The following is a 72089-nucleotide window of genomic DNA, read 5'->3' on the forward strand; positions in this document are numbered from 1 at the left end:
CCCATGTGTCATGCCACGTGATGATGCACTTCGCACATGGCTTGCCGCCTGACCACCATGCACATGCTATGGACCGCACATCCACGCTTACAGGTGTGCACTTGCCGGTCCATGGCAAACCATTGATGGACCAACAACTGCGTATGCCTAGCATGCACGTGGTGATCCCTTGTGGTAGGGTGCTGAGCTAGAGTAGGCCCACACACATTTTAGCCTGCCTGAGCATCCCGTCCATGAGCCATTCACACCTGTGTGTGTGTAGCGCATCCTTGGATCACTCCTGACTCCAGCAAAGGCATCCAAATATCTAAAAAAACCCTAAAAAATCATGAAAATCACAAACCATTGAGAAAATAAATATTTTTTGGTGTTTTCGAGCACCAACTGTAGATCCCTCATTTTAAATCTAGTAAATTCTATGATTTTCTGAACCCTTATGACCACATTATCCAAGTAGACCCAATTTAGTTACCCCAATACTAATCAAATCCTATCTTAATTTGAAGTAGAGCCCAAGAGCTTTCCAGCGGTCTAAGAATAGTCTGAATCGGACCTACGGATAAAATAATATAATAAATAACAATTTAGTCCCTATGAGACCCAAATGTCGGGTCGCTGGCCGGGCTGTAATGGGCCTGACAGGCCCTGACACGGGCTGATGGCGCAATCAACGCATCTGATGATGTAGTAAGCGGGTTTTTTTTAATTAGATATATCTAAAACTTCAAGTTAAATCCAAAATTTTTCGAAAAAGCTCTAAAAAAATTAGGAAAAATCACCAATTGAATCTTATAAATACCCCATCTCCTTAACCCAAAAAGAGACCAAAAAAGCCTTAGAAATTTTCAAAATTATGAAAGTTACCCAAAAATACTAAAAATACCACAAATAGGAAAAACCCTTAGAAAATTCCTAAAAATTTAGGAAAAATCGCAAAAAATTAGAGAAAATCTCAAAATTCATATTCAACCTCTGAAGATCACAAAACCCTTAGACTCCGAGAAAGACCGACAGCTTTAAAAAAATCTCTAGATTGAAAACCTTAGATAAGATAGAAACCCTAGCCTCTGGAAGTTTTAATCCCCAAGACTGAGAAAACCTAGAACTAAAGCGCAAAAAACCCTAGATCAAAATTAGAATTAAGGCACAACAATGCTAGATCGAACCCTTTACATCAGAGATTTGCTGGTCAACATCTGAAATTAGAGAGGCAAAGGGGACCGACCGGTTTTGATACGGGCGAGCCCTGGAAGGCTCGGGAATCCCGGGCCCGTTTGGTATTATTTCTTCATCTCTCTTTCTTCTTCTTTTTATTGTTTTGCTTCTTTTATTTATTTTTGATCTATTAACTTGACATAAAAATTGTATTTTAATGCTCTGGATCATGCTGGCTCTGCCACAGATCTAAGAGTAGATCTGCTCGTTTTCGGGCAAATCTGGCCTTAGATCTGAATTTGATCTGTCCCACTTTCTCTACCACTTTATTTACATATTTTTAATTAGTTTAAGGTGTTAAAATTTGAGAGATCTTTATCGAAAGATCCGTCATATTTTCATCGTAAACAGTTTGAAGCCTACCATGGGGCTATTTCAAGCTTGATCCAAGCTTTAAAATATGATTTTTATTCACTATTTTTCATTATTTGCAGTCACAAAAGGTCCCAAAAGCGGCTGTGACTAGAATCCAGAGTCTCGATGCTCTGAAACCCTGCTTTTTCTGGGCAACACTCCCAGTGTCGCCCAAATTCAAAGGTCTCAAAGACCTCTAGAACTTCATGGATATGTTCTAGGGACTCTTTTGTCACTACACAAAAAAATTCAGATCAAAATAAAATTTTTAAAAATACAAAAACAATATTTTTCAGTTCAATCTAGGTTTTTCTATTTTATTTTACTTTAATTCATTTCATCATAAATATTTTTATTTCATGCTTCTTCCAATTTTAAAGCAATCTTATTTCGTCAAGATTAACAAGATAAATATATATATATATAAAGGAAAGTATTTTTTTGGGCGACACGGCGACACCACCAGTGTCGCCCAACTACAAGTGTCCTAGAAAATTTTTGGAACCCCATAGGACCATTCTAGAGACTTTTGGCTCCCTATTGATCAATTTTTTACCTAAAATAAAATTTTTAAAAATATCAAAAAAAAATATTTTACTTCAGATAGATCTGTTCTATTTTTGCTCTTTTTTATTTTATTTTAGTTTGTTAATTTTAATTGAAATCATATTTTTCCTACTTTCACTATGCTTAGTTTAATTGTATTTCATCAAAATTAAAAAGATAAAAAAAACTTAAAAAAAAAAAAAACAGTACGGTTGCTTACCCCTCCAAACCTAGACCCACTCTTGGTTCGAGCCGAGACTCGTGCACCATGTAGTCTATATCTTAGTCTAGGTTCTAGCATAGGTTTAAGCTTAAGAGTTGCCTCTAGAGCTAGACTAGGCTTACCTTAGTTCAAGGTCTTAACCAAAATCCATTGAGTCTAGTAAGTCAAGGTTCCAGTCTAGTCTTAGCCTAGGTCTTAGCTAAGGTTTTTGCCCCTAGTGTCAAGCTAGGTTTACCCATAGTTGTCGAGTTTAGATCTTACCTAAGTCTAGATTTTAGTTCCTAGCCAAAAGCAATAACCATGTCAGTCACTCAAGGCGACCATGATGACTGCTCCATGGTTGACTCTAAGCCCAACTTGCCCAAACTTAGGGACCAGTATGCTGCAATCCCTTGAAGTTATCGACAGACCTCAGTACAATCCATTATCCAACGCCTAACTCTTCAATTAGAGGCAGAGTCCCAAGCATCCACTCCTAATCCTGAGATCTGTGTGGCCTGAAAAGCCGGCTCCGCCCGAAAAACCTTGAATAGTCAGGGAGTTTGACCAGGCGTCGTGCTACAGGGGATTTTAGGCAACCAAAGTAGAAGTTGAGTGAGGGAAGAAATTCATGCAACATCTAAAGCCAATTCCCATAACTCGAACCAAGATAACTATAAGGTGCAACGATCTCAAAACCAAGCCCCACCTAGGTCTAGGGGATCTGACCCAACCTCGAGCCACCATAGTACAGCTCATGATGTCCTGAACACTATACGAAGTAGAGGTGTTGACTCAAATCTACCCTTAGGCGAAATAGCTGTCCAAGTTGCCCTCAAAAGTCTAGTTGACCTAGGTTACACTGTTCAATCCGAAACCAAGTTAGTGGTATAGATCAACCCTTAGTAAAGCTGAGTCAGTCGATTCTTCAATCGGTCCAACAAATCGTGCGATTTTCGCAACTGGTGGCGACACTTATGGGTCAGTACGCCCCTCAGGCACCAATGTATCAAACCACCACAGTGACTGCGGCTCATCAATCTTAGGCCCATACAGGCCAGCATATACCCCAAGTTTCAACATATCAGTTTACGCCTGGGAACCCACCAACCAGTGGGCCTACTGCCATGCCAAATACTCAACAATACGACACCTTAAAAGCAATGTACGATATGCTTGTAAGAATGGGTATACATGAAATTCTACCCTCGAGGGCCTATATTTATGAGACCCTTGGAGGCATGGAAGACCTTCCCTTGGGATTTGTCATCCCAGAATTTAGAAACAAGTTCAAGGGGAAGAGCAATCAAGATACTCACATCAATGTGTACCTCCTTTCCGTTTGAGCTTTACGAGATAGGCCTAACCAACTGAAGGCCATCTTTTCACAAACATTAAAGAACAATGTCGGCTCAACCACACATCACTCCAGACGAAATGTTCAACCTATTCGTCTCTCACTACAGCGGGTCGACACCAAGACCTCTCTCCCTAGGTGAACTCAGTGCAACAAAACAAAACCCAGGAGAATCCTTCGAGGATTTCATCGGTCAATTCTGCGAGGCGGCAATACGGGTCATAGAATGTCCACTTATAGACCCAGCCAAGATCTCCATAGTCTTAGAGAATGCTGCTCCTGAGTACAGGACCTTCTTCAGCTAAGGTCTTATCCCCCACTCTTTTGAGTCCATGATCGAGCGGGTGGCGCGACATGAAAGGGCTAAAGGGACACCCCTTAACACTAAGCCCGACAACCAGTCGATAGCAGCTCCCCAAAATAAGAACAAAAACAAGGGAAATGCTTTCAGTCAGGTTAATGAGATCATCGTTAACAGATCGGCCCAAGGTTCAGCTGCTCAACGCAACATTCATAATCAAAATTGAAGGGGTTAGCCTAGAGCCAGCCCTCAAAATAATAACCAAAGGCGAGAGAATAATTTCACCCCTCTCAAAGACCCATTAGAAAAAGTGTTGGAATTACTCTTGGCTAAGAATATGGTTTATCTCTCGCTACTATCTGAACCACCATTTCAAATCACGGATAACAACAGGTGGTGTAAATGGCATCAAAACTATGCTCATGATACTCAAAATTGCATATATTTGAAATAGGTGATTCAAGGGTTAATCAATAGGGGGGACATCATTGTCGCACCTAAAAGTCAACCTGTCGAAGAGCCTAATCAAAAGATGGGTATCTTCACAAATCTTCTCTCTAAAAATATGGTCACAACCATCAAAAAGCCAAGAACTCAAGACAACTGGAAAGAGAACATTGTTATTCACATGATTGAGTGTGGAGACGAAGAAGAGGATCTCAGTCAGTTCATATTGGCTTGTGATTATCACTTTCAAGAAACCGAAGAAGATCTTTTGAGCCTCCTAAGAGGAAGCCCTTCATCTCCAAACCTCGATAACCTTCCCAAATGGAACCGATATGACGAAGATGACACACTAGAGATTGATATGATCAGGACCAATGAAAAGGCGTCATCTTCCAAACAAGGGGCCAACACCCCAAAGTCTCCCATGACTCTTGCTAGGGCTGACCCTATCGAGCTTCAAGCTGGCGAGGTCGACTCTTTAACCCAAAGTGGCGGAGTGTTCAAACTCATTCAATTGATGGCTGATACCCTCAATGAAAGAATGAGAAATACCTCAAAAACCAAACAACCAACGGGGGTCGTAGATCACGAGCCGAACAAGGAAATTCAAGGATCTGCAACCACCTAAGATCTACCAGCTCATCTCGAGAAGATTCAGGCTCAAATCTCAATCTTGGAGCTACTCTCTAATTCACCAGTACATAGAGCCCAGATCAAGAAGGTCCTTGCCAAGACACACATCCCTAACAACACACAACCATATTAGTTGTGTGGAATGATCACCCAATTGATGGCACCAATACCAATCGTGTTCACAAACAATGGCATCCTAGCCAGCTTCAACCGATTTCATGTCCAACCTCTGCACATCACCATCTTCATGCAAGGATATGAGATACGAAGAGTGCTTGTTGATAATGGGGCATCCTTAAACATATACCCTATGAAAACAATGAAGTAGATAAGCAAAAGCTCGGATGATTTCGAGCCATGTCATCTAACTATCGCTGCATACGACGGAACCAAAAGATAAGCTGAAGGCATAATGCCTCTCACACTCAAGATCGGCCATATCGTCCAAGTGATAAAGTTTTATGCCTTGGACATAAAACCTTCTTTCAACATACTGTTAGGAAGACCGTGGCTGCATGAAAACCTTGTGGTCGCCTTTACACTCCATCAATGCCTCAAATTTCCAACTAAAAATGGCATCGCAAAGGTATGTGCTGAACCCCCTACTTTTCTCAATCCTAGAATACATAACGGGAAGCTAGCTGTAGGAGTCGAGCTCAGAGAAATCCTGCTCGCTTCCTTCGAGCAAGCCGATTGTGCCACCTTACCCCTAGAGGCCGGTGACCCTGTTCCTCAAATTTTGCAAACTTCTACATAGATGGATGACATTTTCCAATGTCAATATCAATACGGCTTCAGGTCTCTCGAAGCTTGACCCATGCTCTTCTCCCAACGCTTCCAACTAGGCCAAGGCTTGGGTAGTCAAGGGCAAGGCGTAACAGAGGCAATTTCTGAATCATTCAAAGCCAAAACTGAAATTGGAGATCGATGAGGTCTCGGGTGTTCTCTCACCTTGTTGCAAAGCCGGATGAAGCCTTCAAGCTATCCGAGCCTTGTATCTGGAGGCGTTCAAAGCCTCGATCCTCTCGATGCCCGTCTTTCAAAATGACTAAGGTGATCTTTGAATCCCCAACGAGGAATAACTATTCTTCCACATCTCAGCACACACAAGAAATTGGAATTAAAGACCTTTTTGCTGACCTGGATTTGAAGGTATGTACAATCGACTCTAACATAACCAAGCGTGCTCATCCACTGATTTTCCAGGAATAAAATTGGTCGATCATTCTCCTATCTCAAGAATCACTGGAAGCATACCAGTGGCACCTTCAAGTCCTGGTGCCAAAAAATGGATAGGTGCAAGGTGGCCATCTAACCACCCTGCGCATTTAGTCCCCAACATTTCTCTCGCGAGTCCCATAAGGGACACCTCTTGTGTTATTTCAAAAACCGTTGAAAAATCGATACATGATAAAACTGATAATAATGAAAAAGAATTTTAAAAAATGGCGAACACTCAAGATAGCCCGATAACGGTGTATAATACCCGAGATGATGAATTGGATGACCAAGACGAAGATCAAGAGAGCCAAGAGTCTGAAGAAATCTCTCAACCTGAGGAACTCACTTCCCATGTTGAGCAATTCAAGAAGAGGTTCGATGGTGACCCAATGGCTATCATTGAAAAGACGATCGACATAAACCTAAGAACTGAGAATGACCCAAGGTTAACCAAGATTGGAACCTCCCTATCTCTTGAGAAGCGAGAAAATATGATTTCCTTTCTCAAGGAATATTGCGATGTCATACGATGATATGCCAAGGTTAGATATCACATTGGTGCAACATCACCTAATATTCAATGAAGGGGCCTAGCCTGTTAGGCTGAAACTCCGACATCAGAAGACCCACCTTGAGCTCTAAATTAAAGAAGAAATAGACAAGCTGCTCAAAGCAAAGTTCATTACCCCCGTAAATTACTCCGAATGGTTGGCCAACATAGTGGTCGTACCCAAGAAAGACGGGAGGATCCAAGTGTGTGTTGACTAGAGAGACCTCAACAAGGCATGCCCAAAGGACAATTTTTCATTACCAAACATAGATGCCTTGGTCGACTACACTACAGGGCACGAGATGTTGTCATTCATGGACGACTTCTCAGGTTACAACCAGATCTTCATGACAGAAGAAGACCAGACCACGACTTCGTTCATAACGCAATGTGAAACTTACTGCTACAAAGTCATGCCCTTCGGTGTAAAAAATGCAGGGGCAACTTATTAGCGGGCAATGACTAGCATCTTCCACGACTTATGCACACCATCATGGAAGACTATGCCGACGACTGGTCAAGCCGAAGATCAGGTCTGATCATCTCACCAACCTGAAAACCATATTTGAAAGGCTCCGAAAAATCAACTCAAACTCAATCCGCAACAATGTGATCCGGTAAATTACTAGGCTTCATAGTAAGCCAAAGAGGTATTGAGGTGGACTCGTCAAAAATACGAGTCATCACTGAAATGCCCACTCCCTGGACCATCAGAGAAATTCGTGGGCTGTAAGGTCACATACAAGCCATAAGGAGTTTCATCTCACAACTAGCAGATAAGTACGTGTCATTTAATAGACTACTCAAGAAAGATACCCCATTCATATGGGATAATGATTGCCAATAAGCGTTCGACCAAATCAAGGAGTACATCACCAAACCTCTCATCCTTAGCCCTCCAAGTTCAAATAAACCCATGTTCTTATATATTTCAGTGAAAGATAAGACCATGAGGGCAATGTTAGGACAATACAATGACTATGGAAAAGAACAAAGGATATACTACATCAACAAGACTATGGTGGACAATGAGAAAAGATGCACATATGTGGAGAAGCATTGCTTGATGCTTGTGTGGGCCATGCAGAAGTTAAGACACTATGTCTTATCTCATTCAGTCAAGCTCATTTAAAAAATAGACCCACTCAAGTACCTATTGGAGATACCAGTCCTGAATGGACGTTAGGCGAAGTGGAGAATGCCGTTGAGTGAGTTTGAGATCGAATAGGTTACTAAAAAATCGATCAAATGACACGTCATTGCTGACTACTTAGCAGAACACGCATTGCCATATAATACTCTTGTCAACACAAATCTCCCCGATGAGAACCTACTCACAATTGAGCAATCAATTTGGGAGCTATACTTCGATGGTACAAAGAATGAATACGGGTCAGGTATAGGAGTCATACTATGCTCACTCGAGAAGATTTTAATACCAACAGCCATCAGATTGAATTTCCCATGTACCATTAACATTGTTGAATATGAAGCCTTGATAGCCGGGTTCGAGAACACCATGGGAATAAAAATCCAATACATACGATTGATTAGTGACTCCTTACTCGTCATAAATCAAGTTTAAGGGATTTGAAAGGTGAAAGACGAAAAGCTCAAGCCCTATCAAGAAAAGGTGGAAAAGATGATACCATATTTCAAGAAAATCACCTTCAGCATGTAATTAGGGAAAATAATCGATTTGCCGATGCCCTCGCGACCCTTGCTTCAATAGTTGATATTCCTCCATAAATCACCATGATGCTCTTCTATATCAGGAACAAACATGATCCTTCCCCACCAATGATCAAAGAAGAAATAGAGTAAAAAAATGAGAATTATGGGGAAGTATCTCTTGTTGCTTCAGATGCACTAGTTAAGGCAAAACCATGGTTCAACGATGTTATGTCCTTGCTGAAAGATGGGTTATACCCTGAAGGAGCCACCAAAAAGGATAAAAAAGCCCTTCGAAGGTTTTCTATGGGATTATTACTAAGAGGTGATCTCTTGCTCAAAAGGTCATTCGATGGCATCATTCTACGGTGTCTTGATCAATCAGAAATCGACCAAGTACTGATAGAGTTACACAATGAAGGAAGTCATTCTGGCGCAGCCGCCTTAGCTCAGAAAATTAAGCGTCAAGGCTATTATTAGACCACCATGGCTGAAGATTGTTGGAAGTTCGTAAAGAGGTATCTCAAATGTCAATTTTATGGAGACCTCATCCATGCACCGTTCGTACCACTCAACTCAACACCACCTGTATGGCCCTTTGCCATGTGGGATCATGATATCATCAAAATGATCTCACCGAAAGCCTCAAACAACCATCGTTTTATATTAACAACTACAGAGTACTTCACCAAATGGATAGAGGCCGCATCATTTGTCAAACTTGAGGGACAACATGTTGCCCATTTATAAAGAACAATATTGTATTCAGGTTCAGTGTTCCTGAGTTAATCATTACTGACAATGGATCCAATCTAAAAAATGACAAGGTCTCTAAGGTGTGCAAAAAGTTTGGGATAATGCAGAAATTCTCCACACCTTATTACCCTCAAGGAAATGGACAAGCAGAGGCTACAAACAAAGGACTTCTCATAATTATAGACAGAATAATAGAAAGTGGCAAAGATTGGTACGAAAAACTAAATGACGCACTATGGGCCTACTGAACGACTGATAAGACTCTGGTGTACGGTATAGAAGCCGTGTTACCCATTGAAGTTGAGATACCGTCTCTCTGAGTGCTTATTCATAAAGATTCAGATGCGGAACAAAAGATAGAAGTATGAATCGCTGCCCTCATTAATTTGGATAAAAGACGACTACGAGCAACGCAAAATATTGTTGCTTACCAGCGTAGAATCGAGAGGGCATACCAAAGTAAAGTTGTTCCTCGACAGTTTAGGGAAAGGGACATGATACTCAAGAAAATCTTCCACACTCTTGCAAACCCACATCCTTTAGGCAAGTTCAAAGCTAATTGGGAGGGGTCATTCATGGTCACCCGAGTGCACGTAGGTAATTCTTACAAGATCAAGAATTAGGAGGGATGCGAGCTCAATGGCCCCATCAATACGATGTATCTCACAAAATACTACCCGTAACGAGCTCAAAAGAATAGTGAAGCCTGAAAAGGCATCCAAAAAAAAAAGAAGGAAAAAAAAAAAAAAAAAAACTCTAAGAAGGAGCTTCTGATTAACAAACACTCAAGTACAAACATGTACTTGCAAATTTCAACAATACGACACAAGCAGACCCTGAGGACGAAGACTCCTCCTAAACCTTGCAGGTTCTCAACAGAGCTAACTCAGAAAGATGTAGGAGCGTGATATGAATGAAAAACCAAAGTGACTTCGACGAATCCTAGAAAAACATCGGGACCTCTCCAAGATGGAAGCTCAGCAAGAATCCAGAGAACTCTTCATGGACCTGCGAAGCACATGATGAAAGCTCCAAAGGTAAAAAAAACAACTTCGAGACTTTTGGGTTCTCACGATCCCACAAGGAAATCCTTTCATCATCTTTGGGTAAAATATAATAAAGAAGATGACCACCAAAGGGGCCACAGGTGGCAAACTTGTAAGGCCCGTCCCTTTTAAAAGCACTTTTTCAATCTGATTGTTAAAACCCTCCATTTCCAAAACCCTCTTAGAAAGGACTTCCTCCATCATTACAAGAGGCTAAACTATTAGTTGATTTGGCCTCATTCTCGAAGCCAACTTCCTACACCTGTTATGAAGGTTTGAAACTAGCCAGGCACTCCATGGTTGTATGAGTATAACTACCAACTACTACATATCGGGGATGGGTGAACCTCGCCAATGACGATATTGGCTAGTCTGGGAGTGTTTTTCTCTCGATTGGATCCCTTGAGGCGAAATGAAGCAAGTTCATCCTCCTGTATGCATATGATGTCCCAAAGTTCAATTCAGAAAAACGTCAAACTCGTGCGACGTAAAAGAGCCGTGACAGGATAAACGTCAAACTCATGCGACATAAAAGAGTCGAGATAAGATAAGCGTCAAAAAATCGTGCGACGTTAAAGAGCCAAGACAGAAAAAAAAAACGTCAAACTTGTGTGACGTTAAAAGAGCCGAGACATAAAAAAAAGTCAAACTTGTGTGATGTTAAAGAGCCGAAACAGAAAAAATGTCAAACTCGTGCGATGTTAAAGAGCCAAGACAGGAAAAAAGTCAAACTCGTGTGACGTTAAAGAGCCGAGACAGGAAAGACGTCAAACTCGTACCACGTATTAGAGCCGAGGCAGATATCGTCTACTCTTGTATGACATGAAAGGTCGGGTGTATTCAGGGCACAACCACCATGTTTCAATGGATAGACATCAAACTCGTGTGACTTAAAAGAGCTGAGGCAAGTACTATTTATCCCCGTATGATGTGAAAGGTCGGGTGTATTTAGTGCACAACCACCCTATTTAATGGAAAGACGTCAAACTCGTGTGACGTAAAAGAGTCAAGACATGTACCGTCTATTTCTGTATGACGTGAAAGGTTGGAAGTATCCAGAGCACAACCCCCTATTTGAATGGAAAAATATCAAACTCGTGCGATGTAAAAGAGCCGAGGTAGGTACCGTCTGTTCCCGTATGACATGAAAGTCAGGTGTATCCAGGGCACAACCACCCTGTTCGATGGAAAAATGTCAAACTCGTGCGCGTAAAAGAGCCAAGGCAGGTACCATCTATCCCCATATGACGTGAAAGGTCGGGTGTATCCAGGGCACAACTACCCCGTTCAATGGAAAAATGTCAAACTTGTGCGATGTAAAAGAGCCGAGACATGTACCGTCTAGCTCCATATGACGCAAAAAGGTTTGGTGTATCCAGAGCACAACCACTATGTTTGATGGATTCTGTCCATCCCTGTATTGACGTAAAAGGGTCGAGTGTATGGTTCATCGCTGCATGATACTAAACTGCTTAGAGGGCTCTATGGTTGCAGGAGTTATAACTACTAACCAACCTTGTTTTTCGAAATATCTTTCTCTTTTCAAAATTTTCACATATGTCTTGTGTTTTCCAAAAACTTTAATTTCTTTGTCAAAATCGTAACCTATCCTTGTTTCGGGTTCTAGTATTCAAGAATTCTAAAAAAGTCTTAAAAAAAAGAAGGAGCTTGGACACTCGTATATGATGATTGCTGCGATTGCCGCATTGCTATCTCCTCTCACTTCGGATTTGGCCAGACAAGTCTCTTCCTATAGAAAGCCCTTTCCTATAGATAGCCTTAGGAAACCCTAAGGAGATCAAAGAAAATGCCAGGGTTAAAAATTCAAACTACAAAAACCCTTGAAGTTAAGTGGCATGGCTAGAAAATTCAACTCGAGTTTCAAGCTTGTGTAACTCACTGAAATCTCACACCGAAAATCCTAGGAGGAAACATGCCCTAGGTGGGTGAGCTTGGTGAGCACAATGACTTATAGGGATAGTTGGTGTAACCCCTGACCACGTAACATTAGGAAGAAATTTAAAATGTCAGATTTATCTTTGACGTTCACCTGCTCCTCAAAAGACAGGGAACGCTAAAATGTCTACTTCTTTGTCACTCACTTGTCCCTCTAAGGATAGGGAGTGCCAAAGAGGGGCAACTATAGATACCCCATTTTAAATCTGACAAATTCTATAGTTTTTTGAATATTTAAGACCACATTATCCTAGTAGACCCAATTTAATTACTCAAAAAATATCCAAATCCTATCCCAATTTGAAGTAGAGCCCAAGAGCTTTCTAACGATTCAAGAATCGCCTGAATCGGACCTGCAGATGACAAGATATAATAAATGATAATTTAATCCCTATAAGACCATTGGGCCACGGGCCGATAGGCCTGAACGCGGGCTGATGATGCAGTCAATGCATTTGATGATGCAACAAACATGTTTTTTTTAATTAGATAAGGCTAAAACTTCAATATAAATCCAAAAAATTCTGAAAAAACTCCAAAAAATTTAGGATAAATCACCAATTGAATCTTATAAATACTTCCTCTCCCTAACCCAAAAAGAGAGAAAAAAATAGAAAAAAAAAACCCTTATAAATTCTCAAAATTAGGAAAATTACCCAAAAATACCAAAAATAGGAGAAACCCTTAGAAAATTCTTAAAAATTTAGGAAAAATCCCAAAAAATTAGAGAAAATCTCATAATTCATATTTAACCTCTGGAGATCAAAAAAACCTTTGAAAACTAAGAAAATTCTCTTCCAGATCCCGAGAAAGACTGACAGCCTTAGAAAAATCTCTAGATTGAAAGCCCAAGAGAAGATAAAAACCCTAGCCTCTTGAAGTCCTAATCCCCAAGACTGAAAAAACCTAGACCTAGGACGTAAAAAACCCTAGATCAAAACTAGAATTAGGGTATAACAACTCTAGATCTAACCCTTTACACTAGAGATTTGCTGGTCAACATATGAAATCAGAGAGGCAAAGAGGACCAATTTTGATACGGGCGAGCCCTCGAAGGCTCGAGAATTCCAGGCCATCTGGCCTGGTTTTGTATTATTTGTTCCTCTCTTTTCTTCTTCTTTTTACTGCTTTGCTTCTTTTATTGATTTTTGATCTGTTAACTTGTCTTAAAAATTGTATTTTAATGCTCTGGATCATGCTGGCTCTACCATAGATCTGAGAGTAGATCTGTACGTTTCCAGGCAAATTTGGCATCAGATCTGAATTCAATCTGTCTCACTTTCTGTACCACTTTAAGTACATCTTTTTAATTAGTTTAAGGTGTTAAAATTCGAGAGATCTTCATCGGAAGATATATCAAATTTTCATCGTAAACACCAACTACACTGGTTATTAGATCCCAAAGGTAGACTTCTACCATAACGACTCTAATACCAACGCAGGATTCCAATGTGAATAAAAAAAGTATCAAAAACACAAAAATGAATTGATAAGATAATAATCACATACCTTTTTTCATAAATGATTCTTCCTAGTGGTTGATGCGACCATTTTATTCCTTTTTTGCATGAGTCTCCTCTAGTTCGGTAATTCAATGCTTACATTTCTAGGCTGACTACTTATTACTATAACAATAGTAAAGTGTACATATCACAAATTCCAAGTCTTTGATGGAAGACCAGAGAGCTCTTGATCACATATGGGTTTTATTATTCTAGGGTTTCTAGTGAGGGAAACTAGGAGAAAGAGAGGGAAAGCTTTTGGGTGTGGAGAGAGAAAAGTATTTTTGAGAGGTATGTGCATCTCAATGAGAAATCTCTATTCACCATCTTAATACTTTTATATAGAAAATATCACATGAGAGAATCCTATCAAAAATGAGATTTATCTTTTGTAATTTCCATAATATTCCTTGAAATCAACTTTATCCCCAATTGAAAATCGAACATCATGTGTGATTCTTTTATCTTTTCTCTTTACCACTAACAAGTCCAATAGTCCTTCTCCATAAGCCACTAAAAATACAAAAAAATTCATAGACATCCCTGCACTATCAAGGGGCGCCTTCAAATCCAACAAGTCCTTTCAAGAGAGCTCTTTCTTCTACTTCATTCTCCTGGCAACTATCTCAAGGTTTGGAGTATCCTAACGGAGCTAATTCCAATTGTGGTCTCTTTAGATTTCTCCCAAGCTTGCATCACATAAGAAACTTCCATATAAATTACACTTGATTAATCCCTCTCGTGGATGGCTCAATTGAGTTGCCCTTCAATTCTTCTCTATCTTTAGCATCACATGTCAATAATATCTCCTCTAGGTATTCCTTTGTTTTCCTTTGCAACACTTTCCCTCTTTGCAGTTGCCGCCATATTTTTGGACTTAGTAGTTTGAATTTCCTTTGTAGACCCATCATTTTTACTTCGGTTACTCTTGATTCGAACATGCTAAAGTGGCACAACAAGCAATAAAGTTGCTTTGGCAGTATGCTATTTTTTTAAAAAGATAGACAACAACTACTATACGAGTTGCATTGTAGTTCTAGGGATCACCCACAAAGTTCCTATTCAAATGTAGAGTCTAACTCCAAATATCTGCAACAAAAGCATAATGTTGGAATAAATGATCTATATTTTCTTTGCTCTTCTTACACATTAGTGTAGACACCCCTATCCTGATTGAGGAAACTATAGAAGACCAACGTACCATGAGCAAACTATTCTGATATTTGTATCACTCACACTCATCTTGACCCATCTGTAAACTGGCCCCCATGAGCCCCATATTGCTCGGCAGAGACCGAAACACGAAAGAGTTCCCCTGGAAAGAAAAATAGGGTAAATCAGAATCCATGACTCCCATGTTTAAGGAATTCTGGAAGTGAAAGGTTTTGGTGCCACTGTTAATGGCGTGGCGCAACTCCCAATGGTGACACAAGAAAATCGATACAAGAGTGACATGAATGGCGAGAGAACGGCCCAACATCAGTACCAATGCCGTCGATGCCCCTTAGGCCTGTGCTAGGCCTTTGACAGTAAAACCTGAAGACAGCCTGGATGTACAGCTCTGTATCACATGTCTGTATAAACTAACGTGTGTCAATGGGTACTGATATAGCAAATGTCAGTACAGAAGGGTGTGTCATCCTTGAATTCATCGAGAAAACATTAAATCAATCGTTAAATTGGACATGGTGTGTTGGCATGGGTGATACCATGATTGTTTTGTAATAATTAAAGAGTAATAATTTTATAGGACTTTTTTTCACTCATGTGTGTGTGTAGGACCTCAAAGGATCATCATTAATTTGGTACGGATCCATAAAAAAGTTATGATATAGGTATGGATTTGATTTTTTAGAGATCCGTATCAAATTTAATGGTAATCCTTTGAGGTCTTACATACATAGATGGGAGAGGATCCTATATGATCATATCTCATAATTAAATTAATTGAAAGATAATAACACTCTACACATTATAAAAGAAGGGTGTATATAATTTGAGATTCCAAGGCCAAGATTGTGCCACACGTTTTATACTAAAGATTGCTTATATCAATGGTTGTTTTTGCCGATTACGAGCATGTGCATGAGAAGTTTTTAGAGTCAAGAGTTCCCTTCACTATTTACACTATGTTTAGGAGGAGATTCAATTCAAAATTGGATAAGAAGATTATTCCTCTCACTAGATGCCCTATTTTCTCTTTCATCCATGCCCAACCATCTTACCATACAGGCTCAATTCACACCAGCTGGTGATAGTCTAAAGCTAAGGCTCCATGGCTTTCACCACATTCAAGCTCAACGTCCATGACACCCTATCTGCGACAGATTGTTCGAGCATTGCAACTCAATTCAATCAAAATCTCCGTGATCATTTGTTGATTAGATTGTTGAGTCATGGTGTTGAGTCAATCACAAAGGTTGGTGGTTGAATTTGAATATGAGCGCTTGATTTTCTCCAAATCAAGTCTTATTGTAGCGTTTCATGGCTTCATGTCCCTAGAAATAAATGGTAATGGGCCAGTTGTCCTAGCTTTGAAAACTAGGGCCTAAGCTACAAAATATAGCTCCAGGAGTTTTGTGGCCATTGGGCCTCGCCTAATCCAGGCGTGGCCCAACCCTTTATTCCTGGCTCTAGGGCTGAGCTAGGTCTAGGTTGGCTTGGCCTAGCCCCAACCCGGTGCAAGCATGATATGTAGACACCCACTTTTTATTTGGGTAAATTTGAATTTTTTTCCTAACCTTAGAACACGTAGAAGACCTTTAGGACCACACTGTCCCATAGCACTTTGGGCTATGGTCCTCATTTCATAGTCCCTTATCCCATTAAACCCTTATTTAAATTAAAAAAAAACCAAATACAGGATAGAAATTGTGTTCAATTTCAAAAATAAAATAATAATCATCCAAAAATGCATAAGAGATAATGAGAATCAAAATCTCGTGATTCTGGCGGTCTCTGGCCTAAATGACACACTTCGTTTCGTCTATGCTAAATTGACCAAAATGACACATAGTGTGTCATTTGGGATCCAAACTGTTGCCTAATCGATACTAAGATTGGATAACACAAAGTGTGTTGTCTGGACTTTGGTGATCTAGACTACACAAATTGTGTCGTCTAGACTACTTGATGTTTGTTTTTTGATGGTGACCAGTGTAGGCATTGATGATACAGTTTGTGTCTAGTCCTGTTTGACCAAGATGACACATGTTGTGTCGTCCGTATGTTTGACCACTAGAATTTCGAATTTTGAGTTTTACCAACCTGATATGCACTCCTAACCTTTTTCAAACCATTAAGAGGTCTATAAAAGGACTTAAGTTCGACCTCTTGAGGGTTGATCACAAAAATCACTTAGACTTCATTTAGTTTAGCGATTAAATGGGTGAAGTGAGACACTTGAAAATTTAGGAGAGAGAAGAACCAAGAACTCCATTAGCAAGACCCTTATTTTAGTCTCTAAATATTAGATTTAGGAAAACTTTTGACTAAAAAATCTAGTAATCCCATTTCAACCAAAGCTATTGGTTATTTTTGAAGAGAAGAGGAGGATAAATAGCGTAAAGTGAAGTGTGGTCCTGATACGGGTGAAGCTTCAAGCTTCGGGCGTTCCAAGCCTACTGGCCTGAGTATGTAAGTTTATCTCTCCTCTATTTTCATTTATCTTAGTTCGATCTTAAATTGCATTTCCTTAAGTATGTGAGTTATGAGATCACACCGCCCTTACCAATGATCATAGGGAAGATCTGTTGACTTGAAACCCCTAGGTCATAATTCGATTGTTTCCCATGATTTGTATTAATTCATTTGTAGTGTTAGATTGGGGGATTTTCAAATAAAAATCCCCCAAATTTTCCTTGTAAACAAGATAGTAATTGCAACATGTTCAAGTTATGTTTTCTTCCTAATTCTCTACAATCGTCTATTAGAAATCATCATTTGCATATGATATGTGGATTAACAATGTCTATGTATAGATAAAGCTACCAATAGGTTGTACCTATAATGAATAGTAGTTTAGGTTAACTTCTAGTTGTCAGATCTTATTCGGAAGGTTGAAAATACATGTCACTATTTGAATTTTACTTTTATTTTACAAATTGGTTTAAGTTGAAGTTTTAAGTGTATATACTTGATACCATCACACACTATATACAAATACAAAAACTAATTTCAAAAATTTAAAATGACCAAATTTTGTCATTCGTCAGTGATATTTTGGCCATTTTAAATTTTGGAAAAAAATTGTTTTATAATTTTTTTTTTCTTGTGAGCCCTATTATATACTACATATATCCAAAATTCTATCTCAATCTAATTTGTAGAAACAATATTAAAATTTAAAGATTGCTATGCATTGTCAATCATTCTATCATAATTTGACAGCTAGGAGTTAGCCTAATTACTATTCATAAATTTTAAGCAAAAACTATACACTTAGAGTGGAATAGTAACTCCTAACATGCCATGTTATTGAGTAGTCCAAATATTAGGGAAGCAACATCCTTAACGATCTACCAACCTCTCAAAAATAGAAAAATCATGAGCACTTTATATGTGTTTGAACAAAAGCTGTCATATTTTAAGATGAGATTGTATATAGTGAGACCATTTATCTTTGGTACAAAGAAGTTACAATTACTCGTAACCATGAAATATGGAATTGAGAGCAGGGGTCCATCACAAAGTTCAATTTTTTTTTTGGGTCAATGAAACAAATACAACATCTAATTTGAGATGCTGTAACCATGATTAAATTTGACCCCCTTATACCGAAAGTAAATGGTCCAAGGAACATGATTAAATTTGACCCCCTTATACCGAAAGTAAATGGTCCAAGGAACATGATTAAATTTGACCCCCTTATACCGAAAGTAAACGGTCCAAGGAACCGATCGAGTATGTCTTTTCAAGAGCGCCTACGGTCTAAGGGAGCAACTTTATAGTGTGATCCCGCTAGACTAACCTATAGATGCACTGCAATTTTAAATCGTTGCTTCTGACTTTCTTTGCTTTGACTGCAAGAGTGTTTTTTTTAAATCAAAGTTGGTGGCTTCTGTGCACGACTACAAGAATATGGCGAGCAATGGAATCGGTGGCGTGAAAGACTGGCGTATATGATCTCCTTCCTATTTTCTAGTGCGAGGCCGTGGTTGAAAACCCTACAATCATATCCATTTCAGACATCTCCCCTCAAATTTAGGGCTTTATCTGCCAAGGTAACATTTCCACAAAACTGCTTATAATGTGAATGATCTTCTCAATGGTGGGAACCTTTTTGTGCTGTACTTGGAGATTTTTTTCTTAAAATTGGTTCACTTGATCTTATTAAAGTTGGGAAGCTTTTCCTGAATTTGGTTTCTTGAAGAATTTTTCTAAATTTGGTTCTAAGCAATGGATTGATGTATGTTATGAAGTATAAATATATGAATCAAACAGGTATTTGTTGTTGATCATAGTGAAGTAAGGAAAACACTATGAGTTATCTGGTGAATTAGGGGAAATTTTCTCTTTTCTTACTTCTTATGCTTTTGTGTGCTGAGTTTTCTGAGTTAACGAGAAGTTTGGATCTGGATGAACTTGAGAATCTGAGGACAACCTGAATTTTCAGTTTTATATTCACTTTTACGAATACTCAGGTAGAATTTTCATTCCTTTTTTTTATACCTGTGTTTGTGGGACCTTCCCACCACACCAAACTAGGGTGCAACACATGTAGTTATTTATATGTGTGCTTTATATTCTGCAGTTTGGGAGACTTTTGTACCTTGGACTTTCCTTTGCCATATCAATTACGATTCGCCTGTTTAATGCTTGAACGCGACTATGATATATGCCTATACATACTAAATTGTAGATATTCAGAAATTAATAGCTGAGAGAGATGTGTATCTGATTTGACACATGATTGCAGTCCAGCACTTGAGCTTGGCGTAATGCTTTAATTAATTGACTGAACTGTGTTAATGAGTAAATAGGGAGCAGTGCCTATTTGTCATCTCAATTCAGAAACTTTTGATCTAAATGTGTCTATAAGAGAATATAACAATTTAAAGCTGAATATGATTTGAATTGCGACCGAATGGGAAACCATCCTCAAGTAAGGAGATCACTTGATCGAAATTCAAATGATGATGCATACATAACTACATAGCTGACCCCAAATAATTGGGATAAGGCTTGGAGATGATGATGATACATAACTACATACATCCATATATATTTAGCCATGGATAAACGTTTATTACCAGAAAGTAAAGAATAATAACCATTTTTGGCATGATTGGGAGAGTTTAATTCCATATGTAGATGGAGAAATAACTTAGAGCTGAATTTTCCCCTAATTACAACTGTCGAGAAACTATTCTCAATGAAGAATCTCACTTCATCCTATAAGATCTGCATTTATCTCCATCATATTTGTGTTTTGAAAAGCCTACTGTTTGGTATAATGTTGGATGAATGGAACATGCAGGGCGCTGTCAGGAGATGACCTAGTTAAATAATCAACAAAACTTATGTAACAATGGAACAATTCGACTCCTTACTCAGATAAGCTTACGCTAAGATGAGACATTGAACAAAAGAAATAATGTATGAGTAGTTATATGTTGACTTCTTATGCTCTGCCTGTCACTTTGTTCAGGGTTTATATTGACAAGTATGCTGTTGGATCCTGCAATTAATAGTGAGAAATTCCTTGCATGTATACCACTGTAGTTTGTGCAAATAACTTCAATTAATTTTCAATTGGCTTTTATTTATCTTATGGTAAATGGTAAGAGCATCACATACTTCAGATTTATGCTTTAAGAAGCACACCAAAGTGCCACTTAGTAAAATTATAAAAAAGTGGCAGCAAAAGTCCAATTTAGATAGCATCTGATTTTGGATTTTACGATGAATACATGGTCGACTATAAACTATTTCTATCAGGATCGAATCTAGAACCATTAAATAAATGCTTAGCTTTTGGCTTACTTGTATCTCCAATACCGATGAATTAATTAATTTTCAATTATTTTCATCTAAGAGTTCTTCCAAAGATAATATACGTCGATGTGATAATTCATCTTTTGAGATGAAGTGCAAGTGTGTCATACTAACATCGGCATTTTCTCTCTTCAAGTGTCATGCTACTTGCTCAAGTAGTTGATCAATTGGTGCTTGCTGCAGCTTCATAACCTCCTAAAACAGTGGGGTGGCTCTTGGAAATTTGAAAAAGGGGTGCCTAATCTAGGAGATAAAAGTGAGATAAAATGTGATTATTGTGAGAGAAATAGTCATAATAATGAAACTTGTTGGGATCTAGGTGGTCGGGCTGCTAAATTCAATTGTCCAGGTCAGTTTAATGCTCGTAATGTTTCGTTGACTGGGAGAACTGCTGTTAGTTCGGATCAACCATTGTCTGATGTAGTTCAACCTTCAATTTTTACTCCAAAGGAAATTATATCAGGTCTTAAAGAGGAGATTGAGAGCGTTCCCCGTTGGTGCTCTTAGTTAGATGGCCCATGCACTACTTCTACTTAATCTTTTGTTCACTTAGGTATTTATGCTTCTGCTCATCATGTCTCTCTTACTCCATCTAGACCATCTTGGTCTATTGATTCAAGAGGCTTAGACCACATGACTGGTATGTCATTTTTTTCTACCTATCCCCGTTTGTTATGGTAGAGGCAAAGTTAGGATTGCTGATGGATCTTTTCTTTCATCTTTGGAAAAGGTACTTTGAATATTTCCCCTCAAATGTCATTATCATTAATTGTTCATGTTCCTAGTTTTGCTACAACTTAATGTTTGTCAGTATTATTACAAAGAGTTGTAATTGTAGTGTAGCCTTCTTTCCTTCCCCCTCTATTTTTGGGGACCTGGATACGAGGAAGACGATTGACAATTGACATGAAGTTGGTGGTCTCTACATTCTACATTTGGCAACAATTGCACTCGAGCCCTTTAGTCTAGCACAAGTATTGATGAGATCGAATTTGGAAGTGGCATCTCCGACATAGTCATTTATCTTTTCAATTATTGATAGTTTTGTTTCCTAAGTTGTTTATTTCGACTAATGTGTTAGAGTTTCAATATGAGGTTTGTAAATTGTCAAAATATTGTAAAAACTCTTTTTTACCCTGTAAAAAAAGAAGTTATTTTTGCTATTATCCATTTTAATGTTCTTTTATGCAGTGATTTAAAAAACGGACCGCCCAGTAGCTGGGCGGCTGCCGAGACGGTCCAGAAGGCCTGGGCGCATCACTCAAGCCTAGGTAGCCAAATTAGGCAGATATCCCTGGGTGCCCACCTAGGCGCCCGGGAACCCTCCTAGGCGGCTGACTAAACTTGCTTAGGCGGCCATCGGACCCGCCTAGACGGTCGACTGAACCCGCCTAGGCGGCTGCCCAAGGCCTGCGCACCGCCCAGGGCGGAAATGCCCTTTTTTTTGAGGGCTTTTTTTGATCATATTTTCATATTAAAGAGGCAAAATTGTGGGTCTTAGGTTCATTTGAAACCTAAAACCCATTAAAGCCTATTTTAGAGAGAGAAAAACCCCATAATGTTTTTTTTTCTACTGGGCTGCCGAGGTTCTGGGCGCCCTCCTAGGTGCTCGGCGGCTTGGACCCCCCTGGCCGCAGGCACTGCCTAACGCTTTTTGAAACACTGCTTTTATGAGTAGAGGAATTTTGTTTCATTTGTGGATGATTATTCTTGGTGTACCTGGTTCTATCTTGTGAAGATCAAAGATGAAGTTCCTAATATCTTAAAGGTCTTTCCTAAACTAATGCAAACTCAGTTTGATGTTAAAAAACTGAGATTTGTTCAAGGTGGAGAGTATTGAAATATAGAGTTGATATATTTGGAAGAACATGGTGTTGATGTCCTGTTTGGAAGAACATGGTGACATCAACATTCGTATTCTTACACACCACAAGAAAATAGTGTGGCTAATAGAAAGAATAGACATTGCTTAGAAGTTGGTCATGCTCTTCTCTCAAGAATAAATATATCTAAGAAATTTTGGTCTGAAGCTGTGCTCATTGCATCCTATTTTATCGATCAGATGCCATCTCGTGTTATAAATTACAAATCAATCTATAAACTTCTTTGTCTTGATCGTTTTCTGTTTAGCATTCCCCCTAAAGTCTTTGGCTGTGTTTGCTTTGCTCATGTTCTTGGTCCTTACCGTACAAAGTTGGATCCCAAAACTATAAAATGTAAGTTTCTTGGTTATTTGTCTTCTCAAAAGGGTTATAAATGTTATGATTCATTGTCGGGGAAGAAATTTGACTCGATGGGTGTTACCTTGGAGTCAACTTCTTTTTTTACGCTTTTCTTCAAGGGGAGCATATCATGGAAAAGAGGTCTTCTGTTCCCTTCCTATTCATATTTTTCCTCGTTCTGGGACTTAGGAGGGTGGTGAAGAGCAATCTTATATTGTAAACAGAGAATTAAATGTCTATACTCAGTGGAAATAGAAAGAAGTGGAGACTACCATAATTGACAAACCTTCAATCCAATTTCATACTTCTGATCTAGGTAATCCAACTAGATCTCCGTGTGATTTGGATATGCCAATTGCTATATGAAAGTGTAAATGAGGTTGTACTATATACCTTATAAGCAACTTCGTTTCTGATGAGTCCTTAGCTCCTTCCTATCATGCTTTCATGTTTTCCTTATCTTCTATTTCTATTCCATTTAGTGTTTCTGATGCTTTAGCCCATCCCAGGTGGAAAGAGACTATGTGTAAGGAGATGGGAGCACTAATCAAGAATGTTGATTGGGAACTCGTAGACCATTTTAAATAGAAAACGTTGGTTGTAAATTAGTTTACATTGTAGAGCACTAGGCTGATGGTACAGTTGACAGATACAAGGCATCATTAGTTGCCAAGGTGTCACTCAGAGTTATGGAATATATTTTAAGGAGATTTTTGCTCCTATTTGCTAAGATGACCACCATTAGTGTACTTTTTTTGTCTTTCGCAGCTAAATTAGAGCAGCTGTTGCACAAACTAGATGTCAAGAATGCGTTCTTTATGAGGAACTGTAGGAAGAAGAGTACATGGTACCTCCACCTGGATTTAAGGCTCTTGGATATGAGGGAAAAGTTTGTAGATCGAGAAAGGCCATTTATAGACTAAAGCAGTCTCCCCGAGCTTGGTTTCAGAGGTTTAGTATTGTTTTCAAAGAATTGGGTATACACAGAGTCATGCAGATTATACCATATTTGTATAACATAAAGTTATAATTGTTGCCCCAATTGTATATGTGGATGATATTGTTATAACAAGTAATTGTTCTAAGGAAATTCAACAACTCAAGAGCTTTCTGGCAAGGGAGTTTTGAGATTAAAGATCTAGGTCTATTGAAGTATTTTCTTGGTATAAAAGTGGCCAGGTCTAAGAGGAAAATCTTTCTCTCTCAAGGGAAGTATGTGCTGGACCTTCTTAAAGAAACACAAAAGTTTGGGTGCGAACCAGTTTATACTAGTACAAAACCACAAACTAAACGACCAAGGGGGTGAATCTCTTAGAGGTGGATATGTTTTAAAGATTAATAGGCAGGTAAATATATATTCACTTGCATGTCCAACAATTGCATGTGTTATGAGTGTGATCTGTTAATTCATGCATGCTTCACAATCTACAGATCTTGAAGCTGCTTTCAGAGTTCTTAGATATTTAGAATCGTCGCCAAATAGGGGACTGCTGTTTGCTCATCATGGTGTGTGTGAATTGCTGTGGTTAAATATCCTATTACCGGAGATTGGTTTTCGTCTGAAAGGGCCAATGTCCTTGTATTGTGATAACAAGGCAGCCATTAGTCTAGCTCATAATCTGGTCTGGCATGATAAAACCAAGCACATAGAGGTAGACCAACATTTTGTTTGAGAAAGAGTTGCCATTAAAGAAAATTTGCCTTCTATAAGGTGAAAACCGAAGACCAGCTAGAAACCATTCTTACCAAGGCCATTGGCAAACCTTGACTACAAGTGATCCTAATCAAGTTGGCATGAGGGATATCCATACAGCAGCTTGAGGAGCAGTGTTGTGATGTTAACGTTTTTACTCTTTTCTATTGTACTCAAGTTGTTTCCTCACTAAAAGGACATCACTATATAGAAGAGAGGGACATGTGACTTAGAGATAAGAACCCAATGACACCTTATCAACCTCTCTCTGTTCCTCTGCTCTCTTTCTCTCTAGATCCTCTTCTTCCTCACTCTTCTTCCTTTCTCCTTTATATTTTAACTCAAATAACCCCTTCTATTAGCTCCCTTTAATAGGTAATATCCTATTACCGGAGATTGGTTTTCGTCTGAAAGGGCCAATGTCCTTGTATTGTGATAACAAGGCAGCCATTAGTCTAGCTCATAATCTGGTCTGGCATGATAAAACCAAGCACATAGAGGTAGACCAACATTTTGTTTGAGAAAGAGTTGCCATTAAAGAAAATTTGCCTTCTATAAGGTGAAAACCGAAGACCAGCTAGAAACCATTCTTACCAAGGCCATTGGCAAACCTTGACTACAAGTGATCCTAATCAAGTTGGCATGAGGGATATCCATACAGCAGCTTGAGGAGCAGTGTTGTGATGTTAACGTTTTTACTCTTTTCTATTGTACTCAAGTTGTTTCCTCACTAAAAGGACATCACTATATAGAAGAGAGGGACATGTGACTTAGAGATAAGAACCCAATGACACCTTATCAACCTCTCTCTGTTCCTCTGCTCTCTTTCTCTCTAGATCCTCTTCTTCCTCACTCTTCTTCCTTTCTCCTTTATATTTTAACTCAAATAACCCCTTCTATTAGCTCCCTTTAATAGGTAATATCCTATTACCGGAGATTGGTTTTCGTCTGAAAGGGCCAATGTCCTTGTATTGTGATAACAAGGCAGCCATTAGTCTAGCTCATAATCTGGTCTGGCATGATAAAACCAAGCACATAGAGGTAGACCAACATTTTGTTTGAGAAAGAGTTGCCATTAAAGAAAATTTGCCTTCTATAAGGTGAAAACCGAAGACCAGCTAGAAACCATTCTTACCAAGGCCATTGGCAAACCTTGACTACAAGTGATCCTAATCAAGTTGGCATGAGGGATATCCATACAGCAGCTTGAGGAGCAGTGTTGTGATGTTAACGTTTTTACTCTTTTCTATTGTACTCAAGTTGTTTCCTCACTAAAAGGACATCACTATATAGAAGAGAGGGACATGTGACTTAGAGATAAGAACCCAATGACACCTTATCAACCTCTCTCTGTTCCTCTGCTCTCTTTCTCTCTAGATCCTCTTCTTCCTCACTCTTCTTCCTTTCTCCTTTATATTTTAACTCAAATAACCCCTTCTATTAGCTCCCTTTAATAGGTAATATCCTATTACCGGAGATTGGTTTTCGTCTGAAAGGGCCAATGTCCTTGTATTGTGATAACAAGGCAGCCATTAGTCTAGCTCATAATCTGGTCTGGCATGATAAAACCAAGCACATAGAGGTAGACCAACATTTTGTTTGAGAAAGAGTTGCCATTAAAGAAAATTTGCCTTCTATAAGGTGAAAACCGAAGACCAGCTAGAAACCATTCTTACCAAGGCCATTGGCAAACCTTGACTACAAGTGATCCTAATCAAGTTGGCATGAGGGATATCCATACAGCAGCTTGAGGAGCAGTGTTGTGATGTTAACGTTTTTACTCTTTTCTATTGTACTCAAGTTGTTTCCTCACTAAAAGGACATCACTATATAGAAGAGAGGGACATGTGACTTAGAGATAAGAACCCAATGACACCTTATCAACCTCTCTCTGTTCCTCTGCTCTCTTTCTCTCTAGATCCTCTTCTTCCTCACTCTTCTTCCTTTCTCCTTTATATTTTAACTCAAATAACCCCTTCTATTAGCTCCCTTTAATAGGATAGGCCAAAGAATGTTGGCAACTGATCTACAAGTAGGGCTGAGAATGTACCCAGTTTGGATCTGAACCCCGAATTTCGGACCCTATCCGGGTCCGGTCATGGATCCAAGCTTTGGATCTGATTGGTCAGATCTGGATCCAAACATTGGATCTGAATAGTAATTTGGATTGGATCCACCTGTACCTGGATCCGACCCAATTATTAAAATGTTAAATATTAATTTATATAGATACATATATGTTATATAGTATTTTTCGTTATATATTATTTTGTATATAAATAATATATAAAATAATTTTTTTGGATCTGATCGGGTCTGGATCTGGATCCCATGCATACTTTTTGGATTTGGATCCGGATTTGAATATTCTGGATCTGATCAGTCCCATGTATACTTTTTGGATCTGAATATGGATCTTGGTGGATCCGGACCCGATCTGACCCATTCTCAGCCCTCTCTGCAGGCAACTTTCTTCCTCTTGTACTGTTTCTCTCACTCTTTTTACCAAGTACTAATCAACTAATGCTAGTGCATCATTGTTTAATCAGTCTTTTTTTTTTTTGACTTGAAGCATGAGTATACTTTTGAAATTGATTTTCCTATGTTATATTGCCTGATGTTTCATAGTAACTTCTTGTTTTTTGGACTTATGTCGTTCCATGATGTTTTATGAGCAACTTTTCTGGCAGCAGGCTCTTCAAATGGCTCGTTCAGCTTTGGATGAGGTCTCAGATACAGGTGCTTTTAACCGCACCCCATCTACATTCCGCTATTTCATTTCTAGAGATGGAACCTCTCAATTTCCAGCAGAGTCGGGAAGATATCATTTGTATATATCATATGCTTGTCCTTGGGCTTCAAGATGTCTTGCAGTTCGAAACATCAAGGGACTGCAGAGAGCTATTAGTTTCTCGGTACTATGATTTTTATAAAGTTGGTTAGTTTGTGCAATTTTAATTTTCAAAGTTCTTACTACTTTTGTCCATGATCTTAATTAAGGCGGTAAAACCAAAATGGGAAAGGACGAGTGAGACTGATAGCCATATGGGGTGGGTCTTTCCAATCTCATCTTCAGAAGAACCAGGAGCAGGGCCTGACCCATTGAATGGAGCAAAGACTATTAGGGAGCTGTACGAGCTTGCCTCTGCTAACTATTCTGGGAAATATTCTGTTCCTGTATGTGTATTTTTTGCATCATATTTCATTGTGGTCTTTATCATGGTTCTTGTTGTAAAAGTTGCTTCTTATTTCTTGCACTGTGGTCATTGTGTTTGGCAGGTTCTATGGGACAAGAAACTTAAAACAATTGTTAACAATGAGAGCTCAGATATATTCAGAATGTTAAATAGTGAATTCAATGATATAGCAGAAAATGCTGATGTGGACCTGTACCCACCAGAATTGAGTAGCCAGATTGATGGTATTAACGAATGGGTGTATGATGGGATAAACAATGGTGTGTATAAATGTGGTTTTGCCACAAAACAACAGCCTTATGAAGAGGTAATTGTATTTCTAGTGTGGTTGTACAAGCTCATTGCCAGATTGATGCTTCCCAATCAACTTTAGGATTAACATATAATCTGCACTTTTATCTGTGAGAACATTGATAATTTCATGTCTTATGGATGGAGTAGGTACATTTTGTTTATTATTCTTTAGTAATTTATCGCATCTAATGCACACAGGCTGTGGAAAAATTATTCCAATGTTTGGACAAATGTGAGCAAATATTAGGCCAGCAGCGGTATATTTGTGGGAACAGACTGACTGAAGCTGATATTCGGTTATTTGTTACTCTGATTAGATTTGATGAGGTATGAACCTTTCCTTCAACCTTGAAAATTCTTGCCTTTCATGAATTTGGTATAACACGTGGGATAGGTTTGGGAGTTTTGTCTTTTGCAAAACGTATCAGTTTGCAAGGCCATGTTTTGTGAGTTTTGTCTTTTGCAAAATGTGTTAGTATGTGAGACCATTTTTTTTTTGTATTACTGATGTATTTTAATAGTTTAATAATTATGATATATAGCAGTTCATTATCATCAGTTGTGACGATAATATATTGTCAAAACACATAAATCAAGAAATTTAGGTTTTCTTGAGAAATGGATGTTTGGTATTGCTGGAAGGTTTAATGATAATGATGAGACTTTCTCTCAATCAACTTGAGCATCTGGTTTATAAATTCATCTTATATTGTCATGCTAGACAATTTTTTGACAAAATGATAAACCTCCGTCCCTTTTAGTCCCTAAATGCCAATGAATGATTAGATGAGCGGCTTTTCTTTCTGTCAGGTTATTAGTCGTTCATGACTGGCGATCATGCCTATCAACCTCTAGTTTGAATTAGTCAATAGATTCTTGCAGAAGCCAATGTTCTTAAGACTGAACTAGTCATTGAACCAATGAGGGCCCTGATCTAGTCAGACTGGCCGGTCTGGGCTGGTGCACTGTTTCGATTGGTTAAAGAAATCAAAAATAAAAAATAGAAAACATGCACAAATAATTAAAAACTTGAAAAATATATGCAAAAATCCAGAAAATATAAAAAATACCAAATGTAGCAGTTGAGCATAAATGGAACAAATGATCATCATCATCATTAACATCCAAGCCTTATCCCAACTATTTGGGGTGGACTACACGAATCCTATTTTTCCATTCATCTTTATCAAGGGCCAGACCCTCAGTCGGACCATAAGTTACCAGATCTATCCTCATTACTTTCATCCATATTCTTTTGGGCCTTTTCTTTGCCCTTTTAGAACCTTCCACTTGAACCAAATAAAGGCTCATGACTGGTGTTGTTCTAGCTCGATGTTACACATGGTCAGACCACCCAACTCTACTTTTCCTTATTTTATTGCCTATTAGAGCTACCCCTATTCCCTAAGTTACCTCCCATGCATTCATTTGGAAGTCTATCCTTGTCTTGTCATTCATCCATCTCAACATCCTCATCTCAGCTATACTCATTCTATGGATATGTTGTTTTTTGACAATCCAACATTCCATTTGATAAAGTCTTACGGCCGTCATATAAATCTTCTCCTTCAGTTTCATTGGTATGTGACGATCACATGCGACTCTAGAAGCATGTCTCCACTCCGTTCACACAGCTCTAATTCTATGAGCAACTTCTTCCTCTATCTCTCTTTTCTCATAGGTTATCGACCCAAGATATCGAAAATGATCTCTTTTAGGTACTCATTGGCCGTCAATCTTAACTAACAAACGAAACAAATAGATGTAATATTTATGTAAAATTATAATAAACAAAAATGTAAACCAGCAAAATCCAAAAAAACTAAAATAAAATCTTTCAAGTATTAACATTTTCATAGTCGATGGTTTCATTTAGGTCCTAAAGACCCCCACCCTCCCCTCTCCCCCAACCCCTCCAAAAACAAAAAAGGCAAATAAAATATAAAAATAAAAAAAACCTAGTTGCTACTTTCAAAATAAAGAAAAAACATACAACAATAAAACTCAACAAAGATAAAACAAACAAATAGAACACAAGAAACAATGTATTTCATTGATTTGAAAAAGAAAATTGTTTGTAGCAAAAACCTAAAAAAAAACTGAAATTTTTTCTAAATTTCTAATTATAAAGCAAAAAAAAAGTGTAACAGTCTCTTAGCAGATCCGACACTTTAGGTACGCAAAAAAGAAAAGAAAAAAAAAATAAAAAAAAGAAAAAGTGTAATTGAATTACACCAAATTTTTTTTTTTTTACTCAAAATACCAAAAAGCCCCTAATTAGAATAAAAAAGGCCAAAACATGATGTAATGCATTTTTTATTTTTTATTCTCTAGGATTTATATTTAGGATTATTTTGGGTTTCATGTATTCTTGGTATTTGTGTCTTTTTTAGTTGTTGAGAATTGAAGGTTAAAATTCAAACTTTACTATTTTTTTTTTCAAGATGAAGGGTTGGGATTTCTTAAGGAACAAGTTAGGTTTTAGGGTTGTTTTATTTTATAAATATATAACTCTTGGATCGGAAAAAATAGAGTGAAGAGAATAAATGTTTATTTTGGATCTTGTGAAGAGATCTTTTTGCTGGGGACTCTCTTGCTGACCCTGAGAGAGGGTATCATATCTCATCTCTTTAATTTTATTTCTATTTTCCTATTTGTTTATTTTCTTTCACCTGCGTCCCTACATCAAGTGGTATTAAAGCTTTAAAAGATCTGTCCATCAGAATGCCACCAAAACCTCCTCCTGCGGTCGATGATCTATTGCCACAAATTATAGAATTTATAAAATAACATTTTGATGAGAGCATAAATCAATTCATGGAGGGTATTCGAGGAGAGACACAAAATTCGAGGAGAGGTTGGCATAATGAATCAGCGGCTATAATGATTGGCAAAAACCGTTCATCAAAAAGAGAGTGCTCGCAACCACGTAGATCTGATGCCAAATTTTTTCCTTTAGATGAATCTAGTCCCATGACTAACTTGGGCTGTCGATCCTGAATGTAACAAGCAAATTTTCATGTAAGATCCATGTCTTGTAGAGTATTCACAAGATCTCAGTATTAAGGTTGATCGTCTCAAGTTTCAAAGAAGCTAGAAAATGAAATTGAAATTGAAATATGCTTGGCATCCAATGTTCCAATAGATGTTGCACATAAATTGTTTGATTAATTGGTTCATTGAAGAAAACAAAGTACCTCGACGAATGGTGGGCCTACATCACAATTATTCAATTGGCTTTTGAAGGATGTAATGAACAGAAAAAGCTTGAGCTCGAGCTTCTCTCAACCCCGGGAGAAGGATGTAATGGATTTCTAATTTGTCTTATTTTATGATTTTCTAGATTATTATTGGTTTCTAGTTTTCTTTAAGGAAATTGAGGGGTAAGATCGGATCTTTATTTATTTTTTAAAGATGAAGGGTTGGAATTTGGTTAGGGTTTCTTAAGGATCAAGTTAGGTTTTAACGCTGTTTTCTTTTATAAAAATGTAACTCTTGGATCAGAAAAAATAGAGTAAAGAGAGTAAGAGTTTATTTTGGATCATGTGAAAAAATCTTTATAGGGTGGACTTTTAGGGTGAACTCCGTTCCAGAGCCTGAGAGATGGTATAGTCTCTCATCCATTTAATTTATTTTTATGTTTCTGGTTTTTTTTAGTATTGTTCACCTTCCTCCCTATGTCAAAAAATGACCAAAAAATCAGAAAAAATGGTAAAAAGTGGTGAACTTTTGACCATATTGCAGCCAACTAGTTCGGTCTTGAATCAGTGGACTTGCTGGTCCAGAGTTCTAGTCATTGGATCAACCGGTCCTCATGTTCTTGACCAGTTTAGTTGACATCCTTGCCCAGGGGTTCGGACCAGAACGGAATGACCACCAGTATATCAGTTTCTAGTCCAGACTAGCCTGTTTGGCTTGGTTTGCATTGTGCAGAACCATTAATACTTGCATTTGAATTGATATAAAATCTCAACTCTCTGAACTAGGAAGCCATGCAAGAAACTAAACCAGTTCTTATTCAGTTTGATGTATCGTCACTTCCAAGAGTTGGGATAAGTTGATGAATAAAAGAATGAGAACTTCGATGAATATAAGAGAAGGTATCAGAAGTGCTCTTGTGATCTTGCCTTAGCCTTTAACTTTAGACCTTGAAAGTTTAGGTTTTACTTGCAATATTAGCTTTCATGTGTGACAATTGAGATGATCTAAGATGCCCATACAGATATGTTCAGGAATGGATAATTGGAATAGTGATGCAAGTCAACATTTCATCTCTCTCTCTCTCTCTATGTATATATATATATGTGTATATTCATGTTATAATTATAATATCAAATAGCTTATTGTAGGTCTAGATGTATGTCCTAATATATTTAAATTCTAGAGTAAATATCTGATACTATGTAACTTACTTTACACAAATCATGCATTTTATTCATATCATCGTGCATTGTTTTTTTTTGGATAAGTGAGCGTGTCCTGCTTTGTTTGTACTAGTTTCTACTATTATATCACTTTTTATTTATGAGTGTTGTAGGAGTATATGGTATTGGTACCAAGGTTATGTCATGTTGACATGTCCTGCTTTATTTGTACTAGTTTCTACTATTATATCATGTTTTGTTTATGAGTGTTAGAAGAGTATAAGGTATTGGTACCAGGGTTATATTACGTTGACATGAGCATGCTGAGTATATAGAAGTTCACATGCGCATGCTGAGTATATGGAAATATCTCGGTGTCTTAGGAGGTGACACAATGAGGAGATGACTAAATACATTAGTTAAACTTGTGCAAATCAGGAAAACTGAACATTTGAGAGTTGGAACTTTGTTTTTAGTTGTTCACTATCTTTATTTCTCTCTTAGCTTAATTTACATGGTGCCTAATTTTAAAACAAAAATAAAAATAAAAAAATCCCCTGACTTACATAATTAAATTAAGGATATTTTATTTTTTTAGGAGATAAAAATTAGGTTTCGGGATTATTTGGGTTTTTATTTTTTCTTTTAGGGTATTTGTGCCTTTTTTTGTTATAAACAATGTTCAAAAAGGCGTAGGCACCCGCCTAGGCACTTTGGGGGCCTAGCCACCTAGGCGGGTGCCCAGGAATAGGGATGGGTAGGGACTATTAATTAAGATAAAAGTTATATTATAATTATTATCTATTAATTAATATCCATAAGATTTGGCTTTGGATATCAAATATTCACAAAATATCAATTTCATCCAAAGTTTATGATATTCACAAAATATAAGTCCAAATCAGTAAATGCTTTTTTTAGAATGTTAACTGATCCAAATCGGTAAATGTTCCATCTACAAATATATAAAAATATAAAAATATAAAAAATGTAAAACAAAACTAATAGGATGTCAAAACATCACACATTGTACAAAATAAGTACCAATTATTTTTTTAGAAATAGAAAATAAGAACCAATTATTCATAAAAGAATTCGATATACGACCAATTTCATCGTCCGAGCGAGTTAATAATCAATTAATCACAAAAAGAAAAAAAAATCAATCTTTCAACTACAAAAATGTAAATACATCATAAAAGGAAACAAAAGTTAAAAAAAAAATATCAAATGATTCAAAACGTAATATGTTATAGCAAAAACAAATCAAACCCTTTGTTCAAATATGATAATGCTTTAACAATATCAAAAAAATCGAAAAATTTATGGATCTTTCGATAAATCATAGATTTGAGGTTTCTAGGGAGTTTTTCTTCCTCTTGATGGCACGGATTTGGTTTTGGGGTTTAGAATACCGCCCAAAACCCTTTTTCCCCCTTTTCAGGGGCGGAAATGACTAATTTTGACCCTAGTCGAGGGCATTTTTCCGCCGTCGGCAACCTAAGTCGAGGCGGCATCTAGGCAGCCGCCTTGACTGTAGCGCTTCAGCGGGCTCCTAGATGCAAGCCGCTTAGGTGCCCCCCTCCGCCTAGGCATTTTTGCCTTTTTGGCCACCTAGGCAGCTGGGCGGCCAAATTTTCGAACATTGGTTGTAAAGAATTGAGAGGTAGAAGAAGTTTATTTTTGATAAGATGAATGGCTAAGATTTCATATTGATTAGGGTTCTTGGGGAGCGAGTTCGGTTTAGGCTTTTTCTTCTATAAATATGCAACTATTGGAAAGAAAATATAGATGAAGAGAAGAAGAGTTGATTTTGAGTCTTGTGAAAATATTTTTTTAGGGTGGATTCCCTTGCAGATCTTCAGAGATATATATTTTCACTCTTTTTTTTTCGGTTTATTATTCCTTCTTCCTACATTTGAGGTTTGTTATTTTTCTTCTCCTTTTGCCCTTCATCAATTGGTATCTGAGCTTAGAAGATCTATTCATCATAATGCGACCAAAACCCACTATTATATTTGAGCATGTTTTGTTGCGAATCATGGAGGGTGTGAATCAACAAATAGAAGAGAGAATAAATTATTTAATGGAAGATATTAGAAGAGAGATCGCTGAAATAAATCAAAGCTTACAACTATTAGAAACAATGTTTTAAAATGTGGCCGCATCGCCTCATATGCGGTCGCATTAGGGGCTATGCGCCACCCAACGCATTGCACTTTCCCGCATATGTGGTTTTGAGAGATGTGCCCGCATCAGAGCCACATACCGCATCGACCGCATCATGCTGCATAATCTGTCCGCCATTTTTTTCAAAACTGTACCCCTCGGGCAGGGGCAATAAAGTCATTTTGACTTTTGAAAATGGGGGGAGAGGTTTAGGGGGGTATTAAACCACCCAAACAATATTTTTCAGCCACATCCTGTGGCTTTTAATGGATTGATTGAATAAAAAAAAATTTTGGGCGAAAATTTTATTTGTTGAAGTTCTTCAATTTATAATACAAGATACTACAAACTAAAAGTCCATGAAGATTAAAAGTTGTAAATCAAAGAACTTTTCCCAGTACTTTTCAAATAAAATTTGTAACTTTAAAGAGTTTCATGGACTAATACAGTAAAGCTACAAATTAATGAGTTTATAAAATTTATTGATCTTCATGAATGCTTTGATATCATAAAGTTAACAACATTTTTATAAATTTATTAAGTTTATAAAAAGTATACAAGTCGAGTCAAAGAACTTCATGGACTTCATGGACTCTTTTCAAGATTAAAGAGTTTATAAAATTTGTAACTTCAAAGTTTTTGGTTGCCGATTTGTGCTTATGGTTGTTGATTTTTTGAAGCTAGTTTCAAGTTTCTAGTTTCTACCAGGGGATAGTGGATACAAAATATCCGACAGCTAATACTTTTGGAGTTAATGAATAATCTAAATACGTACTATCACATATATCACATCCATATTTTTTTTCTATGTATTAACCTATTTTTTTAGATTTTTTAGAATTTTTTATATTTATTGACAGCATCGCCACGATGCACCCACATCCCGACCGCGTCGAGCCGCATCAACCCCGCCAATGCTTTTGGTCGCATATTGCATTTTAAAACACTAATTAGAAAATAGAAAATACCTGTCATGGAGAAGAAGGTGCTTGTAATCTAGCAGATTTGACGCCAAATCTTAATTTTGAGATCAAATAAAGAAGAAACTTGAATATATTAGGTACTATGAAGTAAGTAAATCTCAACGTGAAAGATGTTGACAATCTAAAAGTGCTACAAATTTGGATAATCAATTAAGAAGAAGAAGATGCACTAGTTGTAGTATGTGAAATACTATCCATCTAAGCTTAAAGGAGAAATCAAGATTAAGTTTAGTATTTTAGAGTTCCATTATAAGTTGCTTTTTAAGAGTGTGGTTAATCGTTTAATTGAAGATGATAGTGCAAACGGTAGGACTTCATCACCAACCATTGAAAAGACCTCTAGAGGATATAATGAATTCAACAAGCTTGAGGTCGAACTTCTCCCAAGCTCCTGAGGATGATGCAAATAGGGTCTTTTATTTTGTAATTATTTTTCTAGGTGATAAAACTCAGCTTTGGGTTTTCATGTTCTTTTAGAAAATTTGTCTTCTTTTTTTGGTAGAGAATTGGGCGGTGGAATTGTAAATTTAATTTTAACAGATAAAAGGCTAAGATTTAATATTGATTATGGTGAGGAGCAAGTTAGATTTTAAGATTTTTCTTCTACAAATATGTAACTATTGGGAAAGAAAAAAGAGAAGAAGAATTTATTTTAGGTTTTGTGAAAAGATCTTTTTAGGGTGGATTCCCTTGCAGACTCTAAGAGAAGGATATTCTCGCCTTTTATTTTTATCTTTTATTTTTTTAGTTTGTTTATTTTCTTTCTCTTCTTCTCTTTACATAATTTCATTAGCTTTACAAGGGAAATTTCCATGGAATTTCATGAATATTTTTATTCATGAAGTTTGGGTTTTCTTCCTGGTTTTGAGGCTTCATGACGTAAAATAGATTTTAGTCTTTTTGGAAGTCCAACTAGCCTAAACTAGGGGTACTTAAGACATTTTGACTTACATTTGATTGTTTGCAAGGCCTATTATGTAGTTTGAGGGAACTTTGCAGTCAAAGATCTGAACTTGATCAGCTGTGGATGTCTCAAATTATAGTTAGAACAGGTTTACCATTTTAAAAGACTTTGAAGGTTTGGATTATCCCTAATGGTTAAATTGGTTACAAGGGATTTGATAGATATATTTGGACATGAGTCTGCTGTACATGAGCCATAGGTTGTGAAATAAGAATGTGTGTGTGTGTGCATGCGCGTGTGCGTGTGCATGTGTGTGTGCGTGACTTTGATGATCCTTCTCAAGTACTCAGTTACTTCAATCTATTAGTGCCAGTGCTCAAATGTCATAACTCGCAAGCATTTCTGAACAGGGGCATTTTTGATGGTTGTCGATCACGTTTCTGGCTCAGTGGAATTCCCTGATAGTCACTTTTCTTAACCAATTAGTACCAATCTTCTTGATGCATTTCTGAATGCTTTAGAATATTTTTAAAGAACCTCAAAGATATTGTTTTCAGTTTTGACTATGATTATGTGATTTTTAGAAATTTTTTAGATTTGTTTTTTAATTATTTTTCTGTTGCGAAAAAAATGGGCAAAATTGATATTTTACAATTTAGTAGGGGCCTGGCTTTAAGTGGCTTTTAGTGTTTTAAGTTTTATAGCCTCTCTCTCTCTCCTCTTTGTCATCTCCACTCATCTCTCTCTCTCTCTATAGTTTATCTCTAAGCTCTCTTCCTTAAAGGGTGGCATGCACTGCCAAGGATTCCTAGGGTGGCACACGCCAATCCTAAGGCTAAGGGAGGGATGCCTAGGCTAGGTTGTAGTAGGGTAGTGCCACATAGTAGCATGCCCTAAGAGCTTTCAGGAAAACCCTAGACCTAATTCATAAATTCTTGCTCTCAAACCCTAGTTTTGTAAAGGGTATTGCCTAAGGAGCTTCTCAATCTATAGAATTCAGTAGGGCCAAACGTTCAAGAAGTGCGCCATTTATGTGGTAATCGAGTGTAGGGTGGGGTGGTAGTATCCCCACACCAAGTTACCACATCATGGTATTCATTCCTACCGTTGACACCTCCAATTAACACTTTCAAAATGTACTCCCTAATCTATTAAAAAACGGGTAGGGACCTGTCTTTCCCACTGAATTACCCCAAAAAAAAAAAAAAAAAAAAGTCGGGTGTAGGGTTTACTAAGTCCGAAGGTGGTGATCCTAGGCAAAGTTTAGTAAGTCTTCTTAACATAATTTACTAAGTTCAGATTAGAAGTTCTTGATTCATATTTATTTATAGAAATCCTATTTGTATTAGAATTCCCCTTGAAAGTTTTATTTTGGCAGCAAAAGTAAAATATCTAGATTGTAGTAGTTTTTTGTTTATATATATTTAATTTTTACATTGTATTATGGCAATTTTAAATAGAAATTCCAATGGTTAATAAAGAAAATTTTAAATTTATACTTTGGAATTCTACATAGTCACCCCTTTCACAGCTGCATTGAGCCCCGTGGTTATACTTGCAATAGATTTCTTGTGAAGGCCTCTCTCTAGTCATAAATTCGTAGTGACATTGATGTCACTGCCACTCGCAAAATATAGGTGAAGCTCTTGGACTTTCGGATGTCAAAGGTAGGTTTGCCAATTTAGTTAACAGATGTTGGTTCCTTCCATTAAACATTTAAGGTCCTACTGTCACCAAGCATCTTCCTTGCATTGGTCCTTGTGTTTCGAAGAGAAGTTGGTGCATAGATGGAGATATTAAAGCAGTTGTCTATGGGAAAGGAGTTTGAATTCATTACCTTATAGTCCCATTTGGACGAATCAAATCTTGGGAACAGTTCCATTTTTCTCCTTCACCCATTTAGGAGTAAAAAAACGGCCCAGATTGTTACACTTCACTATTCAAGGGTGATGGACTTTTCTAAATTGGCTTTTCAACAACACCACTGCCAAAATGTCCGTGACCCTGCAAAAGAAAACATGTTTTTCTTAGACGTATAGCTTTCTTTCTTACTCGAGATCCACCGTTAAAACCATACGTGAGATGTCGATTGCTTCTAATGTAGTGCCAATCTGTGATGGCTATCCCTATTGATCATTGTGAGAATCAAAGAGGGGACGGCTGAGAAGCAAGCTATGTATGGGGCCAATGGCACAAGTAGTCCTTACTCTCTTCATAACAAGATTGTTATATCCATATGGCTGTACCAAGTACCTCATCCATGTATGTGTCGTTTCACGTCCTGTAGACTGTGTTAGGAGGAACAAGTTCAGCCACACCGCAGTGCTATGTGAACTGGTAATAAATACCATAACTCATTTAAGGAGAAACCAACTGCATCAAGCGCTGCATCGAGCATGAAATGATTTCAATACTGTTATTTCTTTGTACCTTCTTGAGTGTGTTTATTTATTTAAATTTTTTTTTTTTTAATGTTTAGGTCTGTAGGATACTTTTTATGGTTAGAGGTGGTTCAGATTTGATGTTCACTATTATTGCTCTTTATTGTACTTTAAATAAGCTTCATGATATTCTTCTGTATTTATGGTACCAATGCTGGCTTAATTGGCACGCCCATACTGAAAGGGTTATTTGATATATCTGTGCATTTAATAAGAATACAATGTTACAATAAGAATCCTCATTTTACTGGTGACCTCTAAATAATAGGATGACTTAGGTATTGCCTTCCGTTTCAAGTTTCATTCGCATGCTTTTGGGCATTCATTAGAGATATTGTCCCATATTTACTTGTGGAAGATGTAGATATCGGGATATCTTTCTGGATATGTTTTCTCAGTAAAATTTATATATAACTTGATTTCTTCCCCTGCCTTTAGGTTTATGTTGTACATTTCAAGTGCAATAAGAAGTTGATACATGAGTACCCAAACCTGTTCAACTACACAAAAGACATATTCCAGATTCCAGCCATCAAGAGCACGGTGAACATGGAGCACATCAAGCGCCACTACTATGGAAGTCATCCTTCCATTAATCCTTATGGAATCATACCTGTGGGTTCCAATACGGATTATTCTGCGCCCCATGATAGAGACAAGTTTGTTAATTAGAATGCTGATGCCAAGACAATAAATTCCTGCTATTCATAATACCATCTTGCAGTTGATTGTGCTCATGCTTCTGAGCCTATTTGTCATCTGCGGCACCAGCTTTGAGGTCCCCTGTTGAGATCATAGGCCCAAGAATGACTGTGATCTGACTTCTCAGAACAACTAAATCTGTCCTATATGTGATGAATTTGTATTGTGTGAATTTGTGACTTATGGTTTGATTATGTTAATGTGATCATCTCAGGCGCTTGTCGACCTTTGTTGTTTTGAGAGGGTTTGGATGTGAAAAATATGATTATGCCTTGCCTTCACCCATCGTACAATCTTTTTGGTCGATAATGAAAACTGCTAATGTACCGTTTTTGGTCGATAATGAAAACTGCTAATGTACTGTAGTCGTTGGGATCTCTCAACATTGGTGGCAATCATGCTCTGAAATCTTGTTCTCGCATTTCAGTTAAAGGACTTCAAAGGATCTTGGTTTTTTAGCTTTTGGGTTCATGATTCTCCTTGGCAAGGATCTTGATCCTTACTATTAGGTTGTTTGAACCGCACCTTAAAGACCAAGGTAATGATCAAAATGATGATTTTCAAGTTAGTTAAAAATGTAAATCACGGTTTTAAAAAATACTGATCTTGATGGAAATAACCAATCTGGATCGGCAATCATTGGGGGCGAACCAGTTCCTGTGAAATATCGGGGACCCGCTGGTTTCCTACATTACATGGCCAGTTTGGGCTGGTTCTCTAACATAATTGGCTGGTTTTGTCAAAGAATTGGTTAGAACCGACCCCATTTTGTTTTAAATTTTAATTTTTTTTTGATGACCTGTTCGGGAAATCGGATTGTTGATTTGGATCGTCGATCCGTCAAATTGGAGTGACAATCGGGATATGTTATCTATGTTAACGATCTATTTTTCTAAAACCTTGATGCAAATACTTAAAGGTGCTGATTGTATAGAGCCTAGGCTCTAAACAATTAAATTAGAGCCTACCTTCAAATAATATCGAAAAATATGGCTTCGATACTAGATATCTTTGTGATAGTCTTAAAATATATTACACCAGTATTTATAAAGTTTAAAGCTTCAAAAATAGTGTAGATCAGCAGATCTATGAAAACTTGAAAGTTTTGAAAGATGACGGTAAAAAATTGCGTTACAAAATACACTATTTCCAAAATTTGAAATCCATTCTTTTCTCATGTCCATGCATTTTGATGTCGAGATGTCGAGATGATCAATTCGAGGATATTTGGGCATCAAAACAACTTCATCTATTGAAATTTTTGAGATAGGCTCGAATTTGATTGTTTAGAGCCTCGACTCTATATAAACTTTTCTCATACTTAAATGTAGCTACTCTACTGGCTGCTTATAAACGGAGAGAGATATACTTTTAGAGTATGTATAATCCTCATATACACTTCAAGATTAGGAACAACATCCCAAAAGGTGGCACCTTGATGCCAAACATTTAGAGTTCTCGATCCCTGGTATATGCATTGTGTGGATAATGTTCGCAATCAAAACATTCTTCTACCTTGTCATGACTCCTGTAGTCCTGATCCCTATCCTGGTCCCAATGGCAAGATTGATGTTTCATGAATTGCAAATGAGCCAGTTCAACTCCACCCAGGTCCTAAGATGGGAATGTGCAGATGCCAGTTCTTTCATAAATGGGATTCAAGGACTCCCCAACCTACGAGTTCATAGAGCTTGCTCAAGAAGTGCCTGGGACTTATCCTTTTAAAATTTATTTTGGAATTTCTGTTTTTGGCTCTAGGATGCGTATAAATGCCAATCAGGATTTCAAGGTGGACTTCCATGTGTCTTTGAGAGTGGAAGGATTTGCTTTCATCTCCGATTGATACCTATCAACTATTGTTGAAAACATGGGATGCCTTACCTCTTGGTTGAGTACAGAGACAAGTAATTCTGTTTGCTTTGACAAATGACTGGTTACCTGAATTTCTGAAATTCAACTTGAACATGGACTTGAAAAAATAGGAATATGGTTACCTGAATTTCTGAAATTCAACTTGAACATGGACTTGAAAAAATAGAAATATGATTACCTGAATTTGTGAAATTCAACTTGAACATGGACTTGAAAAAATAGGAATATGAGAGAGAGAGAGAGAGAGAGGTGGATTGATGAACTATGATGGAGGTCTGTAATAAGCTAGAACAGAATAGAAGGTCTGTGTGAATGTGAGGATCAACAGAACAAGGGCAGCAAAGAAGGAGATGATGGCCCAAGGGTTGTTGAAATAGTTCTGTCTGAGGGTGGCTCCCCAAGTATTCCACTTGTGGTCATAGTACTTGTTCACCTCCTCTGACAGTCGGGAAAGATAACTATCCTTCATATCAAACACGATCTCTCGGCACAGGTTATTGAACAGCTCCGCCACCTCCTCATCGTTCCCCAACCAGTGCTCGATGATCCTGCGATAATGGAGGTACCTCACATCCTCCGGAGAATTGATCAAATTGTCCATGAAAATAATGTAAGATGTGATCTCACTCCCACACTCAAGGTGACATTGCTCAAATGCCATGAGGTTCAGGAACAGAGACTTGGTCCCATCATGGATGAGCAGGCGAGGGATCTGTAAAACCCCTCTGGAAAACCTCACGTCCCAAAACCTGTCTGTCTTCCTCTTCCTTAACTTGATCCCAGCTGCCCGCAGCTCGGTCACGCAGTGGATGAGCTGTTGTCGCCTCTTGTCTGTTGCCCGGACTGGTGGGGGATGCTTAACATGCAATCGATGTCTAGACGGGGGATTTGGATAGGTCAAAAGCAGGCTTCGACGGAAAACATGGAGGAAATGTAGGCCTTCATCTCCTAATGGATCGAACAATCCGAGCTGGGTGGGGGGGTCCATATTACGAAATCGATTACTCTCCTTCTGTAGAAAGGGCTCGTCATTGGGCCTGATGGGGTCGAAGAAACAAAGGGCCAATTGGGTGGCACTAGCGCTCTCATCGGGGTTGCTGGTCTGGATACCTAGAAAGCGATCAAAGACAAAGAGGGGAAGCTGGTTCTCGAGCATTATCATGTCCCTTTGCAAGGCATGGATCACCCCACGCATGGCAAACACAGGGTCATCCCGAGAGTAGCCGAGTTGATGGAACCCGTCGATGGCTCCACGCATCACCTCGAGGGCGAAGCAACCATCAAGCACCATCATCTCCACAAAGGCATCGGGGCTGAGGGAGATATGGGCCGCATAACACTGTCGCGTGCGCTCCTCCATTTCGCGAGCAGCATCGAGGTAGCGGGTGACATCCTGGGTGGTGCGGGTAAGGGTGTGACTGAGGGCTCGCCACTTGTGGCGTTCCATGTCACGCAGGCGTGGCCTATTGTGGTGGTAGGGTCCGATCGAAACCACCTGAGGCATGAATGCCTTCTCGTCTCCTTCACGCAGACTCTTTGGGACTCTGTAGATGCTGACCTTTTCCCACAAGCTCCTCACCTCCTCATCATGTGCTTGCGCCAGTTTCTCTCTAATGGTTATCACCCACTCCTCCTCGCGAGTCTCCGACTTACCGATAATTTCTTCATCCAACTTTTCAACACCATCTTTTTCTCCCTCAATACCCAAGGATGATGGTTCGGGTCTGGATTCTGATGTTGGGGCGCCAGCCTGAACCTTCTTTTGAAGCGTTAAGGCGATGAGATACCAGCTCAAGAGCTCTTTGTTGTTCCAAACTGCAACCATTTCTGATGAAAGAAAAACAGTATATTTCTTTGGAGGAAGATAAGGAAGAAGGGAGCGTTGATCCCCAACTTTTTTATGTGGACTCAATTGCCTAGAGATGGCAAGTTTTTCGATTAAAATCCTCTGCAACTAAAGCTTAGAAATAAAGCTATGGCAATTTTTTCGATCAAAATCCTCTGCAACTAAAAGCTTGGAAATAAAGCTATTCTTCCTACCAATGGGCAGGGGAACGCTGGTTGCTTCTTGTGAACACCATGCCCCATCATTAATCAATTAATTTCTCCCCAAACCAAAGGAAATGGGCCCTCGTCCTCTATCAATAATTTAAAGGATGCGGAGCAGAGAGTAATAATAGGTCATGTGCGCTGGGGGTTCTGTGGAACTTGGAAGTAGTTCTAGGTCCCTGGAATCTGGAACTGTTAATATTTGGAATATCTAGAATACTTATTTGATAACCTGTCCGGAAATTCTGAAATACGTATATCAAGCCTCATACTGATACTAATGAAGCCTTAGGCTTCACGGCTTCACAGGGAGATAGAAGAGAGACAGAAAGGCACCATTAGAGAGAGAAAGGAATGGCATATTTAGAGAGAGAAAATGTGTTAGCAAGACAAATGGCACAACTACAGAGAGTGGAATCGGAGAAAGAAAAAGGGTACAATTAGAAAAAAGAGTTAAGTGAGAAATGACTCATTTAGAAAGATAAATGGAGTTGGAGAGAGAAAGGGTGCTATTAGAGAGAAGATAAAGAAAGAAGTTAGAGAGAGAGAGAGAGGATTTAGGTATGAGTAAGATTATGTTCAAAGAGACAAAAGGGCACAATTACGGTGAAATATTAGAGTAAGAAAAAAGGTACAGTTAGAAAAAGGACTAAGAGTGAGAAAGGGTTCATTTAGAAAGAGAAATGGAGTTAGAGAAAGAAAGTAAGATTAGAGAGCAAGAGAGGATGCAATTAGAGAAAGAAAGGAGGTAGAGAGAGAATTGATGCTATTAGAGAAGATTTATTGGAGCGTGAGTTAATAAAAAATAGATAAATCTACGAAAAATATAAAAAAAATATTTTACATGAAATAACTTGATCAAAATACCCTGGAAAAGTTTCAAGGGTATTTTTATCAATTAGTTTTTTGCGAATTAATTTTTTTATATTTTTATTACGTGCACCTTATTGAGATGTACACATGCTCCGAATTTCAGATTATTTCGATTTGTAGAAAAAAAAATAAAAAAATAAAATACTATTGGATAATCATGACCTTACGATAAACTTTGGATGATGATAAAAATAAGAAAAATCACTATTATTTTTATCTATAAGAAGACTTTTTCATATATATATATATATATATATATATATATATATATATATATATATATATATATATATATATATATATATATATATATATATATAGCATTGTTACAAAGAGAAAGGAGTAAGAAAGAGGACATGAGAAGTGAAGGGTAAGATGTGAACTTCCTAAAAGGCCCAGCAAACTTCCCTTGGGAGATGGAAGTTATACATTCTCTTTTTTTAAGAACCCAGGACTTCCTAAAACCAATTCATTGTAGCACTTCCAAGAAAGTGCTATAATAATATGGATTTCCAATTTGGGGAGCTGGAACTTTCAGCTATCAACCATGCCCTTGTGGAAAAAGTCAAATGAGAATCTTCTTGTCTTCCTTTCTTAATCAATTTGAGAGGACTGATTTTTACCAATAATTTAATCACAAAAGAGATTAACTATACATCATTACTGTGCACGCTCCATTGTTCCAATTGGGTGGTAGCATAATTAGCATTAATTGGTAAGGGAAGAGGGATTAACAAAGGTTGAGGGGAGGAGCTGGCTTTGGCTTGCACATGGGATGGATGTGGGGGTTCATTACATTATGGGAAAAGAATATATATAGAGCCTAGGCTCTAAACAATCAAATTAGAGCCTAACTCAAAACTTCCATTAGAAGAAGTTGCTTTCGTGCTCAAATATCTTTAAATTGATCATCTCGACACCAAGATGCATGGACATGAGAAACAAATGGATTTCAAGTTTTGGAAAAATTGCATATTTTAACGCATTTTTGGACCGTCAATTTTCAAGTTTTCCTAGATCTTCTCGATCTATTCTATTTTTTGAAGCTTTAAATTTTATAACTAAGAATGAAAATATAATTTAAGGCCGTCATAAAACTTTCTAGTATTGAAAACATATTTCTCGACACTATTTAAAAGTGGGTTCTAAATTGATTGTTTAGTGCCTTGGCTCTATACAAACCGCACCCGTACATTATAGGTGAGAGTCCCACACGTTTTTCTCGTGGGAAGGAAACATTCATTTCCAGCAATTGAGTGAGGGATGCGGTTTCTATGAGTCAGCCGTCTTATATGTACACGCGTAGCTTCTTTCCAAGTCCACTTTGAAGATGGATTTTTTTTAAAAAAGTTTTAGGCATTCATTATCTAAGCTAAACCGGTCATAAATATGAATTTTTTTCTTGAATTTTAGAATGTTTTTTTTTTTTTTGGGATGTTTTGGCACCATGTGTGTTTTATACCATGTCAGAGTTTGAGGGCTCTTGCACCCACTTTTTCTTAATTGAATAATAGCATGAAGGGTCCCAAATCCCGTTTTTCAACACAACCCACCACACCCCACCACATATAGGTACTATCCGCATTTTGTTATAACAAGAATAAGGAAATGTATAGAGTGAGATTATTTATTTTAGCATAAAGAGATCACAATCATTCTTGACCTTTCGATATAAAATTAGGTAGTTGGGGATGTGTCATTCATTGACCGGCCTCAAAGTCTAAAATAAAATTTTTCGAACGTTGTCAAACAATCTTTTAGATTTCAACAATTAGTAAGAATGATTGTAACTACTGTGTACCAAAAATGAATAGTCTTATAATATACAATCCCCAAAAATAATGGTCTTCACAGCATTAACAACCCCCTAACCTTGACGTCACGTAAACATAACAATTGGGGGTTAAACAACAACTACCATTGTATGACGAGTTGAATGCTAGTGATATTTGGGCTTCTAGATCGAGGAATTTAAGGTCACATCTTGTGCTTTCAAATTTGTGTATTTTACTCTCGTCTTTTTTTTTTTCCTTTTTTTTTTTTATCTTTCTCTAAGGCTCCCTACTTTGGGCCATTTGAAGTAATAAGAAAGTTTTTGATTTTGGTTCTTCAGGATATGAAGTTATGGCTTCAAATTTTTTGACTTCAGACTTTCAAGAAGTTCTAGCTTCGGACGTTCATGATCTAAAACTAAGACACAAGTCTCGACTTTAGATCATGAAGATCTGAAATCAAGATATATAAAAAGTTGACTTTGGATCTTCGTGGTTTGAAGTCAAGTTTTGTCAACATGACCCGAAGTTGACAAAGCTGGACTTCATAGGTCTAAAGTCACCAATTTGTTTTTCAAAACTTTGTTCGAAAATTGTTATCGCTTTGACGTTGAAAGTCCAAAGTGAGGGCATTATGAAAAAATATAAAAAAGACAAAAAAAGCTGCTAGCATTGTGAAATGGAAATAGACCAGTCCCCCTTCCATTCAATTGTAACTTTTTCTTTGTTTTGACAAAGTTAAAAACTTTATTAATGAAATGATTCTACTCCATTATAATTATTATTTCTTTAAGGGTTGGGGTTTGGTCCCTTCCCTTGCTCTTCTACTCGACGACATCCACTTTCCAAAGGTGATATTGGGGATAGATTTTGGGGCCGATTCAGTACACATATATTACGAATCAGCTGATTTCTTTTATAAACTGGTCAGTTCTCTGACAAAAACCAGTGGTTCTACCAAAAAACCGACAATCAAGCCTGGATTTGAATCGGTGCACCGGGACAAAATTACCTTTGCTCTAAATTTGTATTTTTCAAATTTTTTATTTTTTAATGAGTGGGGCCTAGATCCCACACTCTCCCTCTCCAATTTTTACTAAGCGGGCCTCACTCAGTACCCACCCTTTTTAATTTATCCACCTGTACTTGCTTTTGGTATCATATGTTTCATTCCTCCACCATGTGGGACAAATGTGTAGGAAGAAAATAATTATAGGGTGCGGTTTGTATAGAGCCGAGGCTCTAAACAATCAAATTAGAGCCCACCTTCAAATAGTATAGAGAAATATGAGTTTAATATTGAAAATTTTTGCGATAGCCTCAAAATATATTTTTATATTTAATTATAAAATTTAAAGCTTAAAAAATAGCGTAAATCTATAAAAACTTGAAAATTGATGGTAAAAAATGCATTACAATATGCACTATTTTCAAAGCTTGAAATCCATTTTTTTCTCATGTCCATGCATCTTGATGTCTAGATAATCAATTTGATGATATTTGGGGATCAAAACAACCTCTTCTAGTGAAATTTTTTAGCTATGTTCTAATTTGATTGTTTAAAGCCTAGGCTCTATATAAACTTTTCCTATAATTATAAAAACATTTCAATTGAAAATGATAGAGAGAGAAATACAGATATGAAAAAAGAATTCTATTGTAAAGCTTATGGATAGCTAGAGAGATGGACAATGACTCTGAAATTTTTCTCTGTGTACTGTAATGGGTGAGTGAGCCGCTTTTATAAGCATTGGAGCTTATCCCCTGGTCATATATGACAGGTTTTGCATCCAATGGTCTAAATTTCTCCCTGCCTATATCAATCACTAAGCTTTCCTTTTTTTATCATTCTCTCTCTCTCTCTCATCTCAAAGAAAAACGTTTGGTTTAATGTGACCGTTAGAATATCATTGATAATGGTTAAGAAAAATAAAGAAAGAATGAAATTTACCATAAAAGATGGTCAAATGATTTCAATGTAATCAGATCATTATAACAAGTATATAATATAATTAAATTGAATTAAATAAACTTAAAAATAAAAGGTAAGAGAGGGACCATGAACACTATGGTTGTCAAGAGGCCTTAGTGGCCATACTCCAACATTCCCACTTAACCGAAAGGCTGAATGCACAAACGTTGCTAAGCCACAAGGTTTTACCCTATGTGACATGCTTCGCTACATGGTTTTGTTCACCTATATGATTTAATTACTTGTAGCATTAAAAAGGTGCCTCTTGGGAAGAAAAACTATATTTATTTAAGTTCTATCATGGTCACATGCTTGGAGAACATTTCATTAGTCAATCCCTTTGTTAAACGATCTGCTATCAAATCGTTGGAAAGCAGATAACTTACTACAATTTTTTTCTTTTCTATTATGTCTAGGATATAGTGATAATCAACTTTTATGCGTCTGCCCTTAGAGCTCATTGCTCTATTTTTAATTAACGAAATTGAAGCCTGGTTATCACAAAATATCTAAACTGACTCGTCAGTGATTTTCTGCTTCAAATCCATAATAAAGCGGTTATCCAGACGGTAAAAGTAGAAGCTATACTACAATAGATGTATTCCACTTCCATTGTACACCGGGAAACAAAAACTCCTCAAAGGAGGAAAAGATCCAGAAGTGGATTTTCTATTATCAAGATCTCTTGCGAAGTTTGCATCAGAGAATCCTTGAATTTGCAAGTTCTCAGTCTGATCATATAATTTATAATGTTTGGTTCCTTGAATATATCTAAATATCCTTTTAATTGCTTGCTAGTGAGTCATTACTGAATTACTTTGAAATCTATTGACATATCCTATTGCAAAACTAATGTCAGGGATTGTATAAAGGATAATGTACATAATAGACCCAATGGCTTCTTTATTTGGAATATGTTCCATTTCAGTCTTATCGGCATCATTAATTGGACATTATTTATTTGATAGCTTCATGCCTTTGCAAATAGGAGTTTTCATTGGTTTGCAGTTTTCCATCTTAAATCTCTTAAGGACATTTTTTAGATATTTTTCTTGAGATAAGTAGAGATGCCTAGAATTTCTATCCTTTGTAATTTTTATTCCTAAAACATATGATGTTTCTCCCATATCCTTTATTTCAAAATGTGAATTAACTCAAGATTTAATTTTATTTATAATTTCCATGTCATTTTTCAGCTAATAGAATATCATTCACATATAGAGATAAAATCATAAATTTACTTTTGCTGTTCCAAACATGTACATAGTGATCCAATCTATTAGCTATGAAGACAATTTAGTCAATTGTCTTATGAAAAGTTAAGTATCATTGCCTGGATGATTGTTTTGGACCTTATAAATATTTCTTCAAGTTATATATATTTTTTTCTTGACCTGTCGCTATATATCCCTTTGGCTGATTCATATAAATATCTTCTTTTAATTCTCCATCTAAAAATGCTGTCGTAACATCTAATTAAAATAATTTCAAGTCATAATATGCTAATAATGCTAATATTATTCTTATAGATGCAAATTTTGTTACAGAAGAGTATGTTTCTACATAATCTATTCATTCTCTTTGAGTAAATAATTTGACTACTAATCTAGTCTTATATTTATCAATGGTTCCATCAGCTTTAAATTTCTTCTTAAAAATCTATTTACATCCAACGTCCTTCCTATCTTCAGGAAAGTCTACAAGTTCCCATACTTGATTTCTTTCAATAGAGTTAATTTCATCATCCACATGATTGACCCATTCAGATGAATTGATGACTTCACTATAAGTACATTGTTCTTCTATCTCATCATCATTTAGGAATACATAATATTCATCTAAATGGAAAGGAGGAGCTCTAGACCTCCGATTTCTATCAAGAAAGGGACTCAATAGGGTCAAAATCACTAGTTGTTGGTATAAGATCCATGTGCTTGTCTTGATCTTTATTGTGTTCTTCTTCAAATAAGTCATTCTCTTTATTTTTATTATTTTTGTTATTTAATTTTTTTAGAAAATGGGATCAATTAAGCTCCTATTGTCATGATCATAGAACATGTATCCCTTAGAATTATCACAATATCCTACAAATGAACATTTAATTGTTTTACTGCGGAGTTTGTCTCTTTTGTAATGTGAGATGAGCACATGTGCAGGTGATCCCCAAATTTTTAATGCACTTAGGTCTGATTTTCGTCATGTCCAAAGTTCATAAGGGGTCAATTCTATAGACTTGGTTAGCACTCAATTTAAAATGAACATAGTTGTACTAATGACTTCTCCCCAAAACTTTTGAGCTAGGTTGGCATGGTCCATCATAGATCTAACCAATTCCATCAAAGTCCTATTGCACCTTTTTACTACTCCATTTTGTTGTGGGATGTATGGTAAGGTCGTTTGATGTATTATACAATGATCTTTACAAAATTGGTTAAATAATTCTGAGGGGTATTATCCTCCCCTATCGGTTCTTAGAATTTTTATGTCTTCCTAATTGATTTTCCACTTCTGTCTTATATTATTTAAATGTTTCTAAAGCATCCGATTTTCTTCTAATTAGGTATACATATTCATACCTAGAGTAATCATCTATGAATGTTATGAAATATTCCATACCTCTATGTGTCTTAACATTTAATGATCCACATATATCTGAGTGAATTATGTTAAGCAATTCTTGTGATTTTTGTCATTTAGGGAATGACTTCCTAGACAATTTTATTGATTGTCATGGTTTACAAGTTTGGAACTCAATTTCATTAAGATTAGACATTAATCATCTTTTTACTAATTTTTGCATTTTATTTTTATTAATATGTCATAATTTCAAGTGCCATATATATGCATCATTTTCATCCACATTCATTGCCACATTGATATAAGAAGAAGTAACATCATGCATTCCATTAACAACATTTAGACGATACAAATTTTCAACTTTCTCTCCCCAAACATAAACTTGACCATGTTTCCCAATAAACACATTCTCAAACCTGAAACAGACCTCATACACATTTTCATCTAACCTAGGGACAAAAATAAGTTTGCGCCTCTTATTAGGCCCATACAAAATATTAATGAGGAGGAAATTTATATTTCCAAGCAACTCTAACTTATATGTGCCAGCACCTAGCACATTACAGAAGGTGTCATTTCCCATGTATATCCGTTGGTCGATGGTTTTGACTTCCTTCAAATCGACAAAACCATCATTAGTTTTTGAAACATGTCTGGTCGATGCAGAGTCCACCCATCATCCTCCCAGATCATTATCAACCACCATAGAATCAAAGACCACACAATGGCTGCTCTTTTGTCCATTGTTCATGTGGTAGCCATTATTGGGAATATTTTTATTTAGATATTTAGGTTAAATATGCCCTATCTCTCTACAGTTGTAACATTTTTTGTAAGCCTTTCCTCTTTATGATTTGAAAACCTTACCCTTCCATTTAAATTGATTGTTTTTATTTCGATTATTATAGGGTATAGGTTGGTCAGTTTTAGAGAAATTTTGGGCAAAGTGTAATTCTTCCTTCCTCTTTTTATTTCTTCTTTCTTCCTCTATACTCAAGTGCATGGGTAAGTTCAATATGGTAATTCTTTGGGAAGAGTGATTACGAGCAATGACTACAGGTTCCCATAAATATGGGAGACTATTCAATACATTTGATACTTGTAAACAATCGGGAATGATATTTCCCGTCGCAGCAAGGTCTTTAGCAAGAACAAGCATTTTATTAACATGCTCTACCACGGATTCATTTTTCCTCATCTTACATGAATTTTATTTCTCAAACAAAAGTTGACTATGGGTTTCTTATGTAGATCCAGATTTTTCAATCAAAGCTGCCTTAATTAATTTGGACGTTTCATAATCTTTAAAAACTCTTATCAAATCATTCTCCATAAAAGTAAGCAATGTAGTTTTTGTTAATTTATAATTCCCCTCCCATTTCACAAGTTCTCTTCTATTATGGGCAGAGTGGTTTAAACCCAATTCCGGTTTAGTTGAAGTCAAAACATAATCGATTTGTCTTCAATTATGATGTAATTCATTTTTCTTTTCTACATATTGAAGTTTGACCCATTAAAATTTTCAATTTTAGATAGTTCACTCATCACCAATCCAACCGCCATGCTATCAAAGAAATATAGGAATATCAACAAAATACAAGGTTTAGATCAACTTACTACTTCCTCGATGGAAGATTTATCGATTTTCAGATGATGATGGCATCACCCTTTTAGTCGATGATGGGTCACAAATCTCCTCAAGTGGAGCAACAGATAATAGCCTCAAGAGGATTTCTGATGGTAAGGGTTTGCTGTGCTTTAGATGGTTTTGGCCCTTTTTGGCAACAACACTGGTATGGTTATATGAAAAGAGGAAGACAGTGGAGTAGCGTAGACCCACAAAGGTTTCTTTTACAAGGGAGAGAGACGATATTAATACTGAAAATGAGAGAGAGAGAATAGAAGAATGAGAAAAAGACTTGCCAATGGTGTGTAGATCTGTGGAGTATTGTTGAGGCCAATAGTGTGACCCCAATGGTGAACCCGATAAGAGAAACAAATTGATTCTTGCCCGGTGTAGAACCGCCACCAAGAAAATATAGAAAGGGACCAACCGTATCGTTTTGATACCAGTGTTAGAAAAAATAATTATAAAAACAATTTGATAGAAAATGATAGAGAGAGAAAGATAGATATGAAAAAACGAATTTTACTCTAAAACTTATGGATAGATAGAGAGATGGGCAATGGTTTTAAGATTTTTTTTTGCTTACTATAATAGGTTAGTAGCCCCTTTTATAGGCATTGGAGCTTATCCCCTTACCATATATGACAGGTTTGGCATCCAATGGTCTAGATTTCTCCCTACCCATATTAATAGCTACGCCTTCTTCTTTTTTTATCATTCTCTCTCACCCTAAATAAATATGTTTGGTTTACTGTGATCGTTGAGAATATCATTAATGAATGGTTAAGAAAAAGAAAGAAATAGAATGAAATTTACTATAAAAGATAGTCAACAAATTTGAATGCAATTAAACCACTATAACACGTATACAATATAATTAAATTGATTTAAATGCATTTAAAAATAGAAGGTAAGCGAAAGACCATGAACATTATGATGGTCATGCGACTATAGTGGCTACACTCCAACAAAATGGAACACAAAGAGAATTACAAGTTATGATGCATTACATTTTTTGATAAAATAAATTGAATAAAAAAAAAAAATTGAAACTTAAAAGTATTTCAAAAAATCATATATTTAGAATTTAAGCAAAAAAAAATTCCAAAAATAACATGATCTCTTTTTTCCTCTATAAAATAGGTATTCATATCAGGAACTAGAAAATGATTGGTTGGAAATAAAACTGTGTAAGATATAAAATTTATAAAATCATAAAAATCACTTGCGCCTTCATTTTTTCACTAAAAATCACAAATTGAGTATAATTTTTTTTTATAAAATTGCTATTCCAATATTAATATTAATAGATCGTCTCAATTTTTATGTATTTATGTAAAATAATGAAAATACATAATGCACTATCCCTATTTTTTTTGAAAACTCAAAAAACAATATTTTTAGTGATTGTTTGAAATTTTTTTAAAGCTGGATTAGACCAATCCGGACCACCGTTCTAACCCGGATTTTGGATGGATGATCCATGTCACTAATCCAATTTTTTTTATTTAAAACCTTGCTTAAAATCTGGTCCTTATCAATTAAGAATGGAGAAGAGTCTTTCGCTTTGCTGTTGGTGTGGGCTATGCCAAGTTAGAAAGACCGACTCGGGTCGAGTACTTGGCCTAGACCTGAGTTGAGTATTTGGTCTAAGTTTAAGTATTTCGCCCCAAATTGGACAGAGTTTTGGCCAAGCAGAAAAAGTGTTTAAAAAAAAATTGAAAATACGAAAAAGCCTAAAATATAAGGAAACTATGTGATGTTTAAAAAGTAGTGAAAAAATAAATTTTGAAAAAATCAATATGATGAGGTATTTTAGAAATAATCCAAAAAGAAGAGAAAATCTAAAAATAACTATTCATAGCCAAAACACTTTCCAATTTTTGCTGAAATGATAGAATACATAAAAAAAAATTACTACATATAAATTTCTTATTTTTTTGAATTTTAAAATTTGTGATTTTTTTTTTTTTTTTAAAGATTTTGGAGTCCAACCACCCAAGTAAGAGATAATCGGACTCATTAGGGGAGTCAGAGTTACTCAGACGAGTCTGAATTAGTTTGTCCAAGTTTTTTCACACCGGTTCCAATCACTTTCATCTTTGAAATCGTAGATGGGTGGACCATTTAATTAGGGGTTAGAAACGGGTCGGATAGACTAGGCTGAATCTGGGTCTGGACCCACCAAATGGACCTGATAGATCGGTTATGGGTCTACTTGACCTAAATGCATACCCTGGTGGGGGTTCAACTTGGACTGTATCGGGTCGGGTCTGGTCGGGTCTGGTCGGTTCGGGGATCAAACCAACCCAAGCCATCCTGGAATTATATGTAAGGTACATATAAATATATAATAACTATATAATATAAAATACATAATATAGATTTTTATATTTTGTTTATTTCTAGTCCCGGACGTGACCTAAGTCCAGATTTGACCTAAACCTATTTCGGGTCGGATCAAACCGACCCATTCATAGCCCTACATTTAATCAAAAGTACTACTAGGTTCTCCCCAGACTATTCATCATCAGTGAAGAGTCGTAGGAAGCATTAGGTCTTCTCCAGTTTGGATCCCTTTTTTCCCTACGCCATTGAAAAATGCCGCATGTCCTCTCAGATCCATTATTTAAGAAACATGTATTAACCTAATTTTCCAATTTAAGTGACTTTGGCAAAACATTTCCTGGTGTCCAAACGGGGCCGTAAGTTGCGAAAACAGGTTGGTTCTACTTGCAGTCTACCTTCTATTCCCTAACCTTCTTTGAATTTAAACATAAGCTTCCCATTTTTAAATTAATGGGCTAATTCTTTCCCTCTCCAACCCAAATAGATATTGGAAAACGAGCTAGGGTCATGGTGGTGATATCTCACATCTTAATCATCACGTTATGATTTTCATTCTCACTGACATCATGTTACTAACACTTTCAAAAAAGTAAAAAGCTAACTATTAAATTATTTGAAAAAATAATTAAGGACTTACCTTCTCTACTAAATTACTTAAATAAAATAAAATAAAATAAAATAACAAACTTTTTTTTTTTTTTTTTTTCAATAATGCACTTAACGCCCATGGCATCACCTATAAATACTAGCTCCTTCTCAGAAGGGTACTAGCTTGTATTTACAGTTGGACACAAGCAAATGTTTTGCACGTGTACTTTCAGTATAGGTCCTCAATTGTCCAAAAGTATTTAGTGCAAAGTGTACAAAAGACTTTATTTTTAGGACAAGAGGAGCTTTGGCCGGTTGGATTTTAAATCAAGCAGCTGGAAGTGTACTCCTTACCAAACCTAAAGCTCAAAAAAGTATTTAATAGAATTTATCACATATCCAAGTTGTTGGATTTGACATTTAATGGCTAAAAGCATGAGCACTCAGTTTTATTTTAGCTCTAACTTGCTTTGTCACAAGCATTAGGGTTTTCCTGGCTCAAAGGGTCACATGAAATCCACTCTGGCATGCGGGACAAAATGAGAGTTTGTTGCCTTCCAAATGAGTACTTAAAAAGGGCATTGTCAATAAAGAGATCATTTACCTTTTACACTAGCACCTGATAACTATTCTCACTCATTAGGTCAAGTTGGATGGAATGGAAAAAGTTTATATAAAGATAACCTTATAATTTAGAACTACGGCTGCACTTCAAAAATCTATCGAAAAATATAGTTTTAATGTTGAAAAAACCCTTTGACTGATCATCTCGACATCGAGATGTAAGACCATGAAAAATAAAAAGATTTAAGTCTCAGAAATAGTGCATTTTACAACATATTATTTACACCATCCATTTTCAAGTTTTTCATATGTTTATAGATCTACTTGATTTTAACCATTTTGAAATTTAGAAATTTATACTTAGATATAAAAATAGATTTTGAAATAATCCTAAGAACATTTTACATCAAAATTATATACCATGATAAAATTTGAAGGTGCACCTTACCTCCGTATGCCAACTGCATCCTAAACTGATATATAGAAAAATTAAGATTAAAATACTAGATACTTTTAAAAAAGTGGAGCATGAAAGTAAAATATTAAAATATTGAAGATGTTTGCACGTCAAAATAAGTGCTGGATCTCAATATATATATATATATATATATGTTGGGGCTTTTGCAAAAAGAAAATGGTTTGGTAGGTAGCCCTATCAAAATAAGTAAAGCCTCCCCTCATAACCAATCGAAAATTATATTTCAAGCATTGAAAAACATTTACATCAATCATCTCGGCTTGAACATTATAGTTGTGAAAAAAAATTAGGATTCAAGCTTTAAAAATATTTGTATATTATAACGAATTATCTAGACCTTATGTTTCTTCCTAAAAATAAAGGTTCACAGATTCGCAAGACCTGTAACATTTTTTGAGTTTCAAATTTTATTGTCAGTGTTGAAAATTGATTTTAGAGCTATTACAAAGATTTCCGTTGTTGAAAGTGCTTTTTGAACCAGGATTTGAGGTGGGACTTTATTTTATTTTTATTTTTTTAATAATGCCTAGGCCTTATAAAAACTTCATCCTTTGCAAAAAGATAGCACTTGGCTGGTTGGTGGTGTGCACCTAACTAGAAAACATCTTCTTGCAGAGCTATGATACAAGGTACTTCAGTAAGTACGGAGGCATATGAGCAACGTGCATTAGAGATTGGACCCATCTTCAGAAAAACATGATGAAATGAAGTGCCCTAAATGCCTTGATGTAGGGGTGGGCCTTAGAAGGAGTCCATATATGAATAGGAATCCTCAAATATATCTAAATGAACTTGGGTGTGGTCAACCTTACACAGTTAGAGTAAGGTGCACCTCCAAATTTTATCATCAAATTTTTTTTAGGATGACCTGATAATTCATTTTCATCTCTAATTATGAAATTTCAAACTTAAAAAATAGTTCAAATCAAGTAGATCGATAAACATACAAAAGTCTTGAAAATGGACGGCCTAGATAATATGTTGCAAGATGTACAACTCGAAATCTTTCTTTTTTGACATATTCATACATTTGATGTCGAAATGATCAATTAGAAGATTTTTCAAAACCAAAACAACCTTTTCTGATAGATTTTTGAGGTGCACCTTAATTCTACATTTTATGGTTGCGACCTTGTATAAACTTTTGTCAATGAACTTACAAGGGTAATCTTATTATAAGAGATGAATCTCAAGAATTCAAAAATTAAGACATATGTGTCTTGATAACCTCAGGAGGAATCAAAAGGGTTGTCACCCAAACTCTTAAGGACCAATACGCAAGTTGAAGTCATATATGGAATTGCAAATGATAAACTGTCAATAATGGCCATAAGCTTGACTTCCCCTCAACCTTGTAGTGTTCAGGTTCATTTGGAACTTGCACGGTCCACTGGAAGAGGCATTATAAGCCTACAGTTCAAGTTTTATAGAAATTAGATAATGTTTGACTAGGGCTGAGAATGGGTTATCGGGTACAGATCCATTCGAATCCAGATCCAGATCTAGATTGGTTTGGATCTAGAATATTTCAATCTGTATCTGAAGTGTAGATGGTATCCGGATCCGATCGGATCCAAAAAAAGGATTTTATATCTATAAAATAATATATAGCAAAAAATACTATATATATATATATTTATATTGGGTCGGATCTAGGTTGGATCCATATCGGATCACCTGTACCCAGATCCTATCCAAATAACTATTCGGATCCAAATATTGGATCTGGATGTGACCCTCAAATCCAATATTTGGGTTTCGGATCCAAACTACGTAATTTCTCAGCCCTATATTTGATCAATTACCAGAAGTTATTGTTGGCCAGACATGGCTACTAAGGCCTAACTTCCAGGCATTATGGAAGGCGATGGATGCTATCTACCTCAGATAAAGATTGAGTTATGGGCATGTGATAAATAGAAGCATTGTAAGGTTATAATCCAAGTTTCATAAAGGCTGGATCATGTTTGGCTTACAGCATTGTTCAAGCATGGCTATTAAGCCTGACCCATGGAGACTCTCAGATGATATCAGATGGAGACCAAGCTTTGAGGGTGCTCATTTAAACGTGTTATATGTAGATCGTCTGAATTTTATATGAATCGGATGATCGCTTTGATACCTTTCCTGAAAGAGCCATTGATCAAGCATACCTCTATAGGGTCCGACGTTCAGTCGGTTGGAAATCCTATCTGATGGTCTCAAAATGAAACAAACATTTGGGGATCCTCATTTTATGTCCCTATAATCCAAATTTAGTAAGGTTTGGGTATTGGCATATTTTCTGATCCACTACTGAGAAAGGAATGATGCTAAGGCTTAACTGTCAATCCAATATCAGGTTATCTCAGATCAGCATAATATGAGATGGAATGGTGATTTAAGGCATCATGAGACCATTTCCAAAGTTCCAACTGGTTTGGACTTGATTTGATTCACTTTCATGTACGTTGGAGGTCAAGGATTTATCCATTGTAGGTCAATGAATGATCGAATGGCTCCACTGCAGGGTCCAGACCCTTCGATTCGGGTCAGGTCGACTTGCTAGCTCAGCCGGTCGACGAGACTTGATTGAAACCCCTTGGAAATATCACTATTTTAATATTTCTTTTTTCAATTTCTTCCCAGCCGATCTGGACCAGTCGAGTGAAAGACTGATCCACATGAATGATCCAAGTTTTGAAACACTGCCAAAAATTGAATAAAGATAAGTCATTTATTAAAGCATTCACTAGACCTGTAACAGATTCCCTGACTTAAAATGTCCCGCTTTATTCATGAGGTACCAGTCAGTTGAGTGCCAAATGTGGCCTAATATAACTAGAGTTGATTGAATAATCACAGGAATCAGGTCACTCATGGATATATATATATATATATATATATATATATATATATATATATATATATATATATATATATATGGGGTGTGATTTCATCTATAGTAATAGAATGAAACAAATTTTTTAATTATGTTAAAGCTATTTGTTTGACTTGAATTTTTAAATATATGTTCTTTTCATTCTAATGGAAAAGAAAGAAAAAATCGAAAACACACCCTAGAAATTGTTTTTTAACCAATTAATATAGGCTTTCCATTTTAGTGAGATGCTTAGATCTAGGATTTAGAAAGATTTTTTTCCTTTCCAAATGTTTTAGATAGCTTTTTCTCATTAGAATAACAATATTAAAAAAGAAAAAGTTGATCCTGAATTCATAAAAGCCTAGATCCTAAAATTCACCGAATAGATGGTTTGGATTCATTGTTGGAGGAGGGTGCAAAAATATTACATTAAATTTAGATAAAGAGTGTGTAAAAAATTTAGAATCATACAAATGCCACAAATTAAATTTTTTTAGAAATGTTAATTCATTAAATTACAATGACAATGACATAAAATCATTCCCCATCTATGAATAAAATTTTAATTACAAAAGTGTCCTACAAATATACTCATTCAAGAGAAAATGAAAAAGAAAGTAAAAAGCATGATATAAACATAGAGAGTTATGGTCCGGGGCTCCTCAAAGCAAAGTATGGAAATATTTCTAGGGATAATTGGTTCACATAAGGGGTGAACTTGAACAATCAAAGTAAGGCGCATCGCTAAACTATGTCGAAAGGTGCAGTTTTGGTGTCAAAAACCATTCTATTGGTCTAAAAATCGATTGCCACCAATAATTATAAAATTTCAAGCTCCAAAATGATGAACATCGAGTATATTTATAAGCAATTGAAAATTTTGATAATAGATGGTCCACATAATAACTAACAAGATATATTGTTTCCAGAACTTAAAACCTTTTCTTTTTAATATACTCAAATTTCGAGGTCGAGATGATCAAATAGATTTCGAGGTCAAGATGATCAAATAGAGAGTTTTCGAGCATCAGAGCAACTTTCTCCAATAATTTTTTGATGTGCACCTTTTACTTCAGTGGTATAAGGTTAACACATTATATGAATTTTTTCCAACAAGAAATAGCCTTGACCAAAACTTTCCCATGAGTGACCCAAAAATCCAACCATAAAAGGCGACTTATTTATTTACTTAATTTAAAATACAACCACAAAAGGTGACTTATTTGTTTATTTTTTACCCTTTCAAAAAAACCCCTGCGGCTAACTTTCTTAGATTATGGGAAGCAGATGAAAATTGGTAGGTTGAAGTTAGGACGTGTTTGATAAATTGCGGTGCAAGTATTTTCACTTGTTCGGCATTAGAAAAGCTAATATATATATATGGAAGATAATACAAAATGCTTATAGGAAAAAATAAACAGTGATTTCACCTACCTTCATCACTGTCAAAAGTTCGTCGCATGGTCACGATTGTTCGGTAGTATTCTATTTTTCATTTTATTTTTCAAATTGAAATGACCTGAAATATGGAGCACGTGTTCATAAAAAATAGGCGAATCTATGAAAAATATCAAAAAAATAACCAAAATACCCCTGAAATATTTTGGAGGTATTTTGGTCATTTTTCACAAATTATTATTTTTATATTTTTATTAGGTGCGCCTCACTAAGATGTATACACGCTCAAAGTTTTAGGTCATTCCGATTCGTAAAAAAAAAAAAAAAAAAAAAAATGAAAGATGAAACACTATTGGACAATCATGACCATGCACTGAACTTTGGATGGTGATGAAGGTAGACCAAATCACTGTTCATTTTCGTCTATAGGCGTTGAAAAGACTTTTTCTATATATATATATATATATATATAATATAATATTATTTAAAAGATATAGATATATATATATATATATATTAAATTCTAATTATAACAATGTACTATAATATATTGTATAATATAATATTATATGAAAGAGACTATACAGCTCCTATGGGCAAACATGTCCATTGGCTAAAAAAGAGAGGCAACCACCACACACATAGCATCTCCATTGTACAGTGAAATACTATTCAATTCCATATATATATATATATAAATAAATGTATCTCCATTGTAGAGTGAAATACTATTCAATTCTATATATATATAGATGTTTTGAAGAGTTTTTTTATGTTATAATATAAGCCACATTCCCGGTGTTAACTTTCAGTAATGGCGTGAGTAGCGGTGCTGCAGTACTTCAAAACATCTTTCAAAGCAGCAACTTTGATTTAAAAAAAAAAACTAAATGGGGAGAAAAGACATAGAAAACCATGCACTTTCACCGCCTTAGGCGGTTATAAAAGGCCCTTAACTGCCCCCAATTCACCTGTCCGTCCACGAGGGTATCTTTGATGGAAAAGGAAGTACAAACAGTAGAGCCGTATGCTTGGCTTGTTTCTTAATTGCTAAAGTTGCGGGAGTGCGAGAAACCAAGTCACATGACGACTTGCAGTATCAGTCGTAGTACCACTCTTTTTTAGATTCCCAATGAGAAAGGAGTTGTGCCTTTCTCTCTCTCTACGACTCTTTTGTTTAGAAAGATCTTTTTCTCTCTCTCTTTTGTTCAAATGGATATTGGTTAATGAAAGGAGACAGGAGATTACATTTTCTCTCTTTTTTTGTTCAAATGGATGTAACGAGACGGGAGATTAGATTTGGGGTGCAGATGTGTTGGGCAGAATTGGTGGGCCGGGCTGCTGGTACATCTAATTTCTCACTACAGTTTTTTTGTTTTTGGAAAATTATAGATCTTGCCAAATTGAACTTCGTGAACTGTATTCTTGGTATTTACCCTAGTCAAAAAGTGAAAAAACTTAAAAATAAAATGTCCTTTTTCTAACACTCTTCCAACCTACCCTCTCTCTACTGCCCTCTCTCTCCGCCTTCTCTTTCTACCCATCCTTTCTCACTTTCTCTCTACCCGCCCACTCTCTTGTGAAAAGAAAATATATATTGTATATCTGATTAATATAGGAGTATATTGTAATAAATAAATATGAAAAAAGTAGGATATTGTGTTCTGTATTTTATGGTAAGTCTATGCATAACAATGTTTGTAAAACCGATCGGTTAGATCGAAACCGTCATGGTTTCGACTACGGTTAGGGCCGGTTTTGGGATACAAATACGTAGACTCATCTCTCACAAAAATATCGAGTCCAACACCGGTTGGTTTCGGTTCGAACCGGCCATATTTATGTCTAACCGGCCGATTTTGATCTAACTGGATCGGTTTTCCCTTAAAACGACGTTTTTGGGCAAAAAAAAAAAAAAAAAAAGGGCAAAATGAAATAACTGCCTTTTTTTTTAAATAGAGCCCGTTATTTGAAGCATGATCTGTGAATCAAATTTTCTTGCTTTTTTCATTCGATTTCCTTGCCATTTTGTGGCGTTTTTGATGCTCTAGTGTTGTAAACCATTACTTTATTGTCTCTAAAACAACAAAATTCGAAGTGGCGGATTTTCTACTATGACATTTTATCAATTTCTTCTTCAATAGGTAACGATTATTGATTAAATTTGAGAGTTTTGAAGCATAATAGAATTGGTTACCATATACATGTTTCAATTTGTTCAAAAAACAATATATAGGGTGTTGAATTTAGCCCGCAACTTTGCTCGAAGAACCTGTGTTCAAGCTGCTCGAAGAACCCTAATTTGATCCGCCATTTCGTTAATTTCATCTTTGATAGGTAACTATTATTGATGAAATGTGAGGGTTTTAAATCATAATTTAATTGGTTACCATATCCCTATTTCAATTTGTTCAAAAAACAAGATATAGGAGTTGATTTTGCCCGAAAATTTGCACGAAGAACCTGTGTTCAAGTTGCTCGAAGAACCCTTTTTCGATCCGCCATTTTTTTAATTTCATCTTTAATAAGTAACGATTTTTGGTGAAAGCTGAGGGTTTTGAATTATAATCGAATTGATTACCATATCCATGCTTTAATTTATTCAAAAAACAAGATATTTGGGGTTGATTTTGGCCTCAAAATTTGCTGTGCGAAGAACTTGTCTTCAATCCAAAACAACATATTTTTTATCAATTAATTGGTCTTTTTTATCAAATTGATTTATGGCGTTTGATCAAGGATTCATCCGTCATATAAAATAGGTATGTTGATTTATAATTGAGAAAAAAATTTATATGAATTTATTTCTTGCTTGATGTCATGAACATTTCATAGGTTTAAATTTTCTGCAATTTTTTAAACTAAATAAAAAATACCAAATATTTTTTTTATAAGATTTGGTGCATTTGAAAGATGATGAATGCCTTTACAAAGTTTTTTGTATTGATTTGTTCGATTTTTTGAACATTGAGGGTCGTTTTTACTTGAAATGTTGCTCGATTTTTTTTTAAAAAATAACTTTACTTAATATTATTAAGTCAATAAAATTATTTTTTATAATGAATATGGGAAGTGTTTCTCTATTTTGTTTACTAAAATTATATTTTTTGATAAAATTATGTTTTTATGATAAAAATATCTTTTTTTTTTTATGAATATGACAAAAAATCGATTCTTCTTTTTTAAATGTTATAGTTTTTATAACAAACAAAAAAATCAGTGCATTATAATGTAGATCTTACTTTTGCTTTTTTTTTTTTTTTGTTCGATTTTTTTTTTAAGTGCATGATATAGTTATATTTATAATAATTGAAATGGGATTATAATTGTAATTGTTGTAATAATGCAATTGAGATTGTAATTCTGTAATGGAAATGGGATTATAGTTGTGTTGGTAGAGTCATACGCATATTAAAACGTTTTTATTATAAAAAAAATTGATATTGCGTGTAAATAACTGTCTTGGATTTTAAAATTTACTTCGGATCAATAATGCTCAGTTCTTTCTTACTATTTTCTTTTTAGTTGGTGTTTTTATTTGATTTAATAGCATCAAGCTAGTTTTGTTATTTAAATATTCATTCTTAATGTGAGCGATTTTTGTATACCTTGGAGTGTACTTCAATTCGTAGAGTTAAATCTTGACCGTCGACTTATGGAGACTTGTGGGGTGAGAGATTTGAGCTATCCATCTATTTGATCCACCATCAAGATTCAAAGAGAAGAGCTGGAGCCTTATCCTCCATTTTCTAGATCTATTCCTATCAAATATTTAAATAAAAAATATATATATCTTATTTTCTATTTTAGTATACCCAATCTTTATTTATTGGATCAAACAATATTGATTCAAAGATTTATTAGATATTTCAAATATTCAACCTTTTCGTGTAAGTTGGCTATCCCCAAAAGATAAGCCAACATACAAGGGATAAACATTCTTCCCAAGAAGAATACGTGAATGGGTGGAGCGTGCCACCCTTTTGGTGGCCACGTGTAGGCTCCACCTAATCCACATGTTTTTAAATTTTGAGCCTTATATTTTATGAAGGTCTCATATATTTTTAGAAAATATTTTATTTCATATTTATAATTTTTATATCTTATGTTTTATTTAAAATATTGAAAAATTAATTTATCTTAATTTATAAATTCAACTAACAAAAATAAAATATCAGCAGCAGATTCACAAAAATTCAAATAAACATTCTAAAAAATCATATAGCATAAAATTAATTAATAATTAATTTTTGATGGGAATCAGATCCGTTAGATATAGGAATTTATCAATATACGGGAGCACTCCACCTTCAACTGCGGACCACGATCCAAATAGCTTTATCAAACTGACACAACAGTTCCCATGACCCACATTCCATTGCATGGGCTCATGATTGGAACATCAAAGTCAGCCAATAGATTAGGGGATGCAATCCCAGTTTATAGATTTCAGGTTCTCCCCTAGAGGCAAATAATCCTGGTCCTCCAGACCATGACTCTATGGTGCATAAAGATATTCTCTCACACATATACACGCTTCACCCTCATTGGCGAATCTTAAAACGGCTATCTATGTACATGCCATGTGATGATATAACAATGATGTTTTAGCCTTGTCTCTAAAGGCTATTCATCACACGCAAGGGCCACACAGGCCTTTAGTTATCATCTAGGCATACTCCGACCTCATCAAGGGTTAACCTACTAAACCTTTCTCGGTAGATCCTTATGCCCAGGTACCTTGAGTTTTTCCAAACTCAGCTGGCTTGACACGTCGAGCTTAGTTCGAGTATCGGCAAATCGCATTTGCTTAGTATGGTCCATAAGAGGACCACACTCCTACTGAGTTTATGTTTTACTATATAAAATGCTCATACAAACTCTCAAGAGGCTACATAGACCCAACACCACCCTCTCTATCTCTCTACCCACCCTCTCTCTAACTATTTTTTTCTCTCTCTCCTCAACACATAATTCGCACTTCAAAATTTGTTGATCTCTGAGCTCTCAAGAGGTGGGTTTTCTCATATGCAACATAAAACCTTGAGAAGTAAAGAGAGAAATATAGAGTGTGTAAAAGTGAGTGCAAGAGATAAATCTGCACACAAATTGCAAAAAATGTATAGATTTATGTGGAGAGATGAATGGGGAATCACATAAGAGTTGCAAAGCAAAGATGGGGTTTCTATGAGAGATAGAGAGAGAAAGAGAGGGATTACCAAAGAAACAGAGAGATGTGGGAAGTGGTGCGCTTTTTGGTCAAAACAAAGAGGAGGAAAGTGGTGGGTTTTCTTTGATATCAATTTTTTCGAGTAGAGAGAGAGTGAGAGAGAGGGCAGGTAGAGAGAGAGAGAACGGGTAGAGAGATAAAGAGAGGGCGGGTAGAGAGAAAAAATGAGAGAGAGAATGGGTGGAGAGAGTGAGAGAGGAGAATGAAACCTTAGTCTCCGGTTTTTTGATTTTTTGACTGGGTAAATAAAAAAAAACAGTGTTTGGGTCTAGGGTGTGATACTAAAAGTATTAAAAGAGGATGTCAGCAAAGTTCATTTTAGAGGTATCTATATTTTTCCTTTTTCTAATTTCTTTTGAGCAATAGTGGGGAAGCAACCATATACAAAAGGAGAAGATTTATACGAAATAAAATTTTTTTACTAAAAGAGGCACTTCAAGAATCCTTAGAAAAAGTTGTTCCGAAGATGGAATATGATTCAATTGATCATTTCGAATTTGAATGGTATGGATATAGGAAAAAATGATACTACAAAAAGTAATACATCTTGTAACATATTATCTGGACTCTTAATTTTTAAGATTTTCATATATTTATAGATATATTCGATCTGTATTATTTTTAGAGCTTTAAATTTCACTATTAAAAGTAATTTATCAAATGGTCAAGCCATAGTATGTATTTCTTGCTCCCAAGCAACATCTTTCAACAGTTTAAAGATGTGTCGTACTTTGAATGTATCGTACTCATCCGAGCATTGCAGAACTCGGGCAAATAAACTCACCCAAGTATTGTTAAAGAAGAGAAAAGGAGGCCAACCTGCCGTACTTATTTCATCCTATTTTTTTTCTCTCTTTGAAATGTGGGGAAGAATATGCCGCCTTTTCTTATCTCTCCCTGTAGAAGGGGCATAAATCTTCCTCTATTCGTATATATCTCTCTCTCATTTTAAAGATGGTGGAAATCTACCTCTTTTTTTCGTTCCTCTTTCTCTGGGGCAAGGTGAAATCCGCCCGCTATTTTTATTTCTCTCTCATTAAGTCTCCCTTCCTCTCTTTCCCGAATCCATTTCCGCTATTTCTATATTTTAAAGTTTTTTTTTTTTTTGTACCCCCTATTTTTATTTCTCTCTTTTTATGTCTCCCTTCATCACTCCCCCAAATCCATTTCCATTATTTCTATCATGTTTCTGTTTTTTTTTTTTGTTTTTTTTGTTTTTTTTTTTTAAGCTAAGCTCTTTTACGTGGACTTGCTCGAATTGGTAGAGGCCAAGTCTCGAGCACGAGCTGCACGTTTAATCCTTGGCTTAATACAGCCAACGACTCTGATTGAATCTATGTTGATTTGACGGTTACAATCTTATTTCGTATTTGAATTTTCATTTTTTTTTATCAGTCCGAACCACTTGAAATTTGAGGCGTACATTCTACTAATGAAGGTGCGCTAATAAAAATATAAAAAAATAATTTGCACAATATAAATTGACCAAAATACCTCCGAAAAGTTTTACAGGTATTTTAGTCAATTTATATTGTGCGAATTACTTTTTTATATTTTTATTATACTCTCCTATTTTTGAATAATAGACACCCAAAATTTCAAGTGATTTAGATATGTATAAAAAAACTAAAAATTTAATTACGAAATGAAATCTTGACCATTGGATTTGGCCCATATTCAATATAGGCAGTTGATTGACACTGTAGCTATCTGCCGTGGGCAGACATGATCCTTTCTCTTATATATATATATATATATATATATATATATATATATATATGAGTAATGATCCTATGCGACCCTCTCCCACCCATGTATATGAGACCCTAAAGGATCACCATTAAAGTTGGTACGGATATCTAGAAAAGTTATCACATGGGTGTGGGATTTGATTTTTCTATAGATCTTTTGGGGTCCTACACACATGGATGGGGGATGGTCCTGTAGGATCATTTCTCTCTCTCTCTCTCTCTCTCTCTCTCTTTATATATATATATGTGAGTGTGTGTGTGGTTTGTATAGAGCCGATGTTCTAAATAATCAAATTAGAGCCTACCTTCAAATAGAATCAAGAAATATGGTTTTTATACTGGAAATTTATGTGATAGCCTTAAAATGTATTTTCATCTTTAATTATAAATTTTAAAGCTTCAAAAATAGTGTATACGGAACATATCTATAAAAACTTGAAAATATTGAAAATTGACGGTCCAAAAACGTGTTACAAGATGCACTATTTTCGAAACTTAAAATTCAAATTTTGCTCATGTCCATGCATCTTGATGATCAAATTTATGATATTTGGGCATCAAAACAACCTCTTTTAGTGAAAATTTTGATGTAAGCTCTAATTTGATTGTTTGGATCCTAGGCTCTATATAAACTTTTCCCATATATATATATATATATATATATATATATATATATATATATATATATATATATATATATATATATATATATATATATATATATATATATATATATATATATATATAAGTTATCACATGGGTGTAGGACTTGACTTTTCTATAGATCCATGCCAAATTTAATGTTGATCTTTTGGGGTCCTACACATGGGTGGGCGAGGGTCCTATAGGATCATTTCTTTTATATATATATATATATATATACTATAAAATGCCTATAAGTGAAAATGAACAGTGTTTTCGCCCAAAGGCTCAACACTGTCCAAATTTTTTGAACTGCGTTGATTAAAAGACCTCCACGGACATAGCATATCCGTCGCGGTACCATAACAGACATAGCATGTCCGTGACGGTATTTTTTCACTCAAAAAACACGGGCATCTGCCACGACTCCGATAAATCTGTGGCTGTTTTTGCGGCACAACCGTGCTGCATTTCTATCTAATTTACCTTTCGCTTTCGCCACCAAGATCTCTTCTTCACTAGCGTTAAATACCACCAATAATGCCTTTTGTTGTTTGACTAATTCTTATATCCATTCAAGAATAAATGTGTTTGATAACTTAGTAAAGTATGTTAAATAAATTGAACGGGTAGATTTAAGAATAGAAGTGTAACCGTGAAACAATTAAACTTTTATAAACCTAAAGTTCAAAGTAACAACCTTTCCCTAGAATGGCTAAACTAATTTAGAATGGCTAAACCTCCATTGTCTACAAATAAGTAATCATTATGTTGGATAAAGTTTCTCAAACTCATACATAATTAAATATTTTGCCACATATGCATGCAGACGTCCCACAAATTAAGGCCTCAATATTTTTTCCAATGGCTCTCTATTTTGCATAAAGGGAAACTATTACAAATATACTTTAATTTTTGTCTATTTAGAAAAAAAAAATTTAACCTTCATAAACAATTTTAGTGACAAAAATAACCTTCACGGTAAATCTATTTAGAAAAAAACTAAAATGCCGTACAAACTCACTATGCAATTCAGCATTTTAAGTACAGTAAAAACTAACCTATGTTATATAGCACTCGAAATGCCGTAAACCTTTTTCTAGTTTTTATATTTATCTCTTTCATCTATTTATATTTATCTTTTTCATCTCATCTCTCTAATTCTTTTTACATTTATCTATTCTTTCTCTCTCTAATTATTTTTAATATTTATCTCTTCTTTCTCTCTCTAATTCTTTTTTATCTCTTCTTTCTCTCTCTCATTCTTTTTTATCTCTTCTTTCTCTCTCCAAGGAGATTTGTATAACAAGCTATGCATACGTTACCATCCCTTATAAAAACTCAATTCAAGCCCATTCCTTATGAAAGTTAGATGGAGTCAGATTTGAATCGCGTTGGAACCGTGTTTGTTGAGTTGATGAAGTAAATAGAGAGAGAAAGGGAGTTAGTGAGAGAAAATATTTAGAGAGAGAAAGGGAGTTAGTGAGAGAAAATATTTAGAGAGAGAAAGGGAGTTAGTGAGAGAAAATATTTAGAGAGAGAAAGGGAGTTAGTGAGAGAAAATATTTAGAGAGAGAAAAAGAGATAAAAAAATGAGAGAGAGAAAGAAGAGATAAATATCGAAAAGAATTAGAGAGAGAAAGAAGAGACAAACGTAAAAAAAAATTAGAGAGATGAAAGAGATAAATATGAATAGGAGAAAAGGTTTAGGCTATTTTAAGTGCCGTATAACATGGGTTAGGTTTTACCGTTAATTAAATACCCTATAACATGGGTTCCTTTTTACAGTACGTAAAATGCCGTCTAACATAACATGGATTAGTTTTTATTGTATATAAAATGCCAAATTACATGGATTAATTTTTATGATAATTAAAGTACTGTAGTTGGCTTTTCCGTATTACATGGATTAATTTTTACTGTAATTAAAGTATTGTAATTGGCTTCACAGTAATACGACTACCGTGAAGGTTAATTTGATAAAAAATTCCCAAAATTGGTCAAAAAATGCCCAGAATTGAAGAAAAAGGATGTGGGTGAGGTTTATAAAAGTTGAGGGTTTTTTTTTTAATAGACAAAAATTGAGATATATTTATGATAATTTCCCTTAAATAAAAGTATGTGAAGATTTTTATATATAAATAATAATAATAATAATAATAATTTACATGATATTAATAAAATGTTGAGTACAAGACATTAGCAAAGTTTTGAACACATAGATAGAGAAAATGAGGTTTTTTTTTTTTTGGGGGTGGGGGGCAAGAGAGGAGGCTATTAATAAGTTCAAGCACATTTATATTAAGAAAGGAAAAGGCTTGGTTTTATTTGTTTTGAGTGGCATGGATGTTGTTTTCTTATAAAAATGGCATAATAAATAATTTAAGTCGCATGTGTAATAGTATATGAAAAGTACGGTATGATGTTGTTTTCTTATAAAAATGGAATAGTAAATAATTGAAGTCGCATTTGTAATAGTATATGAAAAGTACAAGAATTTAATATCCTAACAATATGATTTATTTAGTTGTCAGCCAACCATGTGTTTTTTTTATTTTATGGCGTAATGCTTTCCGTTGGTACTTTGAATTGTATACCGAGCCTTTAAAAAAGAAAAAGAAAAAGCGTTAGCATATGATTTTGTATTTTATTGAGTGATGCTTTCAGTTGGTACTTTGAATTTTATACCGAACCAAGTCAACAAAGTAGAGGTTTTAAAAAAATCCATCACTATAAATAAATAAATAAAAAAAAAAAAAAAAAACTTTAGCAGATTTTAGCCTTTGTTCTCTAGCTCGCTTCAAGATATTTTTACTCTGGTCTCTTGTATTACTCTGTGCTCTTGTATTCTCTATCTCGCCTCACAATCTCTTTACTCTCGGCTATTGTAATCTCTATCTCTTCAATGGAGATAATAATGTATGGCTTTTCTACTATATCTATTGTTCATTCAAAAAATCATTGGCTCCCCTCTCTTGTTCCTTATGCCAACGTTTGGCTCGCTCTTGTATTATTTATGTCGCCTCACAATCTCTTTACTCTTCGCTCTTGTATTCTCTCTCTCCCATGGCAATAGTAATGTATAATTTCTCTACCATCTCTATTGTTCATTGAAAAAATAGTTGGCTCCCCTCTTTTGTTCTTTATCGTAACGTTGATCTTCTTATCTCTTGCCAGCAACTCTTCATTTTGCTTGTAGTAAAGAAACATGAGGAGATCCATAGAGAACTCCGAAAATTCCATCAAACAAGTCCTATAAATTACTGAAACTCCAGCAACTCTTCATTTTTCTTTTAGTAAATCTTCTTCCCATAGTTCCGAAAATTCCATCAAAAATCCTATAAATTACTGAAATACATTACACTTCAGAAAAAATCCTAAAAATCATATAACCCCCATAATGTTAAGCCAAAAAAAGGAAATATAAGAATTACAGAACCTGCATTTTCCAGTCCAAACAAATCGCAAAAAACAAATGATGAGTTTACAGAGCAATGATAGAGTTTGGAAAATTTTTATAGAGTCAGATTCAAAGAAATATTAGTGCAAAGTCATGGAGAGAGTTCTGAGAATTCCACCACTAAAATAAATTTTTTTTTTAAAAAACCCTCATGCAGACGTAAAGGTTCTTTCTGAGCTTTGTTATTTTGGCTCTTTTCACGTCTCTTTACTCTTGGCTCTTGTACTCTCTTTCCAATGGCAATTGAGACAGAGCTGACACCTTCCTTGCCCCTTCGGGGGTAATGTATACTCTCTACTATC

The 72089-nt window shown here is 35.9% G+C and overlaps 2 protein-coding genes across 6 annotated transcripts; one reads left to right on the top strand and one right to left on the bottom strand.

Annotated features, from left to right (window-relative positions):
- Positions 1-18776: 18776 nt before the first annotated feature.
- On the top strand, positions 18777-39959 carry LOC18430753 (uncharacterized). Of its 5 annotated transcripts, none has more exons than XM_088863514.1 (7): positions 18777-18979; positions 20236-20354; positions 27362-27583; positions 27669-27845; positions 27948-28172; positions 28358-28486; positions 39459-39959. In XM_088863514.1, the coding sequence occupies exons 3-7, from the start codon at positions 27371-27373 to the stop codon at positions 39690-39692; spliced, it is 978 nt and encodes a 325-aa protein (XP_088719640.1). In that variant the 5' UTR covers positions 18777-18979; positions 20236-20354; positions 27362-27370; the 3' UTR covers positions 39693-39959. The 5 variants fall into 5 exon arrangements, with proteins under 5 accessions (XP_088719640.1, XP_088719641.1, XP_011622072.1 ...); XM_088863516.1 differs by having other exon boundaries at positions 18825-19399; XM_088863515.1 differs by lacking the exon at positions 20236-20354 and having other exon boundaries at positions 18777-19399.
- Positions 39960-41091: 1132 nt separating this feature from the next.
- On the bottom strand, positions 41092-44473 carry LOC18430754 (UPF0481 protein At3g47200). The gene has a single exon (XM_088863512.1). The coding sequence runs from the start codon at positions 43417-43419 to the stop codon at positions 41857-41859; it is 1563 nt and encodes a 520-aa protein (XP_088719638.1). The 5' UTR covers positions 43420-44473; the 3' UTR covers positions 41092-41856.
- Positions 44474-72089: the final 27616 nt, after the last annotated feature.

The sequence above is a fragment of the Amborella trichopoda genome, chromosome 3, assembly GCF_054954075.1.
Source record: "Amborella trichopoda isolate Santa Cruz 75 chromosome 3, AtrichopodaSantaCruz75HAP2 v2.0, whole genome shotgun sequence".
NCBI lineage: Eukaryota > Viridiplantae > Streptophyta > Magnoliopsida > Amborellales > Amborellaceae > Amborella > Amborella trichopoda.

Excerpts from the sequence above, each read along its gene's own strand:
- LOC18430753 (XM_011623770.3), top strand. The coding sequence starts at position 18,878 with ATGATCTCCTTCCTATTTTCTAGTGCGAGGCCGTGGTTGAAAACCCTA. Across the intron at positions 18,980-27,358 it reads TTAGGGCTTTATCTGCCAAG|CAGGCTCTTCAAATGGCTCG; the intron begins GTAACATTTCCA and ends CTTTTCTGGCAG. Across the intron at positions 28,487-39,458 it reads CTCTGATTAGATTTGATGAG|GTTTATGTTGTACATTTCAA; the intron begins GTATGAACCTTT and ends CCCTGCCTTTAG.
- LOC18430754 (XM_088863512.1), bottom strand. The coding sequence starts at position 43,419 with ATGGTTGCAGTTTGGAACAACAAAGAGCTCTTGAGCTGGTATCTCATC.